We start from the raw sequence: 72089 nt of genomic DNA on the forward strand, positions 1-72089 counted from the left end.
TTAAACTATAGCAATTAAAAGGATAACATATTAGTGCAGGAATAGATGAACTTATCAATAAAACAGAAAATAGATCCAGAAACAGACAAATGTATAAGGGGATTTAGAATATTTTGAAGATAGCATTTCAAATTAGCAACACTAAATGGTATCAGAGTAATTGGATATATCTGGATAAAATGAAGTTACTGCCTTTAACCAGCTCCAAAATATTCAAAACCTAAAGGACAGAACTGAAGATAATACATGAGACTATTTTATACATGTATATTTAGAGGGGAAGGCTTTTCTAAATGAACAGAAAAGATGAACGTTTCTTATAAAAATTAATAACATTTATTTTTCTAAATCAAAAGTTAAATTTTTCTTATAATTGAGTCAGAATTTATTAAAAACAACCTCAAATTATTGGGGCTATAAATAAAAAGTGATTTTAGAAGTAAATTTTCCCTGACTATAATATGTCAAACCTTTCTTTCCTGGAGGCTCTGGCCCAGTTCCACCTAGCACCCTCCACCTCGCTATTGGCTTTTTTTTTGGTCTTTTTCTCCATTCAGGTAGTTCATTCTCAGATCAGTAAGTTTGCTGATTAGGAGCCAACCAGTTGAGGAATTAAATGCAAGTTTCTGTATCTTGGAGCCCTGGTGGCACAGTGGTTAACAGCTATGGCTGCTAACCAAATGTTGGCAGTTCAAATCCATCAGCCACTCCTCGGAAACCCCATGGGGCAGTCCTACTCTGTCCTATAGTGTCTCTATGAGTCACAACTGATCGAAGGCAATGGATTTTATTTTTTTTTCTCCCTATCTTGTGTTAATTCCTAATCTCTCAAATAAATTTTAAGGCGCTTCCTTTCTTGGTTTTGGGGAATATAAGTACTCCCTCCTCTCTCTAAAGGGCCAATATCCTTCTGCCCCCTTGTTCTTCTTCATACATTGACTGGAGTGGTGCTTGGTGGTAGCAGCCCTTGTTACTGATACCTCCCCTGAAGCTCTGAGGGTTGGTAGCTCAATTTTAACTGCAGGGACATCTTTTAGAATGTAAGGATTAGCACCCTATCCTAAGTTTTGGACCTTAGCAGCAATTCTGGAATAACAGTATACTTTCCACTGGAGAATCTGCTGCAGGGGAATTCCCATGGGCATCCTCAGCCTAGTAGTCCCCAACCTCATGTCATTTCATGATTCTTCTTTCCTTGAAAACTTAGCAAGAGTGCACTGGGAATGAACTTGGGTTCTTGAGATACTCATAGCCCTTTCTGAGCAAAATGGCCTCACTTGAAACCCTGCAGAGAGAAATCGACCACCAGTGCCTAAAGCAAGCCCTAGGCCACATTCATGGTGACTAATGGATGGAACAAGTCTAGATGTCAGCCACAAATTCCAACACAGTACCAGGGATAGACTAGACAAAAAATGAATTGCTCTTTATTTAGGGACATCAAGGGGGAGTTTCATTAGCTGTGGGAATTTAGAAACAGGAGTTGGAGGGACAGCTAGCCCTGGGTATTGAGAAACAAATGAATTGGGCTAAAGTATAAATCAGAAGTGACTGAGAAATTATTTCATTGGTTTGAGAAAAACTCAGAATTGGGTTGTAATCAGGTAGGCTGAAGGCTCAAAGTCAAAAATAAACGAGAGAGAAAGAATCGCAGAGGAAGAGAATCACACTAAACGGCTGTTTTTCTTAAAAATACACTGTAGGTTATTTCATCTGAATGCTTTCCTAAGTCATATAATTCATTTCTTAATTAAATTAAGAGCTTCAGGCACTTATTAGTAATTTCCATCCATTGATTTTTTATTGTCTCCAGTAATAATAGGAAGGATTTCTGATTATATGCAATAAACATTATTTTATTCTTAAAAAAAGGACAACAGAGACAGTGGAAATATCGACATCTTTAGAGAGAAGAGCACACTGGCAGTGAGCCTCAGGAAGAGTCAGGAAACAAATGTGCCTTGAACATATGAGGGGGAGAAAGAGTAGTAGAGACCCAAATATGGATAGAAGCATTGAGCTGTTTTGCTAACAGTCAATTAGATGATTTGATATTATTGTTTATGAATCTAATGACTCCAGAGCCTAGGACATCCAGCTACTGGAAGAAGCAAAAGAAGGGATCATAGTCCTATTATGATGTGATTGGAATTGGAGACACTGCAGTTGGAGAGCTCCTAGTCTGACGGGACACACACACACACACACACACAGATATCCCTGAAAAAAACTTCTAACAGCTTCAAATAGAACAGAATAGCTATATATGATATGTGTATGTAGATTTCTATATAGGTGTGTACGAACATTATCTGGTAATTAAGGTGGCCGAGCATGGGTGAGTCTATAATGGGAAGATTTCGGAAATATAGGACATTTCAAATAAATATGGAAGGAATAAAAGGAATGCGATATTCTCAAATAGGTAAGAATTATGGCATGAGTCTATGGTGGTAGGTTGGATATTAAGACAGGTAGAACTATTCAATCAGGGGATGACAAGAGACCACCAGGTGGGAGGTGGAAAACTACAGGGTGCAGCAACAATTGATTAAAGAGCGTTTTTCAAAAAAAAAAAAAAAAAGACTTGCACCAGCTGCAGTTTTACACACATGCACACACACGCACACACACACACACACACACACATACCCCTTGTAATCATGGTCCAGGGATTTTGTTAGATTCTGTAGAAGAAAGCTTATCCGTTTGAGACTTAATCCTGCTTATCAATTTCTCTAAGCCCCGTTTCATGTCTTTGTTCCTTAGACTGTAGATAAATGGGTTTAACATCGATGTCAATACTGTGTAGATGATTGTTGCTATCCGGTCGTTAACAGTATAGCTGGACAAGGGCTGGAAATAGACATAGATAATTGTTCCATAAAATAGAGTGACCACAGTGAGATGAGAGCTGCAGGTGGAGAAGGCTTTGTGTTTTCCAGCAGCTGAGGGCATCTTGAGAACTGCAATGAGGATTTGCAGATAAGAGATGATGATACAGACAAAAGGAGCCATCACAGAGGCCAACCCTTCCGTCATGGCCGCAAGTTCACTGATGGAGGTAGAAGAGCAGGACAGTTTCAGAACTGGGCTAACATCACAAAAAAAGTGATGGATAACATTTGAAGCACAAAAGGTGAGGCGATTCACCAGGAGGACATGTAGGAGGGAGTGGAGACAGGAGAAAGCAATGGAAAATGACAGTAGCAACACACAGCGTCTGTGGCTCATAACAGTGACATAGTGGAAAGGATTACAAATAGCTACATAGCGGTCAATGGCCATCACTGCCAGGAGATAACTGTCCATGTTTCCAAAGACTAGGAAGAAATACATCTGTGTCAGACATTCAGCATAGGCAATAGTCTTAGTCTCTGATAAGAAGTTCATCAACATCTTGGGGACTATGACTGTCGTGTAGCAAATGTCAGCAAAAGACAAGATACTTAGAAAGAAATACATGGGATTTTGGAGCTTAGGATCAGAGCGGATGGCCAAAATAATGAGCAAGTTTCCCATTAAGGTGACGAGGTAGATTATGAAAAAGAGGGCAAAGAGTGGTTTCTGGTCTTCAGGCTGAGAAGAAAGTCCCAAAAGGATGAATTCAGAGAGTCTTGTTAAGTTAAACATTCCCATGGACGTGTGTGCACCTGCAGGTCAATAACACTGTCAATTAATGGCTCTTATGTCATCTGGAACATGCATCTTCCCATCTTATTCTCACACTGAGCAGTTATTAATAGAGAATTTACTCAGAAGTTTGCTTTTCTTCCAGAATATGGAAAATTCAGAGCCAAAAATATGTTTTCACTTCTTTTTAAATCTTTGAGATAGAAATATATGGAAAACAGACACAAGAGTGGGGCGGGGGAGGGGGGAAGACAGAGATTCCGTTTTCCTTCCTCTGTGACTGATAATTACAGGAACAATAGATGCAGACCTTGAATAGAGTTTAAGTCAGTGTTTGATTAAAGATTATCATTGGCTAACCCACATCTGGGTAATCACGAGATAGCCAACTTGGCTAGTTGGTGGATAATGAATAACCATCCCCTTAAATTGGAATATTTCTGTCCACATCATTTACAATAGGAGCAAGAATATCACCCAAAGAATATTGAATTGAGTTAGGATGTCTTCAAACATTTATTCTAATACCTGTACTTTAAAAAAAAATAATTTTTATTGTGCTTTAAGTTTACAAATCGAGTCAGTCTCTCACACAAAAACCCATATACACCTTGCTACACACTCCCACACACTCCCAATTACTCTCCCCCTAAAAAAAAATTTTTTTTTTTTTAATGAGACAGCCGGCTCTCTCCCTCCACTCTCTCTTTTCATGTCCATTTCACCAGCTTCTAACCCCCTCCACCCTCTCCTCTCCTCTCCAGGCAGGAGATACCAACATAGTCTCAAGTGTCCACCTGATCCAAGAAGTTCACTCTTCACCAGCATCCCTCTCCAACCCATTGTCCAGTCCAATCCCTGTCTGAAGAGTTGGCTTCGGGAATGGTTCCTGTACTGGGCCAACAGAAGGTCTGGGGGCCATGATCCCCAGACTCTTTCTAGTCTCAGTCATACCATTAAGTCTGGTCTTATGAGATTTTGAGGTCTGCAACCCACTGCTGTTCTGCTCCCTCAGGAGTTCTCTGTTGTGTCCCCTGTCAGGGCAGTCATCGATTGTAGCCAGGCACCATATAGTTCTTCTGGTCTCAGGATGATGTAGTCACGGGTTCATGTGGCCCTTTCTGTCTCTTAGGCTTGTCATCGCCATGTGTCCTTGGTGTTCTTCATTCTCCTTTCATCCAGGTGGGTTGAGACAAATTGATGCATTTTAGATTGCTGCTTGCTAACATTTAAGACCCCAGACGCCACTCTTCAAAGTGGGATGCAGAAAGTTTTGTTAATAGATTTTATTATGCCAATTGACTTAGATGTCTCCTGAAACCATGGTCCCCAGACCCCTGCCCCTGCTATGCTGGCCTTTGAAGCGTTCAGTTTATTCAGGAAACTTCTTTGCTTTTGGTTTAGTCCAATTGTGCTGACCTCCCCTGTATTGTGTGCTGTCTTTCCCTTCACCTAAAGTAGTTCTTATCTACTAATTAGTGAATGCCCTTCTCCCACCCTCCCTGCTTCCCCCCTCTTGTAACCGTGAAAGAATGTTTTCTTCTCAGTTTAAACTATTTCTCAAGTTCCTATAATGGTGGTCTTATATAATATTTGTCCTTTTGCAACTGACTAATTTCACTCAGCATAGTGCCTTCCAGGTTCCTCCATGTTACGAAACGTTTCACAGATTCCTCACTGTTCTTTATTGATAAGTAGTATTCCATTGTGTGAATATGCCATAATTTATTTATCCATTCATCCATCGATGGGCACCTTGGTTGCTTCCATCTTTTTGCTATTGTAAACAATGCCGCAATAAACATGGGTGTGCATATATCTGTTCGTGTAAAGGCTCTTATTTCTCTAGGATATATTCCAGGGAGTGGGATTGCTGGATCGTATGGTAGTTCTATTTCCAGCTTTGTAAGGAAGCGCTAAATCAATTTCCAAAGTGGTTGTACCATTTTATATTCCCACCAGCAGTGTAGAAGTGTTCCAATCTCTCCACAGCTTCTCCAACATTTATTATTTTGTATTTTTTGGATTAATGCCAGCCTTGTTGGAGTGAGATGAAATCTCATTGTAGTTTTGATCTGCATTTCTCTAATGGCTAATGATCGTGAACATTTCCTCATGTATCTGTTAGCTACCTGAATGCCTTCTTTAGTGAAGTGTCTATTCATATCTTTTGCCCATTTTTTAATTGGGTTATTTGTCTTTTTGCAACTGAGTTTTTGCAGTATCATGTAGATTTTAGAGATCAGGTGCTGATCTGAAATGTCATAGCTAAAAACTTTTTCCCAGTCTGTGGGTAGTCTTTTTACTCTTTTGGTGAAGTCTTTGGATGAGCATAGGTGTTTGATTTTTAGGAGCTCCCAGTTATCTAGTTTTTCTTCTACATTCTTTATAATGTTTTGTATACTGTTTAAGCTATGTATTAGGGCTCCTAACGTTGTCCCTATTTTTTCTTCCATGATCTTTATTGTTTTAGATTTTATATTTATGTCTTTGATGCATTTTGAGTTAGTTTTTGTGCCTGGAGTGAGATATGGGTCTTGTTTCATTTTTTTGCAGATGGATATCCAGTTATGCCAGCACCATTTGTTAAAAAGACTGTCTTTTCCCCCATTTAACTGTTTTGGGCCTTTGTCAAATATCATCTATTCATATGTGGTTGGATTTATGTCTGGATTCTCAACTCTGTTCTATTGGTCTATGTGCCTGTTGTTGTACCAGTACCAGGCTGTTTTGACTACTGTGGCAGTATAATAATAACAAAAAAAAATAGGTTCTAAAATTAGGTAAAGTAAGGCCTCCCACTTCGTTCTTCTTTTTCAGTAATGCCTTATTTATCCGAGGCCTCTTTCCTTTCCGTATGAAGTTGGTGGCTTGTTTCTCCATCTCATTAAAGAATGTCCTTGGGATTTCGATTGGAATTGCATTAAATGTATAAATTGCTTTTGGTAGAAACGACATTTTTATAATGTTAAGTCTTCCTATCCACGAGCAAGGTAAGTTCTTCCACTTATGTAAGTCTCTTTTGGTTTCTTGCAGAAGTGTACTGTGGTTTTCTTTGTATAGGTCTTTTACATCTCTACTAAAATTTATTCCTAAGTATTTTATCTTCTTGGGGGCTACTGTAAATGGCATTGATTTTGTGATTTCCTCTTCGATGTTCTTTTTGTTGGTGTAGAGAAATCCAACTGATTTTTTCATGTTTATCTTGTATCCCGATACTCTGCTGAACTCTTCTATTAGTTTCAGTAGTTTTCTGGAGGATTCCTTAGGGTTTTCCGTGTATAAGATCATGTCATCTGCAAATAGAGATGCTTTTACCTTTTCCTTGCCAGTCTGGATACCCTTTATTTCTTTATTTAGCCTAATTGCTCTGGCTAGGACTTCCAGCACAATGTTGAATAAGAGTGGTGATAAAGGGCATCCTTGTCTGTCTAATACCGGTACTTCTATAGGTGAAAACTTCCTGCTCCATAGAAACCTCCACCCCCCCTCCTCCCACCACACACAGGCATAAGTATTGTTAGAGAATAGTACGGGGTATTTTCTTAATACTAATCCCCCAAGGCACCATGCAGAAGAGGCACCTGGTCCTGGACTTCTTTGAGCTCTTCGTGAATCTCAAGACATGTTGTTTGTCTATTTCATTTGGAGCATTCACATACTACAGGATCTAAGACACTCACACGCCCATGCCTTTCTATCACAAGCTCTTCATAACGTACATGGAAACAAACAACTAGCCATTTAAAGTGTGAAGCATTTTCCTCAAGGCAGGTGCATATCATGTATGTCCATCCCAGTCTCTGCTCATCTTGATTCAGGTTAACATTTGCATGTTTCTGCCTATGTTTACTAAGTTGGACTGTTATTAACCCTGTCCCCAGTTTTCCAAAACTCTCCACGAGATTTCCTGGGAGATGTTCTAGGTATCATTGAAGGTCAGAGAAAACCTGGGTCAAATTATCTCCTAGCCTCAGTATAGCTTCCTCTGTTTTTGCCTCCATTTTCCCAAGGGACATGCTGCTTGTGGGCATCCTGTTACCACTGGTCATACCCTCTCCATTACCCTACTTTATAGTAAAACTTGAGTTTTCTATACTCTCTGCCTCCTTGTCCTCATCTCACATTCTCTACTTAACCAAATCCATTCAGGCTTTTGTCCTCACCAATTCACTAAAGGACTTTTTGTCACCATTGACTTACCCTTGAGTAAGCATTGAACATTGCTTCTTTTTGAAACAACTTTTAAAAGTTAGCTTTCCAGAGACCACTTTTCATGGTTTCCCTTTTTCTTTACTTTTAAAAGTTAGCTTTCCAGAGACCGCTTTTCATGGTTTTCCTTTTTCTTTACTGGGTTCTCCTTTTCAATCTTTAAGTTGGATTCTTCTCCTTTTTTCCTCTTTTAAATGTAGGAGTGGAGTGCCCCAGGGCTCAGTCATCTATCCTATTCTTTTCTCTACCTCCATTTGTGACCTTAATCAGTCCCTTTACTTTAATTTATACTCTAAAAAATACAAAATTTCTATCTCCAATTCTGAATTCTCTCCTGAACTCTAAACTCATATATCCAACTGCAGCTCAACATCTACACTTGTATGTCTAATGACATCTAATTCAAAGAAAGAAAGACCCTCATGATTCCCCCAATTCCTAAATCTGTTCTTTTCTTAGTACATCCTATCTTAATAAGTGGCACCGCTACAGCCAAGAGTTCATGCAAAAACTTAAGATTCATTCTTGATCATTTTCTTTCTCTCCTATCCTCACAAAATCTCTCAGCAAGTCCTTTTGGCCCTCTGTTCAAAATAAATCCCAATTGTAAATGCTTCTCCTCTTTATACCACTACCCCTCTAGTTCAAGACACCATCATCTCTCAGCTACAACATTGCAGTAAATTCCTAAATGGTTTTCCTGCATCTGCTTCAGTTTTCCTATAATCAATTCCCTACGGAGGAGGCAGAATGATCTTTTAAAAACGTAGTTCAGATCACATTAGTCTCCTGTTGAAAAACCCCCAAGGTCTTTCCATCTCAGCATAAAATCTGAACTTTTTGGTATGTCCTATGAGGCCTTACAGGATTTGACCTTCCATTCTTCTCTGATTTCATCTCCTTTTACTCTTTACCTGTCTCATTGTGTTCTAGCTGCATCTGTTTATTTGGTTTCTACAAAATTTCAAGCATATTCTTGCTTTGGGTCATTTTCGCTTGCAGCTGCTACTGCCTGAAATACTCTTCCCTCATATCTTCCTAAGACTTGCCTCATTACCTTATTCGAGTCTTTGTTTAAATATCTTTAAGAGAGGTATTTCCAAAAATTCTGTCTATAATTGCTTCATCTCTGCCACCTTGCCCTTTTTTAAGTTATTTTTTGTAGCACATATCACTACTTGAAATTATTACATGTTTTCTTATCAAATTTCTTCTGAACTGGAGTCTAAACAGTTATGGGGGAAAATGGGTGAAAAGAACTCACAAGCAAGGGAGTGAACTTATATGAAAAAATTCTCCCCCAGTGTCCCTGCTCTTTGAAAGATAATTCATATCTTAAGATCAGAAGAATGTAACTCAGAAGCAGAGTAGGCTAGCAGAAAGTTCAACTAGTATAGATATTCAGAGGAAAATTTACATTTGAGGTACATGTAAGTTAGCTCTCTTATTTAGTTGATAACTAATTGTCTCTCTGAGATCAGAATTGTTCACCTTCTCACCAGGCACCCTCAGAGCTGATTTCTCACCTGGAAAGGACATTGAAGTCTTGTCTTATCATGCATTCATTCAATTCCTTTCGTTTATGTCCCACTGAATGATTAGTCAAAAACAAGACAAAACTGTGCTAAGAAACAGTATACAGAAAAGACACCTGATTGTAGAAACTTTCTTAATGCTTCTTGAATCTGAGTGCTCCCTTCTCTGGCTTATTACCATCCTTTATAAAATGTGGACACCCTCAGTCCCTGCTTTCCTCATGGGAGCATCCTTGGCAACTGTTTCACTAAGTCCTTGATGTTCAGGTAGGGTAGAAGGTTAAAAAAAAAAGCAAATACCCATTAACTTTGTGCAGAATTGTCTCCCAGGATCCAGAGAAATTGCAAGTGTTTTCCCCAGGCGACACGACATCCCTGTGCTTCAATCTGCAGGTGTAGTGCAACATGTGCTTAAGCTGGTGTTTGTGTCTAAGATGGACGATAATTCTGTTTCCCTGGTTTGCCCAAGCTCCCTGAGAGTTTACCTGGGAACTGTATCAGGTAACATTGAAAACAGAGTACCAGGCTGCAACATGGACATCTGGGTCCAGTTTCTCCCTTGAGCCTAAAGAGTTTTGATTTGGTCTCCCTTTTAGTGTCTGCATTTCTCTGAGAGACAACTACAACAGGGCATCTGAACATCATTTGTCCTTTCTGTGCCTATCCCTCCTAAGTTTAGTTGTAGCTACTAGTTTAGTACCTGTGGCCTTATAAATTTATCCTCTAACAAACAATGCCATTGCCTTTGTCTTCGTTCAGTTTGTGACTCTGTACTGTCATCCTTTTCCTGCAAACCTTCTTCATAGCCTTTTCTTCCTCTGAAGTTAAAAAAAATTGGCTACTATGAAGTGCCTAGAACAGTGCCTGATGTTTAATTAGGTGTCTAAAAATGGAAAGCTTCCTCTTCTTTTATCTTTAACAGTGCTCCGATACACTGGGTGTCTTAGCTACTGCTATGAGTTGAATTGTGTCCCCCAAAAAGATATGTTGAATTTCTGACCCTGGTACCTGTGAATATGACCTTCCTTGGAAATAGGGTCTTTGCAGATTTAATAGAGTTAAGCTGAGGCCCTTAGGGTGAGCCCTAATTTAGTATTGCTGGTATCCTTATAAGAAGGGGAGAAGATACTCAGACACAGGCAGACAGGGTATGCCATGTGATGATAGAGGCAGAGGTTGAAGTCATGTATCTACAAGCCAAGGAATGCCAAGGATTGCAGGCAACATCAGAAGTTAGTAAAAAGACGTGGAACAGATTCTTCCCTAGAGCCTTCAGAGAGTGCCTGCTGACATCCAGATTTCAAACTTCTAGCCTCCATAACTGTGAGACAATAAATTTATGATGTTTTAAACATGTAGTTTATGACAATTTGTTCCAGCTGCCCTAAGAAACTAATAAAGCTACTGTTTGTAATTTGTACAAACCCTCTTTCCTTAGGCAATATGAGTTCTTTTAGTAATTACTTTTGGCAAAATTAATACGTTGGAGAAAATTGTCCTCACATTCATTTACAACCTTAGGATCATGTTTTGGTTCTGGGGAGATGAGAGTTGGTGTCCTGGTTCTAACACCAACTCTGGGTAAATTCTTTAACCCCTTTGAACTTTGGTTACCTCCTGTTTAAAGATAGAATGACTGTAGTATTATATCAAATTATTATATCTTAGTATTTTGGTGGGAAGGGGAATTAAAACATGTTTTGTACTGCCTGACACATAACAATCACTCATCAGATTGTAGCTCTAATTATGTAGCTGCCACTGAGGGATTCCTTGTTTCTTGAAGTCTAACTATGGCTCAGTGTCCCTATTTCACATATAATCTGCAGTAGTTTAAGCTATCACAGAGATTTCTGCAAAATTTTGGGGGGCATTCGTCCTCCTGGGCATCTCTGCCTCTGTGTTTCTGTTTCCAACAATGTCAAATAGGGACTGTAACTCATTGATCTAGAATTGATTCTTTCAGAAATTCCTGAAGGAAGAACTAACAAATTGTAGAAAATTGTATTTGCAGCCACCGTTAGAGAGGTAGGGCGGCGTTAAGAACACAAACCATAATTGTCACACAGAACAGGTTTCAATTTCCAGATCTGATGTTAAGTATTGTTTGACCTTCATCAAGTTGTTTGTACTCTCATTTGTCACATCACAGGTATGGAAACAATGAATTGGTTTTTCCTTAGAAAAGTTAATGGAGGATTAGTATGACACATGTAGAATGCCTAGCTTGGTGCCTTTTACATTTAAGTGCTCAGTGTGTGGTGGCTGTTACTATATAGTCAATGTATCAGCAGGGTTCTCTGCAGAAAATCTACGTAATGTTAGATGAAACACCTCATTTCCATGGTCAAGGGAAATCTGAATTCATTGCCAGAAATTCTACAAATCCCAGAGGCTTGTGATCTTCTTGTCACCTCTCTCTGAAACCTTCTGCTTCTGGGCATGAAGTCTCTGCTATTGTCCTCATTGGCCTAGATGTGCAACTAAACCCCTTCTCAATTACTCATATAAGGTGGTCCTGAGTGGATTATGGTTTGTGAAAGATGTTTGGAGTATATTTGTGTGTGTAATGGAAGGGAGTTTCATTAAGGGAACAATTTCCAACTCATCATTCATCAATCTGTTCTTATGAATATCCTTTGACAAGTCATGGAGTTTCCACGTCTGTTTTATCCCCACGTAGCTCATACCAGCTGATTGACTCCTCTCCTATACATTTTCACAGGAGAGTAATTGAGAGAAGGCTCTTATCTTTTGGGTGCTTTCCATGACCACTGCCCCCTCCTGTGAACTGACTGATGGAGGAGCAGCAAGATGACATGTTCATGAATCTTGCATTTTCTCCTGAATAACCTTCTTGTTCCTGAGCCATGGTGTAGCTGCGAGAGGCCTGACCATGCTTTGATTCTTATTCCTCTGTGAGACCTGGCTGTGCAGCTGAGATTTATGTCTTCTCTTTTTTCCCTTTGACAGTGTTGAATTTTATCTGAGCCTTGTGCTCCTGCAAGACGGTGACGCTTAAAGAAGTCCACCCACCTTTATGTGTCCTGGGAAATGGCTGAACTTTGACCCAATCTCACCCTGTGTCAGTTTACAGTCCCTCTGAGCATCCACTTATTTCAGGGAAAAAATTCTATGATTGACCGTCTGATCCCACCACTATCATCAACCCATTCCACTTCTCCACGCTCCACCTTGCTTCCCCACACTCAGTTCACTTCTCCCTATAAAAGAAAAGCTGCTTTCTGCTTGGCTTTCGAGATACTTGCAGGTCCTATGGTTGTGGTGTTCTCCCTATTGCGATAGTCCCTTTCCCTCCTCTTGCAATAAACCTTTTGAATAAAGTCTCTCTTAACTTAAGCCAGATTTGTTTTATATTTGACACCTGTTACTTAAAGATATGTGTGTTTCTCTGTATCTTGTGACCTAAAACAACCCAAATAATAGTTTCCTGCAGATCTTTGGCAACCACATTATTGACTTGCCATTAAGCACGTCATGTTCATTTTTAAGTTTAGGAGGCTGAATCAGGGTGGACAAGAAATAGAAATTTGTTTAATACATAAATGCATCCACAACCATTTGAGTTTCCAAAGAAGTTTATGAATCAATGGTGACTTAAATATTTTGCAGAACTCACCAATCAACAAAAGCATTTTTCCTGACCCAGTTTGATCTTTCTGGCTAGTGGGGTGTCTCAGGTCCGTTAAGGAAGAAGAACCCCCGGTAGTTGGAAGCATTTGCTACCTGGGTTACTGGGGCCTAACTGTCACTCCCTGGGGAAGTGGTGCAGTTGAACTCAGGTGAAATGGTTTTAGTAAGGAGAGACTTAATGTTCTGTGTTGCTGTCAGCTGTGCAAGGTGCAAAGCAGGGAGAATAACAGTGAGATACTGTGGTTCGTGAAGAATTGGACTGGGACTGAATCACCACCAACAGTCATATAGTAGACAGATTTAATTTGTTGAGAATCTAGTAACTACAGAAGTCAGGGCCTTAATCTTTGAGGAGATGCAGAGAAAGGAGTTGTGTTTCTTACTTGTATAATTGGAGAAAGAGAGAGATCTTGCTATTGAGGAGCCCTCTTGGGCTAATGTAATGAAGTTACAAACACACACACACGCACACGATGAGCACACACACCATGCACACACACACATACACCAGCTCAAAGACATTCAAATAGCTTTATGTGAGTCTACCCATTGCTGTCCAGTCAATTCTGACTCACAGTGATCCTATAGGACAGAGTAGAACTGTCCTATAGGGTTTCCAAAGCTGTAATCAATGTAGGAATATACTGCCACATCCTTCTCCCATGGACCAGCTGATGAGTTCAAACCGCAAACCTTTCAATTAGCAACCAAATGCTTAACCGCTGCACCACCTGGGCTCCTTAATAACTCTACATAAGAATAAACCCAGATGCATGAACTAGGATATTTTGGATATTATAGTGAACAAACTCAGGAAACAGGAGGTATTCCAGAGTTAGGATTAAGTGATAGGGATGTGATTTCCTGTAAAGTAGACATATGGTCAATTGAGGTTTAGATTGGGACACAGACATCAAGATTCAGGTAGAACTTTTCCCAGCCAGGAAACATTAGTTTCATGACCTTCAATAAACATTTCTACATTAGGGATGAATCACCATTATTGAAGTACTATCCTTCAGAATCTGATCACAAGGACAATAAAAATTTACTGTCAGGGATTACAATTTGTAGGACTCTCTTAAGATCTCAAATCGACTTTACCCTGTCCATCAGCTTTGCCAAACCCTGCTTCATGTCTTTGTTTCTCAGACTGTAGATAAACGGGTTCAACATCGGTGTCAATATTGTGTAGATGAGTGTTGCTATTTGGTCCTGAACAGTATAGTTGAACAGGGGCTGGAAATAGACATAGCTAATGCTTCCATAAAACAGAGTAACCACTGTGAGATGAGAGCCACAGGTGGAGAAGGCTTTGTGCTTCCCAGCAGCTGAAGGGATCTTCAGAACAGTGATGAGGATTCTCAGATAAGAGAAGATGATGCATGAAAAGGGGGTCAGTGTGACAGATAGTCCTTCTGTCTTTATCACTATTTCATTGACAAATGTAGATGAGCAAGACAACTTCAGCACTGGGTTGACATCACAGAGGAAGTGATGGATAACATTGGAATCACAGAAGAGGAGCTGACTAATCAGGCAGACATGCAGGAGTGAGTGGAGTAATGGGATGCAGAAGGAGATGACCAGGAGCAGGATACAGCGTTTATGGCTCATGATAGTGATGTAATGAAAAGGGTTGCTTATGGCCACATAGCGGTCAATGGCCATGGCCCCTAGGAGGTAACTATCTACATTACCAAAAGATAGGAAGAAGTACATCTGGGTCAGGCACTCACCATAGGGAATGGTCTTTGTTTCTGATAAGAAGCTTATCAGCATCTTTGGAATAGTGACTGTTGTGTAGCAAAGGTCAACAAAGGAAAGGATGCTCAAAAGGAAATACATGGGGGTCTGTAGGCGAGTATCTGAATGGATGGCCAAGATAACGATCAGGTTTCCCATCACGGTGATGAGGTAGACAGTTAGAAAGAAGACAAAGAGAGGCTTCTGATCCTCAGGCCTAGAGGATATCCCCAGGAGGATGAATTCAGAGGGTCTTGTTAAGTTGTTCCATCCCATGGTTTTGATTTTGCCTAAAGAGAACAAAGGCTGTAATTTTGTAGACTTTGCTATCATTTGACATATGCATTCTCCAAACATCTTCTAATCTTATTCTCCCACTGAGCTATTATAAATATAGTATTTGTCTTTATTACTGCTGTCTTTGGTAATGTGAAGAGTTAAGGATGAAATGTACTTTTCCATCTCCTTTTTATCTCCGAGTTCCCTAGAAATCTTGGGAAAATAGATCATAGAATGGAGGTGGTAAAACGAGAGAGCTACCTATGGAGATAGAGTCTTCCCTTTTTTCCTTCTTGCTTTCTGTCATTATCATATTCTGACTGACAGTTCAGGGTAATATGGCTCAGGTATTTTTTTTTTATACAGTAGGGCATGGAGAAAAGTCTCCTTCTGTATAGATATTCTGGTGAATTACCTTGCCTAGATAATTATTTATCCTCTCCTTGAATTCAGTTGCTTCTTCACCCATCAGTTATCCTAAAATCTGAACATTGAATTCTGATGTTAACGTACACTCTCTTCTTTCTTGTGATAAGTGTATCCTTATAAGAGTTATTATTCTAGAAAGCTGGAAAAGATGCAGAGATACAGATCCAATGTGGCATGGATAGAATCCCTTTCTTATATTTAAACATGTTTTATCCAAGGCCCCCACCTTGTGGCTTCTAACATTGCTGTATGTGTATATGTGCAAGTATGTTTATTTATGTGTGGCTCTGTTTCTCTAATCATCTCAACCACATGCACAGCTGCCCAGGACTTACCTGATCTTTGACAAGCACTCAACTCATCTTAAGTCTGAGTGATCTCCTCCCAGCTACTGCAGGGCTGTCCTCATCTGAGGGAGCTGTAGTGAGATATAGCACACCCTCTTCAAGGGAGCGTCCTGTGCTGGCTTTGTCCCCAATTCTCTGGAGATCAGTTGGGAAATTCAGTAGAAAACAAACAACTGATCTCTACATTTATGAAAGGTATTCTCCCAAGTAAACAAGAGCGTATCTTATGCCCTCTTTTCCTCCAAATGGCCTGATTCCTCTCCATATTTCCTAAGATCCTGTGCAGTACCTAAACATTGTTGGTTCAGCCGACTAAGATGGACAATGAGTATACCTGGTAAAAGAACCTTTGAAGGGCAGTGTTCTGGGCAGGAATATAGTAGACGCATGTCAGGTTTATCTCAGATCCCCATAAGCACAGTGTAGCCTCTCCTTATTACTCAGTTATTTTTTTCCCTAAGGGGAAAAATAAGCTATGGCATCCTGATGCCACTGATTATCTGTATGAATGAGCTGAGACTTGAAGAAAGCATCTATAATGTGAAACGGTGTCATAGTCTTGACCTTGGACCTCCTCTCTGATATGCTTATCCCCAAGGCTAGTGCCCCATAGCTCAGTTTCAATCCTTGCCTTATTACCTAGAACACTACCAGTTGCATTTTTTTCCCTGTACCAACAATATTTATGAGGTTAGGGTTTGATCAGGGAAGCAGAATCATTATGAGTGTTATGGAATAAGAGATTTATTACAGGGATTAGATCTTATCTTGGGAGCTAGTAAAGAAATGAATAGAAAACTGTTGACTTTGCATTTTATGGAGGGCCTGAATTCTCTGTAGGTCAGCAAAGCCAGCAGTTTGGAAGAAAAGATGGATGTAGAGGAGAGTAAGTAAAAAGTGTAACCTATAAGGACAAATTGGAACCAATGAGGATAAATAGAACTCATGAGGACAAACATGGAACTCACTATCTTCTGTCTCGGTGATGCAGGTGACTTGCAGGAGAAACTGGCAAACTTTGCCACAGCATTGCTCCTGCATCTGGTGCAGGACTTGGAGAAGCAGAAGGAGGACAATCCAGTAGGAGCTGGAGGGAATGAGGGCCTGTGGGACTGGCTGTTGCCCCATGCCAACTGGATGAGACAAGAGATTAATGACAATGTGAGCAAGCTGCCATGTCATGTGGCACTTTTCAGAGTATAATGACTGCTACTTAATTTCCACTTCCTAAATCCTGTGCAAATATATCTTAATACAAAATTATATAAGGAAGGAAATACTATAATTCTAGTTTACTTAAGTAGTAACAGCCATCACACCTGCTTCAGCTTTCTTCCCATTTCAAGCACACAACGTAGTAAGCAGGCAAGGCTTCTAATCCAACTGGATCCATTCACACCATCTTTCACAAACTACCCCTGGCTCTTATATCCTGAACACATCTTATATATTAAAACCACTGCATCTTTGCTTATAAACAAACAAACAGACAAAGAAAAAAACCAAACCCATTGCTATCAAGTCAATTCAGACTTATGGCAACCCCATGTGTTACAGAGTAGAGCTGCTCCATTAGTGTTTTCTTGGCTCTAATCTTTACAGAAGCAGATTGCCTGGCCTTTCTTCTGCAGTGCTGCTGAGTGGGTCAAACTGCCAACCTTCAGGCTAGTATTTGAAACCAAACCATTTGCACCATCTAGGGACTTCTCTCCTTTGCTTATAACTCCCCTTTAATAGTAGAACTCCTCTCTGCCTTCTGTATTTATTGATATTTTATTAATATTTTAAGACTCAAAATCTCCTTCATGTAGGAAGCTTTCTTTGATACCCCAAGTTGGAATCTGTTATGGTTTTATATGGTATTAACCTAGCTAAGTTAGGAGACACATTTCCCAGAATGGTCCACCCATATGATTCAGGGGAAGGGTGGGTCACAAGAGAAACCTGTGTGATTTGGGAGACAGAAATAAGACAGACAGAAGCTTTTACATTTTGATGGTTAGTGCAGGGCCCAAGGCACTTTTGCAGCTTATGTACCTTGTCACTGATCTGCTGGCTCATGTTCTGGGCATCGGTCAGCAGCCAGGCTCCCAATTCTTTCAGCTCCCACTGGATTTCCTCCTTTAGCTTTTCTGAGTCCTGGGCAGATGTGCTTGCAGCTCTGTGGTAAAGGGCATGACCTTCTTCTGTAGGTCACCCATGTCATTTACTGTTAGGTGTGGTGAGAATGTAGATTGTCCTCATAGTTCTATTATCTGCTCTCTCCACAAATTCATGACTAGTTTTTCACCCCAACTGTCTGCCAGGCCGATTTACAGCAACTTCATGCTCACCTCCAGATATAACAGGAGCAACTTTCCATTGAATTCCTCATCAACTCCCCTTCATGGTACCTGGTTACTAATTTTTCTCTGATTTTCAACCATCCCCTTCCAGATCTTTAATTCTCCATATCCTCTCACTGTTGTGTAAATTCTAATCCCTATATTAAATCCCTTAATTTATATCACTCATAGTAGCTCTGCTTGCCTTATAGTGGTTCAAACCCTAACTGATATATATGTTGGTACTGGAAGTGAGATGCTGCCATAAGAAATATCTAAGCATGTAACATTGGTTTTGGGACCAGGTAATGGATAGAAAATGGAAGTGTATAAAGAAGACTGTTAATTAAGGCTTGAAGGGCCCTTAAGAAAATGTAACCAGAGATAAGAAATAAGGTAAGCCTTGCTGTGTTGGTAGGAAATTTGGCAACATTTTTATCTATAATAATGTGTAAAAGAATAATAATATAGCTAATTAACTGGTTGATTTGGGTAAGAGAAACCAGGAAGAATATTGGAAGTGTAAATTGGCTTCTTTTAGTTACATATGATAAGGTAAAAATAGAGGTGATCTGAAAAAGGAATTGCCTATTTTTTTTAGCAGGGTTTAGAGGAAATATATGATGCCCAGTATGACATTTATATCCAGAAAAATGGTCTCGAAGTAATACATGGCCTCAAAGTAAAGATGAAGTCAAGGGTGAAGCTATAAGACCCTCAGAGTGATTTAAGATATTCCTTACAGACCCCCTCAGTTAATCAGTATGGTTTCTAAAATATTAAACATGTAAACTTAGACACGCTATGCTAGATGTGAGGGTTTTTCATGAGGGTTTTTAATGAACTTTCAGGATCTTGTCCCATAGCATACTGACTCAGCTCAAGATATAGGTTCATCCAAGAGACATTTGGATGTGACCTTTGTGTAATAGAATGAACCCCAGTAATCCTCATAAGAAATACAGTTTTAAAAGGGAATTGTACCAGTGGAAGAATCTCCAGTTTGAACTGTATAGGACAGACACATTTCAATATGAAAAGGAGCCTTCAGAACCCTCAATCTCCTATGGGCAGGAATCAGGCTGAGAAAGTTACTCAGCTGTAACACCAGACCATTTATTACTTAAAGAGAAGAAGGATTCAGAGTGCAGAGCTAAGAGCCAGGAGAGGAGAACCAAGAGTCATGGAAAATCACTTCCAGGGAGCAGAACCAGGTCTTAATAAAGGAACTGACAAAACGCACCTCGCTACAACAGGCATAGTCAGTTCCCAGGTGTTGCTGAACAATTTCTCTGTTTCTAATTTTTGAGCATTCACAAAGCCCTCTCTCTTCCTGACAGGCTCCATATAAGGTAAGGCAAGGGAGATTGGAAAACCTCAAAAAAATATAAAAACAGTAGCCAACTTTAACTGTATTTGAGGTACGATCAGGCTTATGTGTTTGTTAAATAATTCAACCAATGAAAAGTTATATACTGTGATGTGCACTGGGGATTCAAAAGAAATGTGATACAACCTTTGCCCTAAAGCTCACAGATTAGAAGTGCAGATGGAAATTTATGTGTTCTATAATAGTGTGATGAATGCTATGATAGAAGACAGTACTTGGTACTTCTATAAAGAGTAACTAGATCAGGTGTGACTGATCAGGGAAAGTTTCTGAAAATATGACTGGAAGTTCATCAGAAGAATAGCATTATAGGAAGAGAAGGGTGCATGAGAAGACTCAACTGGGAGAGAGATAGAGGTATATATAGGGAGATACACAGTTAAAGAGAACACCATGGTCAGAGAGCCACTGACCAAATTGTAACACGTCTTCAAGGTCAAGTGAAGGATTTGAACTTTGTCCTGAAGACGATGTGGATCCATGAAAGGACTTTAAAATGGAGGGAGTCAGGAAGGAGATGAAGAAATAATTTAAAAACATAATTCTGTTGAAGTATGGAGAAAAAATTAGAGATAATGGCACATAAAAGGTCAAAGATACATTAAACCTCTTATTTAATTTGAGCCAGTTTCAGGGTTAGATTTGGTGAAGAGGTTGTGTCTAGTCTTGTATCTCAAGAAGTGTTTATAATCATATAGAACCAGTTCTGGGTAGGAGGCAGATCAGGATAGAGGGAAGGTGTCCCAGGCACTATACAAGGCTCCTTCTTCAACTTCTTTCACTGTCAGTCAGACCTGGTATTCAGGTCTGTTGCTCCAGAATTGAAACTCCACATCCCCACATTCTGGCCTTAGTTTGTGCTCTAGACTGGGGTCTTAGGTGCTTGGATCAGAAGGATTAATGACAATATCTCTCCTGTTGTACATGTGTGAAAAATGATGATTGAACACCAAGTTCAGGTAATACAGTCATCAGAGAAAGGAGCAAAATCCCCAAATGTCAAATCAGTGGGCGCAGGAAGAAAGCAATAAATCAGGTCCAAAGTAAGGAGTATGCTATGAGAGACGAGCCAGATGAGCCACATTTTGGGGCAGCAGAAACAAATAATTTTGAACAAAGTCTCTCAAGTGATACAAGAGAGGGAGACTTTCTAGGAAACTTGCAGTCAAACTGCAGTTAGAGAGCTGTTCATGGTTCTGAACTACGATGGCTGTGCTGTTCCCACTTGATGAAACAATCCTTTTTTAGAGATTTCTATGTATTTAGAACTCATGTGCAACTCATGTTGTCACATACTCTGAGCAATGTGTATGTCATAGGATTGACTTCAATCCCTATATTAGTATCCATAGAGTCTTGGGACTTTGCCTCCATTCCACTGGCCTGTCTGAATTCAATTCCCGTGCCATCTAGCCAAGGTCAGACTTCTGTCGACAAGAGAAAGTGACACTCCTAATCTATATCAAGTCAGTGACTGTCTCCTTCCTTCCCCTTTGTATATAATTGGTTCTTATCCCATAGTGGCTGACTTGTGCCCTGTCCCAACTTCTTGAAATAACAAACAAACAATAAAGGCAATAGATTGGGTGGTTAATACATTCCAGGCATGTAATACCAATATGAATTCTTGAAGATATGTCTGATCGTTATGCCCATTTCACAGTGAGGTAAATAATAGGGCCTTAAATAATAACATTGGTTGTTGTCATGGCCAGGATTAAATGAATGTTCTTAGCTATTGTAGCAGGTACCACAACAAAGAAAATTTAGGTAAAGATCTGCCATTTACTCTGTAAAAGAACATGAAATTTCACAAAAAACAGGATTTTCAGGGAACTTGAAAAAGGAGGACTTAGACAGAAACAGTCCCCCTTCCTTTTTTTTTTTAAGTTTATTTTTCTTTTCTTTCTTATTATTTTGCTTTAGGTGAAAGTTCACAGCTCAAGTTAATTTCTCATTCAAATACTCATATCATTTTGTGACTTTGGTTGCAATCCCCTTAATGTGCCAGCATTCTCCCTTTTCCACTCTGGATTCCCTGTGTCCATTCATCCAGTTCCTGTCTCTTCCTTCCTTCTCATCCTGCTTTTGGACAGAAGCTGCCCATTCATTTGGTCTCGTATATTTGATTGAACTAAGAAACACGTTCCTCAGGTGTATTATTTTTTGTTTTATAGGCCTATCTAATCATTGTCTGAAAAGTAGGCTTTGGGAATGGAGAAAGAGTCCCTTTTTATAATCTCAATCACCTGCCTGTAAAGCAGGGCTTATAAAATTTCTATCATTTGGCACTGTAGTTCTCTTTTGTTGTTTACACTTTTTTGTTGTTACACTTAAGATTGTCTTATCTTTTATCCTAACCAGAGTAGAAGCTCCATTCCAGAGGCAATCTCTGTATCATTATATTCTTAATGATCAACAGAGTCCCTTACACACTGTTATTCAACATTGTACTGGAAGTTCTAGCTAGAGGAATTAGGGGGGGAAAAAAAGGCAATAAAATCTGAAAGGAAGACATAAGACTATCCGTATTCATAGAGATACGATCCTAAAGACAGGAAATCCACAAAGAGTCCACAAAAAAGCTACTAGAGCTAATCAACAGGTTTAGAAAAGTTGCATGGTACAAGTGTTAATACTAAAATATGTTGTTTCTATACACAAGCAATGAAAAAAATGAAATCAAGAAAACAATAGCATATAAAAAATAAAATACCTATCAATAAGTTTGCCCAAGGAGGTGAAAGTTGTATACTCTGAAACGTAATAACCATTGTTGACAGAAATTAAAAGAGTTATATATAAATGGAAAGGCATCTTGTGCTCATGGATTGGAAGACTCTCTCTATATAACTGTGCTTCAGGTGAAACTTTACAGCTCAAGTTAATTTCTCATACAAAAATTTATACGCATATTGTTATGTGATACTAGTTGCAATCCCTATAATGTGATAGCACACTCCCCTTTTCCACCCCAGGTTTCCTTTCAAAATGAAACATAGTGCCTGCAGACAGTAGGTGCTTACCACATGATTGTAGAATCAATGATTAAACTTCTAGAGGTAGCAAAACATGTGTATTTTGTTCTGTTCTCCTAGTTAGCTTTCCCAAGGTCTGCTTCCTGTCCCTGTTCCTAAGGCTATAGATGAAAGGGTACAGCATGAGGATCACCACAGTATAGATGACAAGTGGCCTCATGGTCCTTTGTCACTGAGTAGGTGGATGAGGGGTGAATGTACACTAAGATGGTAGTTGTATAGTGGAGTACCACAAGCATGAGGTGGGATCTACAGGTGGAGAAGACCTTGTACCTGCTTCCTCCTGAAGTAACCCTCAAAACAGCATGAGTAATTTAGATACATGACATAATAATGAAGATAAAGAGACTCATGATCACAAAGGAGCCCTCTGTGAAGGCCAAAAAGTTCATTGACAGAGGTGTCAGAGCAGGAGAGCATTAGCAATGGCTGGACGTTGCAGAAGAAATCGTGGATCGTATTGGATCCACAGAAGGAGAAGTGGGCAATAAGAATTGTGTGGGTTACTGAGTGGAGCTGTGATACCACTTGCAAAGCCATCACCAACAGGAGGCAGCATCTGGGGTTCATGGTCTTGGTGTAATGCAGTGGGTTATAGGTGGCCACATAGTGAGCAATGGCCATAGCAGCCTGGAGGAAGCTGTCAGGGACTGCTCAGGCCACAAAGAAATACATCTGGGTGATACACTGGGCAAAAGGCACCTTCTTGCTCTTGCTCAACGTGTTTGCCATCAACATTGGCAAAATGAAATTTGTAAAGTAGATGTCTATGAAAGACAGTGTCTTAGTCATCTAGTACTGCTGTAACCAATACCACAAGTGGATGGCTTTAACAAAGAGACAATCATTCTATCACAGTCTAACTCAAATACTAGTAGGTTACAAATCCAAATTCAGGATATCAGCTCCAGGGGAAGGCTTTCTGTTTCTTTCAGTTCTAGAAGAAGATTCCTTGTCATCAGCTTTCCCTCGGTCTGGGAGCTTCTCAGCACAGAAACCTCAGGTCCAAAGGACATGCTCTACTCCCGTCACTGCTTTCTTGGTGGTATGAGGTTCCCAACTCTCTGTTTACTTCCCTTTCTTTTTATCTCTTGAGAGACAAAAGGTGGTGAGGACCACATCCCAGGGAAAGACTCTTTTATTTGATCAGGGATGTGACCTGGTAAGGGTGTTACAATCCCACCCTAACCCTCTTTAATATAAAATTACAATCACAAAATGGAGGAAAACCACAGAATAGTGGGAATCATGGCCTAACCAAATTAATACACACATTTCTGAGAGGACACAATTCACTCCATGACAGACAGGTTGGAGAGGAAGAAGGTGGGCATCCACACGGATGGCTGTAATGATGACTGAGTTGCCAAACACTTTGATCAGGTACATGGCCAGGAAGCTGGCAAAGAGCCACGCCTGGTGCTTGGGGTCAGTGCTAAATCCCAGGGGGAGGAATTCAGTGATGTGGCTCTGGTTTCCCCTCAGCATTGCTGTCCTATAAGAAGAAAATATGAAAGAGTGTTAGGTTGTGTCCTGTTTTGGATTATTTGGTTGTTAAAACATACGTGAATGACTGATATAGTCGACAAGAGCATGGATTTCGTGTCATGCAGGTCTGACTTTCCATTCTGGCTCCATCACTGCTTTACACTTTGAGCACGAACAAGTTACTTTATCTCTTGAACTCTGATGTTCTTAATACATAATGAAATTACGAAATTCACCTTCTCAGACTATTCTGTTTTGGCCAGGATCTCTCTCTTTCTTGGTTATCTTAACTTCTCCCTCAAGAAAACACATATAACCCTAGATATGGCACCAAAAGTAACAGATGCATGTTCTGACAGTAGATTAGGGTCCAGTCAAGTGCCTGGATGGTCTTCTGAGTATAAGAACAATATAAAGATGCAGGTATGCTGGCAAATAATACTGAGATAACTGGATCTTGCTTTAGGAACTGGAGTTTTGTCCTAGAAATGGGTCCAGAGAAACAAGATCCAGAGAGAACAAAGCAGGGCCCCAGTCAGGATAGAATTGTGCAATATCTATCAGTCTAGCAAGGCAGGGACACAGTTATAATGGAGTAAGATTAGAAATGAATTACCTGCCCTGAGACGCAGGATCAGATCCTCACTATGAGTCAGAATGACCTGTTGCTGAGCCTACCATGTTCCTGGGCAAAGGTGACTGAGAAGAAATCCACATCCAAGGAAATCTGAACACCAATGACATTTTTTTGATATCTGAAGTACTGTAATGAAATTCTTTGCAAATCTGGGGAGAATTCATACTATCTGTATCTCTTTAGGCACTTTCCTAAGCTGCAACAGCATAGGTTCCTGAAGCTTCTCTTTACTCCCCATCCTGCCTGGAATTTTGGACCAAAGTGGTTTGTCATGCTAGAAGGACACATGAGACATGATTGCCATGGAAGAGATTCACGATATTAGTTTAACAAAGGCAGGGACCTGTCTGGTTAGCCAACACTGAATACTTAATTCACCATTTTATTCTTGTAGCAGGTGCCTAACAAAAATATCAAATAGGAGTATTTACCATGTACTAGGCATTGTATAATGATTTAACCCTCATAATAACTCTGTTGCTATACAAATGTGGAAACTGAGTTATGGAGTTGTTACAGAGATGGTTAACAAATCTAGTTATACAACTGGTAAAGGGCTATAATTCTAGTGCAGGCAGTTTGGTTTCATAGTCCTGCTCTTAACCATTTCACTATATTACATTTCTGCCTGTTAAATATTTGCTGAAAAATAAACCCAGAAATGACAGGTTTTACAACATCTTTAAGGGTTCGGGGTGTTGCATAGTGACAAGAACAAGAACAAGATTCTTAGGATCAGAATTAGTGGAAAGAGTTGGTTTTGGGTTTTAAGTCCTAGTTTAGTTTAGTTACTGTGATGGTTAAGATTGTGTGTCAACTTGGCTGGGCCATGATTCTCAGTGTTTACATGTGATCACTCCCATGATGCGGTCTGCTGTGAGTAGCCAGTCAGTTGAAAGGGAGTTTCCTTGGGCCTGTGGCCTGCATCCAAATATAAGCAGATGTTTTAGCTTTTTGTTTTCTCTGACTCCTGCAGCTGCCTCCTGTTCTTCTGCCCTCTGGTTCCTGGGACTTAGGCTATCAGCTTATCCACCATCATGGATTTCCACACAGCATTGTCTCTGATCAAGGCACTTTGAGGCAAATGAAGTGCAGTAGGCCAATTCTCATGGAATTCACTGGTCTTACCATGTTCCCCATCATCTTTAAGCAGCTGTCCTGATAGAATGATGGAATGGCCTTCTAAAGACACAATTACAGAGCCAGTTAAGTGGCAATACCTTGCAGGGTTGGGGCTGTGTTCTGCAGGAGGCTGTATATGCTCTAAACCCGTGTCCAATATATGGTGCTGTTTCTCCCATACCCAGGATTCATGGTCCGGTAATCAAGGGGTGGAAATTGGAATGGCACCAGTTACTATTACCCCTAGTGATCCACTCACAAGATTTTCCCTTCCTGTTCCAGTGACCTTATTCTCTGCAGGTCTAGAGGTCTTAGTTCCAAAGGGAGAAATGCTCCCACCTGGAGACACATCACTGATTCCATTGAACTGGAAGTGAAGAATACCACCAGGCCACTTTGTGGTCCTTATGCCTCTGGATCAACACGCAAAGAAGGGAGTTATCATACTGGCTGGTGTGACTGATTCTGATTACCAAAAGGAAGTCAGGTTGATATTACATAATAGAGGTAAAGAGGAGTGTGTCTGGAATGCAGGAGATCCCTTAGGGCATCTCTTAGTACTACTATGTCCTATGATTAAAGTCAATGAAAAACTATAGCAATCCAATTCTCACATGACTACTAAAGACCTAGACCCTTCAGGAATGAAGGTTTGGTTTCACCTCACCAGACAAAGAACCACAACCAGCTGAGGTGCTTGCTAAGGGCAAAGAGAATACAGAATGGGTGGTAGAAGAAGGTAGTTCTGAATGCCAGCTGTGGCCATGTGACCAGTTGCAGAAATGAGGACTGTAATTGTTATTTCTACTTTGTATGTGTCCATCAAATATTTTTGTTTTCTTCACTTGTAAAATATAAGATGTAAATAGGGCTAGTACATTTTCGGTTGTATGCGTGTTAGTGTATCATGTTAGGTGCAAGTATGACTTCATAACTGTCTTTATTCAGAGATTATATATGGTTTAAGGAGATGTGTACATGTGCCAAGTTGACAAGAGGTGGACTGTGATGGTTAAGATTTTGTGTCAACTTGGCTGGGCCATGATTCTCAGTGTTTACATGCGAACACTCCCATGATGGGATCTGCTGAGTAGCCAATCAGCTGAAGGCAAGTTTCCTTGGGGGCGTGGCCTGCATCCAAATATAAGCAGATATTCTGGCTTTTTGCTTGCACTGGATACTGTAGCTGACTTCTGTTTGTCTGACCTGTTCTTAGGGTTTGACCTATCAGCTTATCTGCCAGTCTCAGGATTCATAGACCTTCACAGCCTGGAGCGGAGCCCTGCTTCCCTATCTGCCAGTCTTGGGTTTGCCAGCTTATGTGGGTATGTGAATCAGGAGAAGCCTCTCTCCTAATCCATGGACTTGGGGCATTTCAGCCTCTACAGTTGCATGAGCCATTTCTTTGATACAAATCTCTTTCTATATATATTTATATGCTTTGCTGGTTTTGCTTCTCTAGAGAACCCAGCCTAAGACAGTTACTTACCAACTGTTCCTTTTGGAAAGTCTTTTTACCTGTTTTATTTTTCTGATGGAAAAAATGTCACGGACAACAAATGACTGAATATGTTTGAAAAGTGCTTTGTAATTGAACAGATATTGTCTAAATAGTATTTATATAAATAACACATAATATAAATAAAGTAATGATATGAAAACAGTGCTTATAATTGATATGTAGTACCTGGTTCACCTGGTTAAGGTGAAATTACAAATGAGCTCTTCAGAAAGTGAAGAAGAGTGTATGAAAGTGTGTGTGTGTGTGTGTGTGTGTGTGAAATAGTTGTGATGATCTCTGGATAGAGAATAAAGCCTAAACTAGAAAATGGAATAGCAAAAAGGTGCAGAACTGGGGGTATTATGTTTTCCTGGGTGGAGAGGGGATGGAACAGAAGCTTCTAGTGAGTTTCTTGCTGTGTATTCCAGGTCAGGAAATCTACAGTAGGTCTGATAGTTGTCACCCTGCTTAAATATTTTAGTGACAGAGGACTCCCTCAATGCCTTCTAATTTCTACCCATGAAACCACAACTAGAAATGTATACGTTTTTGGTATTAGAGTCAAAAGTCAAGAATTCTAAATCTAGCAGTTCGTAGCAAGTGACTGTAATTTTGCTTTTCTTTTATGTGTGGAATTATTGATTTTTTAAGCATTCAGTAAGTATCTCCTTCTAGGTATAGGGGAAACAGAGCAATCAGATACTAAGTCATCCTTCAGATGTTTGAAAGCAGCGACTCTGTGCCCCTGAACTTTTTTTGTATGTGAAATACCTCCCACCTCCTCAGGCCTTCCCCAGGCCTGGCTTCAAGTCCTCTCCCACCTCCAGTCACACTCTTCCTCAGTTTCTGGCATGGCTAACACTCCCTGTGTAGCAGAAACGTATGTCCATTGAGAATGTAAAATCTTGGGGAACAGCCGAAATCCACAGAATTCTAGATTGTTAGAAATTGAAGGGATCTTAGAAACCACCTAGTTCAGAGGTTTCCAAACTGTGATTCAAGGAATCCCAGGATTTCCTGGAAAAGTCTCAGAAGGGCCGACTGTAGGTGAGGTTTAATGTAGATGGGGCTATTTAGGAGTCCTAGGACCTTTTCTCTTTTTATAGAGAAATTCTGTTTTTGTGTGTCTTATAGATAACAAAAACAGACGATAATTTTAAAGACAGCATTCCAGTGCTAAAGAAAAAGTTTCAAATTATAGATTCTAATCTACATAATCAATTTACAGAGGGCCAGCTGAGGCCTAAAGAAGGAAGTTGGTCATTTAATATCACACTGAGTTGACAACAGAGCTGGTATGACAACCCAGGTCTTAGGAATTTTCTCCTCCTTCTGACTTCTCATGTTCAGCCTCTCCCACAGCCCATGCTGCTCTGAAGTTGGGATGAGGCCGTTTAGGTGGCCTCTCTTTAGCAGGACTGTTTTGGGGACACCCTAAAGTCAGGCTGGGCTGATGGAAGCTGAACTTTTACCCATCAACATCAGAGCAGCAAAACTGTTCCTCCAAAAAGGTCATTCCTTTTGCTTAGAGTCTCACCTCTTACTAGCAAATCCTATTGTGAATGGAGAAGGAAAACAGAGGAGTGTGGAGGAGTTAGAGGCACTCAAACAATGATATGAAAGAGTTCGGGTGCTAAGGTCAGATGATGTGGCTTGTAATCTCAACTATGACACTAACTTGCTGTATATTATTAGGAAACTCATTTTCCTCCTCATAAACTGATTAGAGAGGATGATTACCAAATTTCTGACACTTCAAGTTAGAAACACTTTAGGTTGGGTATGTTTAAGGATACCAGCTACTAACTAGGTAAAATATGGTGACCCCCAGGGTGGTCTTTGTAGGATCCAAGTACCTTCTCCTTAGTCTTGTTGGCCCTGATGTCTAGAGGAGGAATGGAAGTCTTGGGGCACAGAAAGAATGTTCATATTAGGCCATGAAAAGGAAAGGGCCTCAAGTTCTGGTGGGAGGTGTCAGGACCTGCAATGCTGGGTACGTGGTACTTGTGTGATTGTTGCTTTGGCCTAGACATGGGGTTGTCAGTTCTTGAGGTGACCACTTTTCTTCCTCCTCTAGAGAGGTGACCCCTCCATGTAGCTCCTAACACTGGAGTCATGAGTCTTTCTTCCATGCTCAACTGTCCACAACCTGACCCGTCCAGGTTCCATTAGTTAATAAGAAATAAGGTGGGAACTTGGTAGCACCTAACTGTTCCGACCACTCCTCAAGGAGGTATGTGGCCTCCCTAGGAACAAACTCCAAGGAGTTTATTAAACACTGTAGCTGGGAGGGGAGTAGACACCTCTCAGTAGATGCCATGGTAACACAGGGTACCAGAGCATCATTTTCCACATGCAGAAAAGTGAAACAGCATCCATGTCTCACACCATACACAAAAACAAATTCAAAATGGATTAAGGAGCTAAATGTGCAAACTAAAACTATAAAATTCTTAGAAGAAAAAGCAGCGGCAACACTGTCAGGCATAGCTTTCAACAACGGATTATCTAATATGATGACAAAAGCACAAACAGTGAAAGACAAAATAAATAAATGGAAACTCATAAAAATAAAAAGCTTCTATTCATCAAGACTTTACCAAGAAAAAATGAAAAGACAAGCTACAGACTAGAAGCATATCTTTGGAAACCATATATCTGACAACAACCTAATAAATAAAATATTTATAAAACTTCAACAATTTAGCAACCAAAAAACAAATGACCAATCATAAAATGGAAAAAGGACTTGAGTAGACATTTTACCAAAGAAGATATTCAAATGGCCACAAAACACATGAAAAGATGCTCAGTGTCATTAGCTATCAGAGAGATGCAAATCAAAACCACAATTAGATGTGCTTTTACTTCCACTAGGATAGCTAAGATTAAAAACAAAAGCAAACAAACAAAAAAGCAGAAAATAACCGTGTTTGGTGGGAATGTGGGGAAATTGGAACCCTTATCTATTTCTGGTGGGAATGCAAAATGGTATTTCCACAGCCTTTGTGGAAAACAGTGTGGTGGTGTCTCAAAAAACTAAAAATAGAACTACCATATGTCCCAGCAATTCCACGCCTAGGTATATAGAAAAAAGACTTGAAAGCGGAGACTCAAAAAGAGATTGTACACCAATGTTTGTTGCAGCACTATTTGCAATAGGCAAAAAGTGGAAACAACTTGAATACCCATCAACAAATGAATGGATAAACAAAATGTAGTACATGCATACAGTGGAATACTACTCAGCCAGTAGGAGAAATGAAGTCTTGATACATGCTACAGTATGGATGGACCTTGAAGAGGAGGATATTGAATGAGTGCCTAATTGCCTTCATGTATAACTGGGATCTATTTACAGCAGTTTATTTATTTCTCTTGGTGTGGGACTTTGTACTAAAGAGGTTATTGGATACTTAGACCTTTCCACTGATTAGATTCACCTTCAGAAAAGATTTACGTTTTTCTTAGCAATGCTTAATATCAACTTCCCAGTTTACCTTCTGGGATTTCTTTTCTGTATATCAAAACTCTTATTGAAGTCCCCAGATAGTTCTTTCCCATTGCAGCTCACTCATTCTGATGGATGACCAAATATCTTGTGGAAACTGATCTCATATTCTGATAGACACATGGCATTCTAGCTCAGACTGAGAAGTATAAGATTGACCTGAGGCCAGAATGGAAACCCATTCACTCCAGTATGCTACATCGTGGTCACTTGTTATCTAGAATTCCATTTAGTTTGAGCTTTTGGGAATATCCACAAGATCTTGATTTCTTAGGCCCTGGAGAATGACATCATGCTTGGGTCAGCGAAAAAGAGGAGGACCCTAAACAAGATGGATTGACACAGTTGGTGTAACAATGGGGTCAAATATAGCTACAATTGTGAGGATGGCAGGACCAGGCAGCATTTTGTTCTGTTGTACATAGGGTCACTATGAGTCAGGACCAACTTGATGGAACCTAACAACAAAAACAACAGTGCTTTATCGAGAAAAAGAACTCTGGGCTGACAGCAGAAGTGAGCTACATGAAACCCTCTACCAGCCTACTGTCGTCGAGTCGATTCTGACTCAGAGCGACCCTATAGGGCACAGTAGAACTGCCCCATAGATTTTCCAAGGAGTGCCTCGCGGATTCGAACTGCTGACCTTTTGGTTAGCAGCCGTAGTGCTTAACCACTACGCCACCAGGGTTTCAACTAAAGAGAACTTTGGTCCCAGGTTTCTTGGGACCAAAGGGCTTAATTAGTTCTATAAGTTACTAGAAGCTGTAATTAACAAACTTATTTATTTACCAGATGCCTGGCCTGGACATTCCTTGCATTGCTCATTGCATTTGATAAAGCATGAGAAAGCTATAATACATAAACAGAAAAAGTGGAAAGGGTACAAATATTCTAAGCCAGTACCCCCCAAAACAAAATTATTGGTTGGAGATAATGTTGAAAGCCATGTGTGCCTTTACCAACATGAATGCTACTGCAAAGTAGGTTTCTTTCTTGGCTTGCTGGTTGCTTGTTAATAATTGGAGGAGATAGTGACAACAAAGGCAGGGACCCTGATGTTGTATCTTAGGTGTCCTTGTAGTCTGTTAGACCACCATACACGTTTTGATATATATCTAAGACCAAAAGACAGATTCAACTTCAGGTCCTTCTATTGACAAAATTGCAACCCAGAAATGTTGGTGGTTATGAGAACCTGATGAAATAATTGAGACAAATTCAAAAAGAGTATAAACCTTACAATGCTATTGATATCGACAACATAATCCTTCAAGGAATGGTGAAGCAACTAATTTACACTGATGTATTTGTGTCTCATTTGAGTTGTATAATAGTCATTAGTGCTGTTCACTAAATATTTCTGGCTCTCCATCTTATATGCACATTTGAATTGTGATTCCTGGCTCCCTTGTGGTTGGTGCGGTCATGAGATTTGTTGTAAACAGTCAGTTATGGGCACAAGTGGTATGGGGCACTCTGAACCAGAATATTTATTGTCAGTGTAAAATCTTCAAGAGTCTTCCTCAGCTTCTGACAGAGTCATGAGAAATGTTTAGAATGGTGGCAGCTCCATCAGTTTGGGTCCCTGAATGTCTAAAAATGAGCAGCACCCTTACACTTTTCCAAGATGGACATGCGTGGAGAAGTAAACCTTTGGTTTTAAGATGCTAAGGTTTTGAAGTTGTTTGTTTCCACAGCATAACCTAGCTCATCCTGACCTATACATTGCTCTTTCCAGGATATAAAGGGCAGGGAGAAAGGAAGAATTAAGGGACAGGGGAAAAGGAGACAGGTACTGAGAATGCACACTGTCATTACATGGTGGTGGGGAAGTAGCAGGAAGGGCAAGTCTGCTTTGTAGATGCTTTACTCTTGCCAGCCTTGTTCTCCTGTTATCAAATTGTTCAGAAGACTCTAGCCTCACAGGGCTTTTCAAAGTTACTTGAATATATTTGTGCATTTATTGCCTCTCCCTGTGTAGATGCTTTCCACTGTTTGAAATGTTATGCCCATTGCTTCATTCCTCGTACCTTCATCTCTCAAAATTTAGTCTATCTTTAAGGATGATCTTAGCTATCTTGCTCCAAGATTTTCCCAGTTCTCTACCAAACCCAAGCTATTTATTCTTCTTTTGGGCTAATAGGACATTATAATTTCTTTAGTACTGGCCATAGTCAGTTTTATAGAAGAGTTATTTGCGGGATAGCCTTATTTTATTATATGGTGTCAATCAATTGTTTTCCTGAAATCAGAATTCCTAGCAATATGGAGCCTGGACCTGAACATGTATTTGGTCATGGACATAGACAGACAAGTGTTCTGACTCCAGCCCAGTGTTCTTACTGCTATCCAACACCACTTCTCATGACATCTCTGGATGCCATGCTGAAAATAGGCAAGAGGGAAGGATAACCTGTTAACTCATCTCCCAATTTTGACATTCCATCATTTTGTTCTTCTATGAGTGAATCCTGTCCCTTAACTTCCCCAAACCTCTCTTCATATCCTTGTTCCTCAAGCTGTAAATGAAAGTGTTCAACATGGGAGTCACCACCATGTACATGACTGTGGCTATTTGGTTCTTCCCTGCTGAGTACATGGACAGGGGCCTAAAATAAACATAGATGACACTCCCATAGAACAGGGCTACTACGGTGAGGTGGGAGTCACAGGTCAAGAAGGCCTTCCACTTCCCGGCTGCGGAAGGGATTTGGAGCACTGTGATTATTATCTGAATGTAGGAGAAGAGGATGCACAGGAAAGGTGTCACAATGACATCCAGGGTCTCAGTCATGACCAGAATCTGGCTGGAGAAAGTGTCAGAGCAGACAGCTTTAGCACAGGCTGAGTGTCACAAAAAAAGTGCTTAATGATATGGGAGGCACAGAAAGACAGGTGAGATATGAGCAGCACACAGAGCAAGGCATGCAGGTGAGATATGGTGCAAGAATCCAGTAACATGAGAAGGCAATGCCATGGGTTCATGACCACATCATAATGGAAGGGTTTGCAGATGGTCACTAGCTGATCTATGGCCATGGATGTCAGCAGGTAGCTGTCAGTATTCACAAAGGCTGTGAAGAAGTAAATCTGGACTAGGCTGCCCATGTAGGAGATAATCTTTGTCTGTGATAGTAAGCTCACCAGCATCTTGGGCACAATGACCGTTATGAAGCAGATATCCATGAAGGATAAGTTGCTGAGGAAAAAGTACATAGGGGTATGGAGTCTGGAGTCAGAGTGGATGGCTAGAATGATGAGCACCTTCCGCACCATGGTGACCAGTTACCTGGTGAGGAAGACGGCAAAGAGAGGCTTCTGCAGCTGAGGGTTGGAGGAGAGGCCCAGAAGGATGAAGCCTGAAGTGCTGCTACCGTGGTTCTTTTTCACCATGTCTCTGGACTACCTGGCTTGCATTTAGAAGAGCAGTGGGAGGGATGCAAAAGATAAGCTGATCAATACAGCTTCTTTCCTAACTTCCAAAGTATAAAAAAAAGCCCACTTTTATTAAAAAGCTTACTTCAAACAACTACAGAAAAACAAATTGGGAATCTAATTCGACAAAGGGAGAGTTAAAAAAAATTATAAATTCCTTCCTAAATTAGACACTAACTGTATTCGTAGGAACTTCTATGTGCCCTAATTTGTCTGAGTTCTTTGTGATTCTGTTTTTTAAAGATTGTTTTTAGGCTGTGTTTTGACCAACTCCTTATCCTCTTTTTTTGCCCCTTGGGAAGAGGCTGCTGGGTTCTGCTTTGGATTAAGAGATTTTATTCCCTATGTCCCCATGAGTCCTCTTCTGCTCATAGCTTCAGGAGTGTAGGGTGGAGACGGGATAAAAATGAGCATCAGAACTAATGAATATTCTTTGGTACCAGGGAAAGATTACCCAATAATCAAAGTAAGCATGCGCTTAGGACATCAACAAAGCAGGGGTCTTAGTTGTCCAAAGCAGAGACCCACAGATACCAAGCAGGACACAAGGAAAAGTGAGCACCACAATACAAGGGAACTGGCATGGTACTGAACGAAACTGATATCATCTTACAAATGTTGTGAAATTTTTGTATACTATAACAATTATATATTCCTTTCATTTTGGACTGGTCAGATATAACCTCACATTCAGTTCTTTCTAGTCGACCACATAAGAACGTGCCAGCGGCACTATAATCATGTGACTCATGACATATCTTGTGCCCCAGAAAGTGTCTTCGGATTGAGCAAATGCTTGTATTTTTATCATACTCTTTGCCATTGCTCTTGTCCCTGTTGGGTATCAGCAGTAGTCCAATGAACTGTGAGGATGCAGCATTAAAGAACAGAAAGCTGATTGTGCAAGTTTTTAAGTATTATTTCAGGTCAAAAAAACATTGGTGGAGATCTTCAAAGCACCCACCAACAAACACTGTACCACAAATGTATGAAATTATTTCTGACTGCCTTTTAAGTACTATTTCTTTTGACTATCTCAAACTTGAAGAACAAAATTACATGTTCCAAATCAATTTTTTTTAAAGCTTACTAATTAACAGATGGATTAATGCAGTGCCTGCAAGAATGGGCCCAAACATAATAGCAATCATGAGGATGGCACAGACTGGGCAGTGTTTCATTTGGTTGTACATAGTGGTCTCTATGAGTCAGAACTGACTCGACAGCACCTAACGAAAATTAACAGAAATACAGACCCTGTTTTGTGGACGTTATAGTTTGAATTCAAATGTAAATTTTACTTTATAAATTTTTCTTTTTTATAAATTTTATTTATTTTCTGTTACTCATATTTATTTGCAATGGTTGAACCAAATTTAAAAGTGGCATAAATTTATACCCAAGTATAAATGATACTGCCACAACTAAATGGAACACACACACACACAAAGCTCCAGGAAGATAAAAAGAAAAGGCTGTGGGAATCCTTAAAGACAATTCCAAAATTAACTTCCTTTTTAAAACAAAATGAATCAGAAGAGTCTTCTTCCTCTGAACGCTTGAATTTAATGGGTGCAAATCATTGTACTAGTACCACTAGTTCCGAAATTACTAATAAACCAAAAAAAAGAAAAAAAAAAATAGACCTGTTGCCATCATGTTGATTCTGACTCATAGCAACCCTACAGGACAGAGTAGAACTGCCCCATAGAGTTTCCAAGGAGTGCCTGGTGGATTTGAACTGCCCAGTTGTTAGCAACTGTAGCACTTAACCACTGTGCCACCAGGGTTTCCGAAATTACTAATAGCAATATGAACACAAGCGAATTTGTTCCAAATTCTGCATCCTTCCTTGCTGTAGTAAAAAAATAAATAAATAAAAAAAAATGGTGTAGCAAGTGAAGCTATTTTATAGTCTGAAATTGTCACATCTGCATACCCCATAAATAACAGAAATATAGATCTTGCTTTGTAGAGTAATTTTTCTTCTAATGATGTAAATTATTGGATGAAAAGAGGTCCAAGTATTTGTGAACATTACAGTGGACCATTTGAAAATTCATGTCAAAAATTTCCAGATAGTAAACAAACAAGGTTCTGTAGCCAGAATATATTTCTAGGGTGGAAAGGTAATGGTGAAAATTATAAGAGAGTGGCTACAGTATTCTCCATCAGTTGGCTCTGTATATTGCTTTGTTTGCAAGCTATTCAGTCTAAAATCGTTTAATTCTCAATTGCTACGGATGGGTTTAGCAATTGGTGCAACTTGAATGCAATTGATAAACATGAAAACAGTTCAATTCACAGAGATTGTAAGTTGTCATATTTAAACCAAAGACATGGCTTTGGCATCGCTCATAAATTGGAAACAAAAATTAATGAAGAATGTCAGTACTGGAAAGCCTTTTTGCAACACGTTTTTGCTGTCATTATTACAATCACTGAACATGGACTATCCTTTTGAGGAAGAAATTAAGTGTTTGGGTCCCCAAGAAATAGAAATTTTTTTGGTCTATTTTAACTTCTTGCTCAGTTTTATCCATTTTTAGCAGGTCATGTCTCAAAATGTGGTAACACAGAAAGGGCAGGCCATCATATATGTCTAAAACAATATGTGAAGAATTAATAAATTTAGTAAGTGATAATAAGTTCAATGAGGTATTTTCAGTGAAATAAGTATAGCTCCGTATTTGTCTCTCGATTTCTGTCCCGATCTTTCTCATACAGACCAGCTAAGTATTGTTTTAAGATACATATTTCCAGAGGTGGGGCCAAGATGGCAGAGTAGCCAGATGCTTTTGGTGAACCCTTTTACAACAAAGACCTGAAAAAACAAGTGAAATGATCATATCTATGACAAGCTAGGAGCCCTGAACATCAAAGGCAAAGTTAGAAAATGGACTGAGTGACAGGGGGAGGGACGGACAGTTCAGAAGTGGAAAGGAGTTGCCGGACCTGAATCTCTGGGATCCCCCAGGCACCATTCCCCAGAGTGACTGTGGCAGGCTGTTAGTAGCATTCAGCCACAGTTTCCTCAGGGAAAAACAGCCAGCTGCACAGCCTACTCACACCTCCAGAACGAGAGAAGAATGGCGCTCTTGGAAAAAGCTAAGCACTTGCATATATTTTACTACTCCCCCACACCCCAAACTGGCTTCAATAGCTGTCAATATCCCTGGGCCTGAGATAGGGCCTGCTGAGTGCTCTGAGCCATTCTCCCGGCCTTGGAGAAGGAATAAATTCACAACTGAGGGAAAAGATAATTTGCCAGCTCCGCTAACCCAGGGAGCTCAGGACAGAAGCAGCTCCTGTCCAGGCATAACAGTTTGTGGACTTTGAATACCTTTCCCCCCTACATGGACTTGTGTGGTCCTATTTCAGGAGAATAGGTCCATGTTGGCAGACTGCAACTGTTTCAGCTGTGCGGTGGACAGGTGGGTGTTTGATGTTTGATGCCACCTTGCCTATTAAACAGGGTCCTCACCTACCCACATCAGGGGTCTAAGGACTGGTGGCTCCACTCAGGCCACCCAGCCACCTGCAACATGGCCCTGTACAGGGATAACTGGTACCTCACAGTCCTTACAACCAAAATCATTGGGTGCCCATGGTCCATCTGTAGAACTCACCCACTTGTGCGCTCTAGGGAACAGAGAAGCGCTTTCCTCACAGACACTTGGGAGATGGTTGTCAGCCCCCTGCCTTGTTCAGAGCATGACCCCTGCTGCGACCAGATACTGGTACCTACACCAATCACCCCTGGCCCTCTAAGAGTGTAGGACAGAGCCTGTACCACACACTTGATGACCAACTACGTGAACACCTGAGCTGAATCCACACAAGAAAAGTGAATGGACTCCTAGGCTGATATACCTGATAACAGCTCTAGCCACCTGGTGACAGGACATTAGAGCTTCAAAGGCGAAAATAATCAAGCTAGCTACTCAAGCAACCTATGTGGGCATATCAAAACAAAGCAAAGCAAGAAGCTAGGATACAGTAAGCAAACATAAAATAAACTAATACAATAACTTATAGACAACTTGGTGACAACAATCAACATGATATCACATAAAGAAGCAGAACATGATCACTTCAACAAGCTCTCAAAACAAAGAATCAGGGGATCTTCTGGATGAAGGTGCCTTCCTGGAATTGCTGGATATGAAATACAAAAGATTAATATACAGAACTCTTTGAAACAGCAGGAATGAGATTAGGAAGGAGATCAGGCAATAAGCAGAACAAGCTAAGGAACACACAGATAAAGCAGTTGAAGAAATTAAAAAGGTTATACAAGAACATAGTGAAAAATTTAATAAGCTGTGAGAATCCACAGGGAGACAGCAATCAGAAATTGAGAAGATTATCAATAAAATTACAGAATTAGACAACTCAATAGAAAGCCAAAGGAGCAGAATTGAGCAAGTGTAAGGCAGAACTGGTGAGACTGAAGATAAAGCACTTGACACCAATATATTTGAAGAAAAATCAGATAAAAGAATTAAAAAGAAATGAAGAAACCCTAAGAATCATGTGGGACTCTATCAGGAGAAATAACCTACAAGTGATTGGAGTACCAGAACAGGGAGGGATAACAGAAAATACAGAGAGAACTGTCGAAGACTTTTGGGCAGAAAAATTCCCTGATATCGTGAAAGATGAGAAGATACCTATTCAAGATTCTCATTGAACTCCACATAAAGTAGATCTTAAAAGAAAGTCACCAAGACGTATTATAATCAAACTTGCCAAAACCAGAGATAAAGTGAGACTTTAAAGAGCAGCTAGGGATCAAGGAAAAGTCACCTGCAAGGGAGAGTCAATAAGAATAAGCTCGGACTACTCAGCAGAAACCAATGAAGGCAAGAAGGCAATGGGATGACTTATATAAAGCACTAAGGAAAAAAATTGAGAGTAAAACTGTCTCTCAAGTATGAAGGTGAAATTAGGACATTTCCAGATAAACAGAAGTTTAGAGAATTTGTAAAAACTAAACCAAAGCTACAAGAAATACTAAACGGAGTTCTTTGGTTAGAAAATCAATAATATCAGATATCAACCCAAGGCTACAACACTGGACAGAACAATCAGATGTCAACCCAGATAGTGAAATGACAAAAATAAACAAAGATTAAAAAAAAAAGCTCAAAAGAGGGAAACAGTGATGTCACTATATAAAAGAATACAACATTAAAACAACAAAGAGGGACTAAGAAATGTAGTCATAGATCTTTCATATGAAGAGGGAGACAAGGCGATATAAAGAAATAAAAGGTATGTTTAAATTTAGAAAAATAGGTGTAAATATTAAGGTAACCACAAAGGATACTAATAATCTTACTCATCAAAATAAAATACAAGAAAAAAATACTCAGCAGAAACAAAATCAACAACAACAAAGAAGAGGAAAAGACAATATATAACTATTCAGCACTTAAAATTAAGTGGGAAAAAGAAACTGCCAACAACACACAGAAAAGACATCAAAATGACAGCACTAAACTCATAAAAAACTCATACCTATCCATAATTATGCTGAATGTAAATGGACTAAATGCACCTAAAAAGGGACAGAAAAAAAAAAAAAAGGGACAGAGAGTGGCAGAATGGATAAAAAAACACAATCTGTCTATATGCTGCTTACAAGAGACACACCCTAGACTTAGAGAAACAAACAAACTAAAACTCAAAGGGAGGAAAAAATATATCAGGAAAGAACAATCAAAAAAGAGCAGGAGTGGCAATATTTATTTCTGACAAAATAGACTTTAAATCCACCACAAAGATTAAGGAAGGACACTATATAATGGTAAAAAGGAAAATATACCAGGAGGATATAACCGTGTTAATTATTTATGGACCCAATAACAGGGCTGCAAGATACATAAAACAAACTCTAATAGCATTGAAAAGTGAGGTAGACAGCTCCACAATTATAGTAGGAGACTTCAACACACCACTTTCGGTGAAGGACAGGACTTCCAGTAAGAAGGTCAATAAAGACAAAGAAGATCTAAACGCCACAATCAACCAACTTGACCTCATAGTCATATACAGAACACTCCACCCAACAGCAGTCAAGTATACTTTCTTTTCTAGTGCACATAGAACATTCTCCAGAATAGACCACATATTAGGTTTTAAAGTAAGCCTTATAAGAATCCAAAACACTGAAATATTACAAAGCATCTTCTCTGACCACAAGGCCATAAAAGTAGAAATCAATAAGAGAAAAAGCAGGGAAAAGAAATCAAACACTTGGAAACCAGACGATACCCTGCTCAAAACTAATGGGTTATAGAAAACATCAAGGATGGAATGAATAAATTTATAGAATCCAATGAGAATGAAAACACTTCCTATCAGAACCTTTGGGACACAGCGAAAGCAGCGCTCAGAGGTCAATTTATATCAAAAAACGCACACATCCAAAAAGAAGAAAGGGCCAAAATCAAAGAATTATCCCTACAACTTGAACAAATAGAAAGAGAGCAACAAAAGAAACCCTCAGGCACCAGAAGAAAGCAAATAATAAAAATCCGAGCAAAATTAAATGAAATAGAAAACAGAAAAACAATTGATAGAGTTAATAAGACCAAAAGCTGGTTCTTTGAAAAAATCAACAAAATTGATAAACCTTTGGCCAAACCAACAAAAGAAAATCAGGAGAGGAGCAAATAATCCAAATAAGAAAAAAGATGGGCAGTAGTACAACAGACCCAACTGCAATTAAAGGAATCATATCAGATTACTACAAAAAATTGTACTCTAACAAATTTGAAAACCTAGAAGAAATGGATGAATTTCTAGAAAAACACTACTTACCTAAACTAACACAGATGTAGAACAACTAAATAAACCCATAACAAAAGAAGAAATTGAAAAGGTAATAAAGAAATTCCCAACAAAAAAAAAGCCCTGGCCTGGACAACTTCACTGGAGAGTTCTACCAAACTTTCAGAGAAGAGTTAACACCACTACAGCTAAAGGTATTTCAGAGGATAGAAAAGGATGGAATACTCCCAAACTCATTCTATGAAGCCACCATATCCCTGATACCAAAACCAGGTAAAGATGTCACAAGAAAAGAAAATTAAAGACCTGTATCCCTCACGAATTTAGATGCAAAAATCCTCAACAAAATTCTAGCCAATAGAATTCAACAACATATCAAAAAAATAATTCACCATGACCAAGTGGGATTCATACCAGGTATGCAGGGATGGTACAACATTAGAAAAATAATTAATGTAATCCATCATATAAATAAAACAAAAGGCTAGAGTCATATGGTTTTATCAATCAATGCAGAAAAAGCATTTGACAAAGTTCAACACCCATTCATGATAAAAACTCTCAGCAAAACAGGAGTAGAAGCAAAATTCCTCAACATAATCAAGGGCATTTATACAAAGACAATACCCAACATCATTCTAAATGGAGAGAGTCTGAAAGCACTCCCTTTAAGATCCGGAACCAGATAAGGATGCCCTTTATCACCACTCTTATTCAACATTGTGCTGGAGGCCCTAGTCAGAGCAAATAGGCTAGATAAAGAAATAAAGGGCATCCTGATTGGCAAGGAGGAAGTAAAATTATCTCTATTTGCAGATGACATGATCTTATACACAGAAAACCCTAAGGAATCCTCCAGAAAACTACTGAAACTAATAGAAGAGTTTGGCAGAGTCTCAGGTTATAAGATAAACATACAAAAATCACTTGAATTCCTCTACATCAACAAAAAGAACATCGAAGAGGAAATCACCAAATCAATACCATTCACAGTAGCCCCCAAGAAGGTAAAATACTTAGGAATAAATCTTACCAAAGATGTAAAAGACCTATACAAAGAAAACTACAAAGCACTACTACAAGAAACTAAAAAGGACCTACTTAAGTGGAAAAACATACATTGCTCATGGTTAGGAAGATTTAACATAGTAAAAATGTCTATTCTACCAAAAGCCATCTACACATACAATGAACTTCCGATCCAAATTCCAATGACATCTTTTAATGTGATGGAGAAACAAATCACCAACTTCATATGGAAGGGAAAGAAGCCTCGGATAAGTAAAGCATTACTGAAAAAGAAGAAGAAGGTGGGAGGCCTCACTCTACCTGATTTTAGAACTTATTATACAGCCACAGTAGTCAAAACAGCCTGGTACTGGTACAACAACAGGCACATAGACCAATGGAGCAGAATTGAGAACCCAGATATAAATCCATCCACATATAAGCAGCTGATATTTGACAAAGGCCCAGTGTCAGTTAATTGGGGAAAAGATAGTCTTTTTAACAAATGGTGCTGGCATAACTGGATATCCATTTGCAAAAAAATGAAACAGGCCCCATACCTCACACCATGCACAAAAACTAACTCCAAGTGGATCAAAGACCTAAACATAAAGACTAAAACAATAAAGATCATGGAAGAAAAAATAGGGACAACGTTAGGATCCCTAATACAAGGCATAAACAGAATACAAAACATTACCAAAAATGATGAAGAGAAACCAGACAACTGGGAGCTGCTAAAAATCAAACACCTATGCTCATCTAAAGACTTCACCAAAAGAGTAAAAAGACCACCTACAGATTGGGAAAGAATTTTCAACTATGACATCTCTGACCAGCGCCTGATCTCTAAAATCTATATGATTCTGTCAAAACTCAACCACAAAAAGACAAACAACCCAATCAAGAAGTGGGCAAAGGATATGAACACACACTTCACTAAAGAAGAGATTCAGGCAGCTAACAGACACATGAGAAAATGCTCTCGATCATTAGCCATTAGAGAAATGCAAATTAAAACTACCATGAGATTCCATCTCACTCCAACTAGGCTGGCATTAATCCAAAAAACACAAAATAATAAATGTTGGAGAGGCTACGGAGAGATTGGAACTCTTATACACTGCTGGTGGGAATGTAAAATGGTACAACCACTTTGGAAATCTATCTGGCGTTATCTTAAACAGTTAGAAATAGAACTACCATACACCCAGCAATCCCACTCCTCGGAATATACCCTAGAGAAATAAGAGCCTTCACATGAACAGATATATGCACACCCATGTTTATTGCAGCTCTGTTTACAATAGCAAAAAGCTGGAAGCAATCAAGGTGTCCATCAACGGATGAATGGTTAAATAAATTGTGGTATATTCGCACAATGGAATACTACGAATCGATAAAGAACAGTGACGATTCTGTGAAACAGTTCATAACATGGAGGAACCTGGAAGGCATTATGCTGAGCGAAATTAGTGAGAGGCAAAAGGACAAATATTGTATAAGACCACTATTATAAGATCTTGAGAAATAGTATAAACTGAGAAGAACACATACTTTTGTGGTTACAAGGTGGGGAGGGAGGGAGGGTGGGAGAGGGTTATTTACTGATGAATTAGTAGATAAGAACTGCTTTAGGTGAAGGGAAGGACAATACTCAATACAGGGAAGGTCAGCTCAACTGGACTGGACCAAAAGCAAAGAGGTTTCCAGGATAAAATGAATGCTTCAAAGGTCAGCGGAGCAAGGGTGGGGGTTTGGGGACCATGGTTTAAGGGGACTTCTAAGTCAATTGGCAAAATAATTCTATTATGAAAACATTCTGCATCCCACTTTGAAATGTGTCCTCTGGGGTCTTAAAAGCTAACAAGCGGCCATCTAAGATGCATCAGTTGGTCCCAACCTACCTGGATCAAAGGAGAATGAAGAACACCAAGGTCACACGCTAACTAAGAGCCCAAGAGACAGGAAGGGCTACATGAACCAGAGACTTACATCATCCTGAGACCAGAAGAACTAGTTGGTGCCCGGCCACAATTGATGACTGCCCTGACAGGGAGCCCAACAGAGAACCCCTGAGGGAGCAGGAGATCAGTGGGATGCAGACCCCAAATTCTCACAAAAAGACCAGACTTAATGGTCTGACTGAGACTAGAGGAATCCCGGTGGTCATGGTCCCCAAACCTTCTGTTGACCCAGGACAGGAACCATTCCGAAGACAACTCATCAGACATGGAAGGGACTGGACAATGGGTAGGAGAGAGATGATGATGAAGAGTGAGCTACTTGTATCAGGTGGACACCTGAGACTGTGTTGGCATCTCCTGTCTAGATGCGAGATAGGAGTGTAGAGAGGGTTAGAAACTGGCAAAATTGTCACGAAAGGAGACACTGGAAGGGCTGACTCATCAGGGGGAGAGTAAGTGGGAGTATGGAGTAAGGTGTATATAAGCTTATATGTGAACGACTGACTTGATTTGTAAACGTTCACTTAAAGCTCAATAAAAATTATTATTAAAAAAAAAAAAAAAGAAAGAAAGAAAGGGAATCCAGACTGGTAAGGAAGAAGTAAAAGTATCTCTATTTGCAGATAACATGATCTTATACACAGAAAACCCTAAAGAATCCTCAAAAAAACTACTGAAACTAATAGGAGAGTTCAGCAGAGTATCAGGATACAGGATAAACATCCAAAACTCACTTGGATTCCTCTACACCAATAAAAAGAACATCAAAGAGGAAACCACCAAATCAAAACCATTTACAGTAGCCCCCAAGAAGATAAAATACTTAGGAATAAATCTTACCAGAGTTATAAAAGACCTATAGAAAGAAAACTAAAACATACTACTGCAAGAAACCAAAAGAGACTTACAAAAGTGGAAAAACATACCTTGCTCATGGATAGGAAGACTGAACATTGTAAAAATCTCTATTCTACCAAAAGCGATCTATAGATACAGTGCAATTCTGATGCAAATTCCAATGACTTTTTTTTTTAATTTTATTAACTTTTATTGAGCTTCAAGTGAATGTTTACAAATCAAGTCAGACTGTCACATATAAGTTTATATACACCTTACTCCGTACTCCCACTTGCTCTCCCCCTAATGAGTCAGCCCTTCCAGTCTCTCCTTTCGTGACAATTTTGCCAGCTTCCAACTCTCTCTATCTTCCCATCCCCCCTCCAGACAGGAGATGACAACACAGTCTCAAGTGTCCACCTGATACAAATAGCTCATTCTTCATCAGCATCTCTCTCCTACCCACTGTCCAGTTCCTTTCATGTCTGATGAGTTGTCTTCGGGAATGGTTCCTGTTCTGGGCCAACAGAAGGTTTGGGGACCATGACCGCCGGGATTCCTCTAGTCTCACTCAGACCATTAAGTATGGTCTTTCTGAGAGAATTTGAGGTCTGCATCCCACTGATCTCCTGCTTCCTCAGGGGTTCTCTGTCATGCTCCCTGTCAGGGCAGTCGTCAATTGTGGCCGGGCACCAACTAGTTCTTCTGGTCTCAGGATGATGTAAGTCTCTGGTTCATGTGGCCCTTTCTGTCTCTGGGGCTCTTAGTTATCGTGTGACCTTGGTGTTCTTCATTCTCCTTTGATCCAGGTGGGTTGAGAGCAATTGATGCATCTTAGATGGCCGCTTGTTAGCTTTTAAGACCCCAGAGGACACATTTCAAAGTGGGATGCAGAATGTTTTCATAATAGAATTATTTTGCCAATTGACTTAGAAGTCCCCTTAAACCATGGTCCCCAAACCCCTGCCCTTGCTCCGATGACCTTTGAAGGATTCATTTTATCCCGGAAACTTCTTTGCTTTTGGTCCAGTCCAGTTGAGCTGACCTTCCCTGTATTGAGTATTGTCCTTCCCTTCACCTAAAGCAGTTCTTATCTACTAATTCATCAGTAAATAACCCTCTCCCACCCTCCCTCCCTCCCCACCTTGTAACCACAAAAGTATGTGTTCTTCTCAGTTTATACTATTTCTCAAGATCTTATAATAGTGGTCTTATACAATATTTGTCCTTTTGCCTCTCACTAATTTCGCTCAGCATAATGCCTTCCAGGTTCCTCCATGTTATGAACTGTTTCACAGAATCGTCACTGTTCTTTATCGATGCATAGTATTCCATTGTGTGAATATACCACAATTTATTTAACCATTCATCCGTTGATGGACACCTTGATTGCTTCCAGCTTTTTGCTATTGTAAACAGAGCTGCAATAAACATGGGTGTGCATATATCTGTTCATGTGAAGGCTCTTATTTCTCTAGGGTATATTCCGAGGAGTGGGATTGCTGGGTTGTATGGTAGTTCTATTTCTAACTGTTTAAGATAACGCCAGATAGATTTCCAAAGTGGTTGTACCATTTTACATTCCCACCAGCAGTGTATAAGAGTTCCAATCTCTCCGTAGCCTCTCCAACATTTATTATTTTGTGTTTTTTGGATTAATGCCAGCCTAGTTGGAGTGAGATGGAATCTCATGGTAGTTTTAATTTGCATTTCTCTAATGGCTAATGATCGAGAGCATTTTCTCATGTATCTGTTGGCTGCCTGAATATCTTCTTTAGTGAAGTGTGTGTTCATATCCTTTGCCCACGTCTTGATTGGGTTGTTTGTCTTTTTGTGGTTGAGTTTTGACAGAATCATATAGATTTTAGAGATCAGGCGCTGGTCGGAGATGTCATAACTGAAATTCTTTCCCAGTCTGTAGGTGGTCTTTTTACTCTTTTGGTGAAGTCTTTAGATGAGCATAGGTGTTTGATTTTTAGGAGCTCCCAGTTATCTGGTTTCTCTTCCTCATTTTTGGTAATGTTTTGTATTCTGTTTATGCCTTGTATTAGGGATCCTAACGTTGTCCCTATTTTTTCTTCCATGATCTTTATTGTTTTAGTCTTTATGTTTAGGTCTTTGATCCACTTGGAGTTAGTTTTTGTGCATGGTGTGAGGTATGGGGCCTGTTTCATTTTTTTGCAAATGGATATCCAGTTATGCCAGCACCATTTGTTAAAAAGACTATCTTTTCCCCAATTAACTGACACCGGGCCTTTGTCAAATATCAGCTGCTCATATGTGGATGGATTTATATCTGGGTTCTCAATTCTGTTCCATTGGTCTATGTGCCTGTTGTTGTTCCAGTACCAGGCTGTTTTGACTACTGTGGCTGTATAATAGGTTCTAAAATCAGGTAGAGTGAGGCCTCCCACTTTCTTCTTCTTTTTCAGTAATGCTTTACTTATCCGAGGCTTCTTTCCCTTCCATATGAAGTTGGTGATTTGTTTCTCTATCACATTAAAAAATGACATTGGAATTTAGATCGGAAGTGCATTGTATGTGTAGATGGCTTTTGGTAGAATAGATATTTTTACTATGTTAAGTCTTCCTATCCATGAGCAAGGTATGTTTTTCCACTTAAGTACGCCCTTTTTAATTTCTTGTAGTAGTGCTTTGTAGTTTTCTTTGTATAGGACTTATACATCTTTGGTAAGTTTTATTCCTAAGTATTTTATCTTCTTGGGGGCTACTGTGAATGGTATTGATTTGGTGATTTCCTCTTCGATGTTCTTTTTGTTGATGTAGAGGAATCCAAGTGATTTTTGTATGTTTATCTTGTAACCTGAGACTCTGCCAAACTCTTCCATTAGTTTCAGTAGTTTTCTGGAAGATTCCTTAGGGTTTTCTGTGTGTAAGATCATGTCATCTGCAAATAGAGATAATTTTACTTCCTCCTTGCCAATCTGGATGCTCTTTATTTCTTTGTCTAGCCTAATTGCTCTGGCTAGGACTTCTAGCACAATGTTGAATAAGAGCAGTGATAAAGGGCATCCTTGTATGTTTCCCGTTCTCAAGGGAAATGCTTTCAGGCTCTCTCCATTTAGAGTGATGTTGGCTGTTGGCTTTGTATAGATGCCCTTTATTATGTTGAGGAATTTTCCTTCAATTCCTATTTTGCTGAGAGTTTTTATCATAAATGGGTGTTGGACTTTGTCAAATGCCTTTTCTGCATCAATTGATAAGATCATGTGGTTTTTGTCTTTTGTTTTATTTATATGGTGGATTACATTAATGGTTTTTCTAATATTAAACCAGCCTTGCATACCTGGTATAAATCCCACTTGGTCGTGGTGGATTATTTTTTTTGATATGTTGTTGAATTCCGTTGGCTAGAATTTTGTTGAGGATTTTTGCATCTATGTTCATGAAGGATATAGGTCTGTAATTTTCTGTTTTTGTGATGTCTTTACCTGGTTTTGGTATCAGGGAGATGGTGGCTTCATAGAATGAGTTAGGTAGTATTCTGTCATTTTCTATGCTTTGAAATCCCTTTAGTAGTAGTGTTGTTAACTCTTCTCTGAAAGTTTGGTGGAACTCTACAGTATAGCCATCCGGGCCAGGGCTTTTTTTTGTTGGGAGTTTTTTGATTACCGTTTCAATCTTTTTTTTTTTTGTTATGGGTCTATTTAGTTGTTCTACTTCTGATTGTGTTAGTTTAGGTAGGTAGTGTTTTTCCAGGAATTCATCCATTTCTTCTAGATTTGCAAATTTGTTGGAATACAATTTTTCATAATAATCTGATATGATTCTTTTAATTTCAGTTGGGTCTGTTGTGATGTGGCCCTTCTCGTTTCTTATTCGGGTTATTTGTTTCCTTTCCTGTATTTCTTTAGAAATGACATTTTTTAATGGGTTGGAGAAACAAATCACCAACTTTACGTGGAAGAGAAAGAGGCCCCAGATAAGTAAAGCATTGCTGAAAAAGAATAACAAAGTAGGAGGCCTCACTCTACCTGGTTTTGGAACCTCTTATTCCACTACAGTAGTCAAAACAGCTTGGTACTATTACAACAGATACATAGAGCAATGGAACGGAATTGAGAACCCAGACATAAATCCATCCACATATGAAGAGATGATATTTGACAAAGGCCCAAAGTCAGTTAAATGGGGAAAAGACAGTCTTTTTAACAAATGGTACTGGCATAACTGGATATCCATCTGTAAAGAAATGAAACAAGACCCATACATTACACCATGCATAAAAAGTAACTCCAAATGGATCAAAGACCTAAATATAAAATCTGAAACAATAGAGATCATGGAAGAAAAAATAGGGACAATGCTAGGAGCCCTAATACATGGCATAAACATTTTACAAAACATTACTGACAATGCAGAAGAGAAACTAGACAACTGGGAGCTCCTAAAAATCAAACATCTATTTTCATCTGAACACTTCACCAGAAGAGTAAAAAGATTACCTACAGACTGGGAAAATATTTTTAGCTATGACATTTCCAATCAGCACCTGATCTCTAAAATCTAAATGATACCGCAAAAACTCAACTACAAAATGACAAATAACCCAATTAAAAAATGGGCAAAAGATATGAACAGGCACTTTACCAAAGAAGACATTCAGGTGTCTAACAGATACATGAGGAAATGCTCATGATCTTTAGCTGTTAGAGAAATGTAAATCAAAACTATAATGAGATTCCATCTCACTTCAACAAAAAAAAAAAAAAAATTTTTTTTTTTTTTTTTAAGGCTAGCATTAATCCAAAAAAACACAAAATAATAAATGTTGGTGAGTTTGTGGAGAGACTGGACCACTTATACACTGTTGGTGGGAATGTAAAATGGCACAACCACTTTGGAAATCAATTTGGCACTTCCTTAAAAAACTAGAAATATAACTACCATAGGATTCAGCAATCTCACTCCTTGGAGTATATCCTAGAGAAGTAAAAATCTTTATAAGAACAGATATATGCACACCCATGTTTACTGCAGCACTGTTTACAATAGCAAAAGGACAGAAGCAACCAAGGTGCCCACGAACGGATGAACGGATAAATACATCATGGTGTATTCATACAATGGAATACTATGCATCAGTAAAGAACAATGATGAATCTGTGAAACGTTTCATAAAATTGAGGAGTCTGGAAGGAATGAAGTTGAGTGAAATTAGTTAGTTGGAAAAAGACAAATATTTTATGAGTCTGCTATTATAAAAAAAAATTTTTTTTTTTTAAGAGCTCAAAAAATAGTTTAAACAGAGAAGAAAATATTCTTTGACGGTCATGTGATTGGGGAGGGAGGAAGGAAGGGAGTGGGGTTTTCACTAGAACTACATAAGAACTATTTTAGTTGAAGGGAAAGACAACACGCAGTACAAAAGATGTCAACACAACTGGACTAATCCAAAAGCAAAGAAGTTTCCTGAATAAACTGTAAGCTTTGAAGGCCAGAGTAGCAAGGGCAGGGGTTTGGGGACCATGGTTTCAGGGGACATGTAAGTCAATCGGCATAATAAAATCTATTAAGAAAACATTCTGCATCCCAATTTGGGGAGTGGTATCTGGGGTCTTGAATGCTAGGAAGCAGCCATCTAAGATGCATCAACTGGCCTCAATCCATCTGGAGCAAAGGAGAATGAAGAGCATCAAAGACACAAGGTAATTATGAGCCCAAGAGACGGAAACGGCCACATAAACCAGAGACTACATCAGCTTGAGACCAGAAGAATTAGATGGTGTCTGGCTACAACCAATGACTGCCCTGACAGGGAACACAACAGAGAACCCCTGAAGGAGCAGGAGAGCAGTGGGATGCAGACCCCAAATTCACATAAAAAGACCAGACTTAATGGTCTGACTGAGATTAGAGGGACCCCAGAGGTCATGGTCTTCAGAGCTTCTGTTAGCCCAAGACAGGAACCATTCCCAAAATTTCAGACAGGAATTTGACTGGTATATGGGATGGAAAATGGTACTGGTGAACAGTGAGCTTCTTGGATCAAGTAGACAGACAAGACTATGTGGGCAGCTCCTGCCTGGAGGAAAGATGAGAGGGCAGAGGGTGTCAGAAGCTGGCCGAATGGACACGAAAAGAGAAAGTGAAGGGAAGGAGTGTGCTGTCTCATTGGGGGGAGAGCAACTAGGAGTATATAGCAAGGTGTACATAAATTTGTGTGTGAGAGACTAACTTGATATGTAAGCTTTCACTTAAAGCACACACACAAAAAAAGATATGTATTTCCAACAAATGGAAAACCTGTCAAGTGATTCATCACATTTACTAGCTTAAAAAGTCATTTAGGCAAAGAAATCGCAGATCAAGTATGCCGCTATTTAAGTGAAGTTTGCAAAATCGATTTTTCTAAGTGCCGAGGCTAGTCCTATGACAATGCTGCCAATATGACAGGGCTTTATAAAGACATGCCACAGAAAATTTTGGAATGTAATGAATATGCCATTTTCATAGCATGTGCTGCACAGTCACTTAATTTTGTGGGACGTAGCACAGTAGATTGTTGTCTGCTCTGTCCTGTAGGGTCGCTATGAGTCAGAATCAACTTTTCTTTTTTTTTGCTCACCAATGGGCAGTTTTTAAAACAATTTAGGCAATGATGGAATATTAAAATGTCTTTCTAATAGATGTTGGGAAATGCATGCTGTAGCAAGGAGTGCAATCCTAGAATTGTACACTCAGATTCTAGATGCCTTAGAAAATATGGCTGAAGACCAGACACAAAAAGAAGATACCAAAAGAGAAGCTGAAAAGATTGCTAACAAAATGCAAACACTAGAGTATGTATATATGTTGGTTAAGTGGGATAATATATTCAGCATTTTAATCAGATGAGTCAAGTTCTCCAAGATTCAGAAGTAAATTTAAAGACATGCACAGATCTCTACCAGTCATTAACAGGGTATTTACATAATTTAAGAGAATATTTTGAAAAAACTGAAAATAAATACTGAAAATACTGATTATCAAGAAGTTCACTACTGCAGAATCACTAGAAAGAAACAAGTGAATGATGGAAGTGCTCTAGAAGTATTTAGTGCCAGAGATCAATTTCATGTAAACACATACTACACTATCATTTTCACACTTGAATCCTACTTGAAAAGAAGGATGAAAGTGTATGAAGTTTTTTCAGATATTTTCTTTTTTAAACCATGTGGATATACCTGAACAAGAATGCATGAAGTCATCCAAGAAATTTTTGCAGGCTTATCCTGATGACTTAAATACAAACCTTTATGAAGAAGTGTGATGATTTCATTCTAACATGAGAACTAAGTTTAAAGATTCAGGAAAGACAAATTTCACTCATGTAGGCATATGTGATTGCATAATAGAAGATAAAATACAATGACTATTTCCCAATGTTGAGATTGCTTTATGCATGTTCCTAACTTTAATGATCGCAAACTGCACAACAGAATGCTCATTTTCATCCCTAAAGAGATTAAAAAACCCTCAGCATACAAAAACGATTCAAAAAAGACATGATTCATTATCCTTATTATGTATGGAAGCAGATATTTATTGCAATGAAATCATTAAACAATATGTAAGAATAAAGAATAGAAAGAAAAGTTTTTAATTATACATGTTAGAGATGAAAGATCTAAAAATAAAATATAGTAATTTGTTGTAATATTTGTTTTCTGCTCATTAAGTTTTCTTTTATGACATCTTTTTGCTTGTTTGTTTATAATTATAGCATTTACTACAAACAAGCATCAAAGTTGAAGTATGAGCCATTTAAAGGAAAATTGGTGAAAGTCAATTTTTTTGTTGTGGTAGAGCAATAGGACTTTACATTAATTGTTGAAACAACTAAGTTCATGGACTCATCTTCTTTGTGTAGAATATGTGGAATATTCTTTTTGTAGAAAATGTGGTATATAGTAAAACTCTTAGTACCCGGTATCCACTAAAAATTTTATAATCCAATTCATTAATTCCGCTAAAATGGCATATGCCACTTTTGCATTCAATTGCTAATATTATAGTCACATTTAAAAAGAAGTTATGTCATGGACAGCTAAGATACCTACCCAGCCACCCACCCACCCACCCATACACACATGCACACACACATATTTAGATACATACAAAAAACAAAATACATGTATATATATATAACTGACATATCTTGTTCGAATGCGTGAGTAAGCAGAGGAAGGGACTCTACAGATTATCAGTGTTAAGGCAGCTCACATGCCTTAATCTGCCCGTATTTGGCACTCATAAAATTGAGCCAAGACTTTCAGAATCTTTGGAGGAAAGATTCCTCAATGTTTATTTAAGCATTTTTGTTTTGCAAACGGTGGTGACTTGAGGCTAACGTGATCTGGCTATTTTAATTATGAGGTCCTGACCAGGGAAGACACACAATAGGTATACTACCAGAGGTAACCTATATTGCTGAGCTCTATTCTTCAAATATATTATATTTTTTCTAATCAAAGAAAAAGTTTCTCATTCTAAATATTCAAATATTATAAAAATATATAACTTAAATCTAAGAGCTCCATGTCCCCAGTATTATGAAAAAGACAAGAATGACTTGTTACCACTATTACACTACATTGTTCAGATGGAGATCATAGCCAGTGAAATAAAGCAAACTAAAAATATAGGAGGCTTAAACATTAAAAGAGACAAAATTATCATCATTTTAGGTGACATGTTTTTTGCTTAGAAAATCTAATAGAATCATCTGAAAAACCATGAAAACTTCTGCAGATTTTACCAAAGTTGCTAAATATAATATAAATATATAAATATAAATACCTTTTCTGTATTAGAAAAATGTAATGGGGAAAAAAGCTTCAGCTGACGATGGCAAGGAAATCTAAAAAGTATATAGGAATAAATATATCCGAAGAATCTATAACAGAATACAAAAGAAGATATGAATAAATGAAGATCCTGTACTCCTAAAAAGGAAGACTCAAAGTTTAAAAATGTCAATCCTTCTCAAACTAGTAAGAAAATTCACTGCAACTCAAATAAAAACCTCAAAGGAATTTTTAATGAAACTTGAGAAGGTCATTCTAAAATGTATCTAGAGAAGTTAATATATAAGGATAGACAAGATAATGTCCAAAAATTAGATAACAAAAGAGAACTTTTTCAACCTCCACTCAAAGCATATAATAAAGAAAAACAACATGATACTGACATACAGAGACAAAAACAAATCATTGAACCAATATAGAGAATTCTATACTTCTGTACTGATACATGTATACAGATCTTGGTTTATCTATATAGGAACTTAATACATAATAGATGTTCATTTCATAGCAGAGGAGAAAGGATGGATTATTAAATGATGTTTATGGCAACTGGCTGAACGTTTGGTGAAAATAAAGCTAGATTTCTAGCTAACCTGGTATAAAAATTTTTTTTTATTTTTTTGGTATGTAAATAAAATCCATATGGATGAATAATCAAAAATTTAAAAAAGATCTATTATATAATTACTAGCCAAAAACAAAGTGGTGTATTTTTTTGTTTTTTGGGTAGGAGTGCCATTCCAACAAGAAATGAGATGTAGAAGAAAGAATGACAAAATATTGTTCTCAAAAATTTGAAAATCACACCAAAAGGAACCATAAGCAAAGCTAAAACACAAATTACAGACTCAAATGAACTATCCCAACACATTTACCAAAGAAAACATACGGCAAGATGTTCAGGCTTATCAGTAATAAAAAAAAAAAATGCTAAATACAATTTTCATGCATCAGACTGGTAGTAAATTTTTTTGACAATGTACGAAGAGAAATAGACCTTCACATACACTGGTAGTGAGAGGGTAAATCAGTATAGGCTTTTTGGTAATCTCTGTCAGAATTGAAAATCTGCATATCTTTATTCAATGCTTCTACTTCTAGAAATATATTCTGTAGAAATAGCCATATATGTGTAACACAAAGATGTACAGATATTTTACTGTAGCATTGCTTATAAACCAAATTAAACCAACCAATCAAACAAAAGCAACCCATGTGGATACAATCTAAATATACAAAAAGAGATGAATTATTAAACAATTTACAGTGCATTTTTATAACTACATATTATGAGGTCTTTAAAAAAATAAGATGGCTAATGTTAGCCAGCATTTAGTGACCACTCAGTGTATGCCACACACTGAGCTAAGAGCTTGGCATGTCTTTTATCGAATTATTCTCTCCAGATCCTGAGAGAGAGGCATTATTTCCATTTTGCAAATGGAAAAAAACACAAAAAAAGCCATTAGAGCTTAGCTAAGTAACTTATCAGATCCCTCTGTATAAATTTTAGCAGTATGACAGCCAATCGGGAGCTATTCATTGCTAAGCTATGCTATCACGTTACTCTATTGTCTGATAGTGTGTTAAGTGACAGAGCAAATTGCAGAGAAATGTATACAGCATCATCTGATTTTTGTAAAGAAAAATATATATACTTTACACATTATATTCATGGGGGTGTGTGCATTTACGTGTGGTTGCCTTTAGAAGGGACAGTGAGGAGTAACTTCCATATTTAACTTTAAAATGTTTGCATTTAAAAAATAATGGACGTGTGTTCCTTTGTATTAAATCTATAATTAAAATGGTGAAAGGTCCCTGTAATTCCACTTTCCAGGGAACTAGAGTTATGTTCATGTTTTAAAGTTTTTTTTTATATAGAGATCTAAATACGCAGTGAAACCTGTGAGAGCTGGAACTTGATAGGACTGCCTTGTTTTTCCAGGTCTCGAAAGTTTTTTGCTTTTGACAGGGTGCAGTCTTACCATTTTTTCTATCACTCCTTTTAGTGGAGTTCTCCTTCTCTGACAGGTTGTTGCCTTACGCATAGGTTCCAGCTTTCACAGGTTTTACAGTACTGTATACAGGAATGGACTCATACTATTCATAATGCTTTTTTCCCCACTGACAGTGTTGTTGTTAGTTGCTATTGAGTCAGTTCCAACTCATGGTGACCCAATGTGTGCAGAGTAAAACTGCTCCATAGGGTTTTCAAGGCTGTCATCTTTTGGAAGCAGATCACCAGACCTATCTTCCGAGGAGCTTCTGGTTGAGTTCGAACTGTCAACCATATGACTAGTAGTCAAGCGCTTAACCCGTTGCACCACCCAGGGACTCCACACACAGTGTTACAATGGAAATGTTTGTATATAAATTTTGCACTTACAAGAGAATTTCTATGGTACAGAATAGATTTCCAAAATACGGAATGCTTAGTTGGAGTTTATAAGAATTTAAAATTTTAATTGATACTGCCAAACTGAGACAACTACTCTTCATCCCACTTCCGGGAAGTGTTTTCATTTGACTCTCTGGACTCTGTTCCCATTTCCTTCATTGTGTTTTTTAGCCTCACTGCTGGGCCATTGTTTTCCGTGTTGGTAAAGCGCTATGTGATCCTTTTTGGGTTGAGCCTTGGATTCCTCAGATCCATGTGAGGTTTCTCCAGGTCGGTAGTTTAGCCCCTTCCCATTTAGCTGGACCTGATAACCTTGTGTATTTCCTCATGCCTTGGGTAAGTCATTCACCTCAGTGTACTGACCTATAAGATAAAAAAAAAAAAAGATGGAGGTGTTATTTTCTGCCCTGCCTGCCCATTCAGTTGTTTGGAGACTTAAATGAAACTTGAGTGTTTGGTGAAGCCCTCTACAGGTAGTTAGTGTTATTGCCCACACAATAAGCTAGAGAAATGACATTTTAATGATGAGGCTTGTCATCCATTTGTGTTTGGGAAGGACCAGGAGGAACTGCGAGCCTTTCCAAACCTTTTAAATCATATTATTAAACCCTAAGGTATTTACAAGAGGTATTTATTCCCTTCCTGAATAGACTGGAAATATGGACTATTACTATACTCTTCAATTTTCTCCATTGGTATTTTCCACTTTGTGGACATTTGTCATCTCATGTTGGTTTTCTTTTCTTTTCCTCACGACTTGTGCAGGGCATGTCTCCCACCACCAGTTCCTAGGAAATCAGGGAGCACAAACACTTGGAGCACAGAATGCACTTCTTAAATTGGATAAAAATATATGGCAGGTAATATACTGATGGGAAGCTATCCATCATCCATGTACCTGCTCTTCTGCATGAGCAAGGGCTGTCAGTGAAGTGACTAAATTGGGAAAAATTCTGCTAACATTTATTGCACAGAGTCTCTGCTAAGCATTTGTCTCATTTAATCCTCACAACACTATTTAATCCTCATTACACTATGATGTAAATAGCATTATTATTCCCCTTTTATAGATAAAGTCCAAAGAGCAACACAGCTGGTAGATGGTAGATCTAAGACTCAAGCGCAGGTACATCTGGTTCCAAATTGCATGTTTTAAATTGCTGTATCATATCTCTTTCAAAATTATGTACATGTGGTAGAGAGCTAAGCTGGTATGTCCTCTGCAAGCAAAACTCCTCATAATGCCAAGTGCCTGGAGCCTCCTTGCTAACCCACTCCTATTGCCTTCTTTGCTTCCATACATTGAGATCCTTTTGATTTCCTTTCTTCCTACTCCTGTTTCTGTTCTTACGTCTACAAGGCCATATGCTCTGCTGTCTTCCTTGCCTTCAGAGAATAAATGTTGTAGGGTCTTTGGGCCTTAGCTCTGTCAGGTCCTGAACAAACAACACCTGTCAGCTTTCATAGCAGCAGTACCTAATCTTAGGATCTTTTCTGGTACCACTTAGGGAAACCATCTTCCCACTGCCACCCCCAAAACAAACATGTCACCAGTGTTGGGCACTTAGTTCCTGTCTTATTTATCTAGTGCTGCTATAACAGAAATACCACAAGTGAATGCCTTTAACAAACAGAAATTTATTTTCTCACGGTCTTGGAGGCTAGAAGTCCAAATGCATGGCACTAGCTACTGGGCAAGTCTTCTTTCTCTGTTAGTTATGGGGAAATGTCCTTGTCATCAATCTTGCCCTGGTCTAAGAGCTTCTCAACACAGGTACCCCAGGTTCAAAGGATGCACTCTGTTCCTGGTGCTTCTTTCTTGGTGGTATAAGGTCCCTCTCTCTGCTCACTATTCTCTCCTTTTTTCTCTTGTAAGATAAAGGATGATGCAGGCCTCACCCCAGGGAAACTCCACTTACATTGGATCAGGGCTGTGACCTGAGTAAGGGTGTTGCATTCTGCTCTAATCCTCTTCAACATAACCTAATCTTGCCTCATTAACCACAGACAGAAATTGGAATTTACAACACATAGGGAAATTACATCAGATCACAAAATGTAGGAAAATCATACAATAGTGTGGATTGTGGCCTAGCCAAGGTGTCACACATTTTTGGTGGAACAATTTAATCCATAACACTATATACTATGTACTAAGACAACCATTTGACTGACATTAGATGTGAACTATACCTAACTTATACGACTTATGTCCAAATTCAATCTAAAGACAGATTTAGGAACTGAACTCGTTCATAATCCAGGGACTGCCTGTAAATCCTTTTGACTTTTCTTTTTCTTATTATAAATGAGTAATGCCTGATAATTTAGGCTACCTCCTAGTTCATTGCATAGTGCCTGAGATCTTAAAAGCTTGCAGTGTGTAATCCAAGACACAGCAATTGGTTTGTATTCACCTGGAGCAACAGAGGAAGAAAGAGAATCAGGAATAGGAGAAGGAGAGGGAGTGTGTGGCTGATTGCCCCCATTAACAATTGTCTCCTTTGCCATGAGATCGGAACTGGATGGTGCCTGGCCACCATTACTGAACATTTTGATCAAAGATTCTATAGAAGAATACTGATCAAAAGGAGGAAGATGGAGAACAGAATTTCAAAATCTTGTTGACTCCAGACTGTTTAGAGCCATGGAGGCTGGATGAACCCCTGAAATTATTGCACTGAGAAAATCTTTAAACCTTAAAGCAAAAATATCCCCTGAAGTCTACTTACAACTAAAAAAGAGTCTAAGTTAACTAGTAAAAAATGTCTGCCTTGAGCATAAGGCTCTTTTAAGAATTATGTATATGAGATCAAAGTGAAAAAAAGCAACTTGAAAGATTAGACAGGAGTCTTAGGGGTCAATGAGTTTATGTTAACATGGGGAGGAACAACTCAGAAAAGGAGGGTGAGAACGGTTGTGCAGCCCAAAGAATGTAAGCAATGTCACTGAATTGTACTTGTAGGAATGGTTGAATTGGTGTATGTTTTGCTCTGTATATTCACAACAACAAAACAAACCAAAGGAATAGTAAAAAAAAAAAAATTGATGAATTAGATTTTTAAGTGCCAGTTCATTCTGGTGTCTCACTTACCTGCGACCAACGAGCATTCATAAGTGCAGCTTTTAACAGAGAAAGTATAGACTATGCATCCTGGATCATAAGAAGGGGTGCTTTCTTGTTCACTTGTTCCCATGAAGACCCAGTTTACTGGAGGAGATAATTCTCCGGGCCTCAGGTTGCAGGATGTAGACTGTGCCCTTTAAGGGCAGGGCCCACTGCCCAGAGCAGTGCCTTGTGCAGGAGTAGGTGCTTCAAAAATATTTCATAGATGAGCAAAGGAAGAGAGAGAGAAAAATAGAAGGAGAGAGATGTTTCCTGAATTTTGAGATGGAGAAGAGGAAAAGATAGAATCAGGAAAACGGAAGAAAGCCACATGAAGATGTCACCCCCACCCCCCTGTCCTCATTCCCAAAGACTTCTCAATCTGCCTATGTGTGGCCTTGACAAAAGACATTCAGGGCCCTGAATGGGCTTGGGGGTCTGCCAGAGAGTTAAAATAAGACTTTCAACTTTTGAGGAAGGAGACCAGCTGGAGGTACAGACAGAGTCTTAGAAATGTACTGGTTCCTATCTACCTCCAGTGGGAATTGGTGATTAGAAAGGGAGACCCAGGGGCCTTGTACTCCCTAGATGACAGAGCCCTGGGGAAATTGGCCTCGTGGTCTTCCCAGGAGAGGACAGCATTATTGATACCCTCACTGAGTTCTATATCCAGGAGCCTGTGGGAACATAACGTCCAAAGGCATAACCTTTTACACCCAGGAAGGGAATTAGAGCCATATGACAGGAGTGGAGGTGTGTTCATAAACATCTGTGTGCTCTATATGCATGTATGTGCTCTATGTGCATGTCTGTATGCAGGCTTATGTGGGCCTGCCTGGTAGGAAAGGGACGGCCTCTGACATCCCTGCAGGTCTATGTCTGTAAGTATGACTGTGTCTATTGCAGATGTGATATCATGGTGAATGGGTTAAGATGCAGGTTCTGAAGCCAGACCAACTAGATTCAGATGCTGAATCTACATCTTATAAGCTGTATGAACCTGTGCAGTATTCTAACTTTCTAAGCCTCGCTTTTTACTTCTGCAAATAGAGATTAAAAGTAGTAGTATACTCTAGGTGAAGTAAGTGGTAAGTCAGTATCTGAATCCTGGCAGCCAGGGTATGGTGTACAGATTAAGAGGCAAGGTTTGGAGACATGTTATTGGGGTTTTGTGTACAAGCTCAACTACTCACTGTGTGATCTTGATCAAGTTACTTAACCTCGTAAGGAATGGTCTCGAGGTTGGTGGGAGAATTGTCAGTCTTGGAAATTTGAGTTGGTTAGAGGGTCACGGAATAGTGGTGAAGTTGAGGAAATAGATGTTGGATTAAGAGCATAGACTTTGGAGTCAGTACCAGAGTTCAGATCCCTGCCTTATCACTTGCCAGTTGTGTTACTTTGGGAAAATTACTAGTCATTCCTGTGTCTCGGTTTCCTCATGTATAAAAGAGATATTAGTAATCCTGACTTCATTATTTTATTAAATACAATTTTAGTTTTGCACTTGTTAGATTGCCTGGCACCAGTGTGTGACCTGTGCTCTGAATTGTCTTGTGTGTGGTTTAATGTTCTGCTGCCACGGCCTTGCAGTTCTTAATAATTTTGAGCAAAGGGCCTTACATTTGCATTTTTTTATTGTGGCAAATTTATGCTTAACAAAACATTTATTATTTCAACATTCTTCACATGTACAACTCAGTGATGTTAACTGTGTTCATCATGTGGTCAACCATCACCATAAATTATGTAATCATTCCTGCCTGGAACATGTTATCACTCAGTAAATACTAGTGATAATGATGATGATGTAAATGTCCAATGCTCATTCAATACCCAACCTATTGCCCATTCCTAATCCCTACTCCATCCTTTGAACTCTACAGAATTAGTTGATTGAGCTCTGATACATCTTGAGAGCTAGGTGTGTTCCTATGGAGATAGGCACTGCATGGAATCAGAACAGGAGCTGTTTCCTGAGTTCTAGGCTAGTGCATTCATCTCTAAACTCAAACCCATTGCTGTTGAGCCGATGCCAACTCATGGCAACCCCATGTGTTACAGAGTAGAACTGTTTCATAGGGTTTTCTTGGTTGTAATCTGTATGGAAGCAGAAAGCCAGACCTTTCTTCCATGGTACCACTGGGTGGGTTCAAACTGCCAGCCTTCAGGTTGGTTATCAGTACAATGATTGCACCACCCAGGAACCTAGTCCCTCAGAATGTCCCATGGATATCTCAAACTGACACACTTCAAATAGAATGTACTTCACAACATTGCTTCCTTCTATTTTGAAAATTTCCACTCATCTTTTAAGGCCTAGCTCAGATGTCACTTCTTTTATGAGGCTTTTCTGGACTCCTTAGATAAAATTAAGGAACACTGGTGACACAATGGTTAAAAGCTTGGCTGGTAACAGAAAGGTTGGCAATTCGAACTCACCCAGCCACTCCACAGGAGAAAGATCTGGTGATCTGCTTCCCTGAAGATTACAGACTAGAAAATAAAATGGGAGAATTCTACTCTGTAACATGGGTACTATGAATTGACTCAACCACACTCAACACACACACATAGATAAAATTAAATAAATACTGCCTCTGGTATTTCCACAATACTTTGTTTACCCTCTGTCATAGCCCTTCACACTGTATTGCAACTCTTTGTTCTACCTAGTCATTGGAGGCTCCCCAACAGGCTGTGGGCTGTTTTGAGGGCAGGAATTGTGTCCTGTTAATATATGTATCTGTGGTTTCTAATGTCATGTGTGATACGTAGCAAGTACTCAGTAACCAAACCAAACCCATCGTCGGCGAGCTGATTCCAACTCATAGTGACCCTGTAGGACAGAGTAGAACTTCCCCATAGGGTTTCCAAGGAGCGCCTGGTGGATTAGAACTGCCGACCTTTTGGTTAGCAGCCGTAGCATCACCAGGGTTTCCGTACTCAGTAAATGTTTGTTAAATAGAGCAGCAGGGCTGTGGAGGGAAGAGCTGGGTATATGGCTTAGATTGAGGTGGGCTGGGTTATTTGGAGACTGAGAAGAGTTGTTAGGGAGTGAAATATTCACGGGTTTAGTGAGAACTATCAAAGATTTCCCCAGAAGCTTCCTTTTCTGGCACAAATTCTCTAACGGGTAGGGTGAAGAGCTTAGAGAGAGAAAGTTGGCAGTGGCAAACAGCCCTACAGATGGACTATGTGCACTTCTGACAGATGACAGATAACCAAACCTGTTTTTACTCTTTTTATTCCCTACAATATATTCTCAAACTATTCTCTCTGAAAGCCAGCTCTATATTTACATTCACCACTGGATATATCCTTCAGCACTTACATAATTATTTCTCTTCCCGTAATTGTTATGGCCATCTGCCTGATCATCAGATCCAGGAATGTGGGTATTGCTTTAAACTCTTATTGCTACCCTCCCCGTCACCACATTTAATTAATCACTTAATACAGTTAAAACTTCCTCCTTACAATTTCCCAAATCTGCCTCTTTTCTCTGTCTCCATTGCCATTGCTATAGCTCAGGATTTATCTTCCCTCATGTAGTATGTTATGTCAAACTCCTGAAGAGTTTTTTTTTGACTCTAGTATTTTTCACCTTATGTGGGTCCCAGCGAAAAAGAGATGGAACAGTCCAAATGAGAAGATATTGATAAAGATAATATTTTCAAAGTTGGGGGTAGGGCTTAAGGAAATTGTCAAGGGGTAATGCAGTACACTTGGGATAGCAATAGCAGGGAGCCATTGTACTCCTAGGCCTGAAGGAGCAAGGGCAAGGAGTGGCTCTCAGATCCTGAATAATGTTTCTATATGGAGTGGGTCGCTGACAGGAGCCATGGCTTTCAGTAGATGGACACAGGTAACTTGCAGTAACCAGCAGGAAGGAAGTTGGTAGAATAAATACCTCACCCTCCTCCCTCCCTCTCAATCTCCTACCAGTACCTTGCATTGACTGGAGTGCAAGGGAGCCTTTTGATACATGTCTTCAGCCTTAGTGAGTACAGAAAAGGGCACACAAATGTGGAGAGAAGGGCAAGTAGACAAATGAAAGCTATCCCCACAACCACATTTCATTTTCTGTATGGGGACTGGAGTGATCATTATAAATCACAAATAATTTTGTAATTAGTTGGGGTAGGGTAAAGACTTTAACTTTACACCAAGAATTTGGTCTTTGTCTTTGTCTTCTGAGAAATAACCTCTAAAACCTTGAAATTTCCCCAATGAGGTAAGTCTTGGGTTTGGGCTGGCCAGGCCAGAAAAACCTACCATGTAATATCAGACCTCAGGGGAGGGGAGGCATGATTCAGTCAATCATGCTTATGTAATGAGTCCCTAGTAAAGGCTTTGGATACTCCATAGGCTTCCTGGTTGGTCAAAGACATTGACATATGTAGAAGGGTATCGTGTTCCTCTTTGGGACATGGAAGCTTCATGTTGGGAACTCTCCCACTCCTCACCTTACGTACCTCTTCATTTGTATTATTTTTGCTCTAATAAGACTGTAATTGTAAGTATAGTGCTTTCCAGGAATTCTGTGAGTCATTCTAGAAAATTATTGAACCTGATAGATTAGTGAGCCAGCAGGTCAGAAATGAGGGTGCTGTAGGGACCTCCAAATTTGTGGCTAGTGTTTGAAGTCTTGGGCAGACTTGACAGTCTGGAGGACTCTGACCTTTAACTTGTGAAACCTGATCTAGATTGAGGTGGTTAGGGTCAGGGGAAGTGCTGCCTGTGCAGCTGAATTGAAATGTAATTGAACAGATAGCACTGATTTGATACTTACAGTCTTGTGTCTGAGGATTTGATTTCCCAGCATTTGGTCACTTCTCTACTCTGCATCCTTCAAAGGCTCCCCCTTGTTGACCTCCTATGTTGTCAAAGTGGTTTGTCATGGAATTAACATGGAGGAATGTCAGTTTTATTAATTTTTTAAGAAGAGAGAGAAAAATGTCATTTTATATTTATGATGTGGAGTGAAAGACTTGCATGAATTTTAATGACTGAACACATGTAACCCACATGTTTACACATTTATTTTAAAATCAAAAAGTACTCTTGAAAGAAACGTTGGTTAAAGAGAAAATTATAAACTACTTAGAAATGAATGACAGTGGGAGTGCTACATATTAAACACATATTGAGAATAAAATCGGACTCAGAAGAAATATACTTATTAAAAATTTTTAGAAATAGTAATTAAAGTAATAATTTAACTAAAGCAGCAAGAAATTGGCAATAAAGTAAACCCAAATAAATTGGAAGAAAGAAATGAGTAATTCTTAAATGCAAAATTAATAAAATAAAAACAAAAGTTTTTGTTACATTTAATAAAACCAAAACCTGTTCTTTGTAAAGATCTTTAGGTAAAACTTTGGTAAATATAAATACACAAGAAAGAGAATAATGGAATAAATAAGAAGAATAAGAAGGAGGGATAAATTACGGATACTAAGACAATTAAAAATATTGGACTGAAAACTATGTACAACTTCTCCTGGTAAATATGAAGATTTAGATGAAGTTGATGAACTTCTAGTAAAATATAATGATTAGAATTGATAAAACAAAAAAGGGAAAACCTGAATAGCCCAATTAGCTATTTAGGAATTTTAAATAATTACTGTAAAATTACTGTAGATAAACACACGATGCTTACATATTTTTACCAGTGATTTCTAGCACACAAGAAATTGTTAATTCTAATGTTATATAAATTATTCTAATGCATAGGAAAAAAAGAAAAGCTTCATAACCCATTCTGTATTATGCCAAATGAGACCAGTAAAAACACTAAGAAAGTATAGGACAGCTTCACTTAAGCATGCACATTCTCTCTATAATGTTGTTGCTGTTGTTAGGTGCCGTTGAGGTGGTTCCAACTCAGAGTGACCCTATGCACAACAGGAGAAATACCTCCTGGTTCTGTGGCATCCTCACAATCTTTGCTATGTTTGAGTGCATTGTTGCAGCTGCTGTGTAAATCCATCTTTTTGAGGGTCTTCCTTTTTTTCACTGACCCTGTCCCTTATCAAAAATGATGTCCTTCTCCAGAGACTGGTCTCTCTTGATAACATGTCCAAATTAAGTGAGATGAACTCTCGCCATCCTTGCTTCCAAGAGTCACTCTGGGTGTACTTTCAAGATAGATTAGTTCGTTCTTCTGGCAGTCTGTGATATAGTCAATATTCTTCCCCAACACAAAAATTCAAAGTCATCAATTCTTCTTCAGTCTTCCATATACATTTCTAGCTTTTGTATACATATGACGTGATTAAAAACATCGTGGCTTGAATCAGACACATCTTAGTCCTCAAAGTGACATCTTTGCTTTTGAACACTTTAAACAGGTCTTTTGCAGCAGATTTGTCAATGCAATACGTCATTTGATATCTTGACTGCTGCTTCCATGGGTGTTGATTGTGGATCTAAGTAAAATGAAATCCTTGACAACTTCAGTATTTTTTCCATGTATCATGATGTTGCTTATTGGTTCAGTTGTGAGGATTTTTGTTTTCTTTATGTTCGGGTGTAATCCATACTGAAAGCCATAGTCTTTGATCTTCATCATGAAGTGCTTCAAATCCTCTCACTTGGAGTAAGCAAAGTTGTCATCTGCATAGCAAAGGCTGTTAATGAGTCTTCCTCCAACCCTGATGCCCTGTTTTTCATATAGTCCAGCTTCTCAGATTATTTGCTTAGCATACAGATTGAAACAAAAATCCTCACAACTATAAGCAACATCATGATAAATGGAGAAAATATTGAAGTTGTCAAGGATTTCTTTTAACTTGGATCTGCAATCAACACCCATGGGAGCAGCAGTCTAGAAATCAAATGATAAATTGTATTGGGCAAACCTGCTGCAAAAGATCCTTTAAAGTGTTAAAAAACAAAGATGTCACCTTGAAGACTAAGATATGTCTTATCCAAGCCATGGTGTTTTCAATCACCTCATATGCACAGCAAAGCTGGACAATGAATAAGGAAGACTCAAGAAGAATTGACACCTTTGAATTATGGTGGTGGTGAAGAGTATTGAGTGCATAATGGACTGCCAAAGAATGAACAATCAGTCTTGGAAGAAGTACAGCCAGAATGCTCCTTAGAAACACAGATGGCGAGACTATGTCTCACGTACTTTGGACATGTTACCAAGAAGACCCTAGAGAAGGACAGCATGCTTGATAAAGTAGAGGGTCAGCAAAAAAGAAGATCCTTGATGAAATGAATTGATACAGTAGCTGCAACAATGGTCTAAAACATAACAATGATTACGGGACTGTTGAAGGTTTGGGCAGTGTTTCATGCTGTTGTACATATGGTCATTATGAGTTGGAACCGACTGGCACCTAACAACAACAACATACAGACTGAATAAATATGATGAAAGGATACAACCCCGCCACACCCCTTTCCTGACTTTCTACCACGCAGTACCCCTTGTTCTGCTCAGTGGCTGCCTTTTGATCTACATACAGATTCTTCATGAGCACAATTAAGTTTTCTGCAATTCCCATGCTTCAAAAAGTTATCCATACTTTGTTATGATCCGTACAGTCGAATGCCTTTGCATAGTCAATAAAACACAGGTAAACATCTTTCTGGTATTCTCTCCTTTCAGCCAGGATCCGTCTGACATCAGCAATCATATCCCTCCTTCCACGTCCTCTCCTGAATCCAGGTTGAATTTCTGGCAGTTCCTGGTCAGTGTACTGCTGCAAATGCTTCTGAATGATCAGCACAATTTTACTTGCCTATGATATTAATGATACTGTTTGATAATTTCTGCATTCGGTTTGATCACCTTTCTTTGGAATAGGCATAAATATGAATCTCTTCCAGTCGACTGGCCAGGTAGCTGTCTTCCAAATTTCTTGGCATAGAGGAGTGAACACTTCCAGCACTGCATCTGTTTCTTGAAACATCTCAACTGGTATTCTGTCAATTCCTGGAGCCTTTTTTTTCGCCAATGTCTTCATTGCAGCTTGGACTTCTTCCTTTAGTACCATCTGTGTTTGATCATATGCGAACTCCTGAAATGATTGAACATCGACCAATTCTTTTTGGTACAGTGACTCTGTGTATTCTTTCCATCTTTTTTTTTTTAACTGTACTTTAGATGATGGTTTTCAGAACAAACTAGCTTCTCATTAAATAGTTAGTACACATAATGTTTTATGGCATTGGTTAACAACCTCATGATATGTCAACACTCTCCCTTCTTGACCTTGGGCTCCCTATTATCAGCTTTCCTGTTCCCTCCTGCCTTCTAGTCCTTGCCACTGGGCTGTTTTACACCTTTAGTCTTGTTTTGTTTTATGGGCCTGTCTAATGTTAGGCTGCAGGGTGAACCTCGTGAGTGACTTCATTACTGAGCTAAAATGGTGTCTGGGGGCCATACTCTTGGGGTTTCTCCAGTCTTGTTCAGACCAGTAAGTCTTGTCCTTTTTTTTGTGATTTAGAATTTAGTTCTACATTTTTCTCCAGTTCTGTCTGGGACCCTCTATTGTGATCTCCGTCAGAGCAGTCAGTGGTGGTAGCCAGACGCCATATGGCTATACTGGACTCAGCATAGTAGAGGCATGGCAGATGTGGTCCTTTAGTCCTTTGGACCAATCTTTCCCTTGTATCTCTAGTTTTCTTCATTCTTCTTTGCTCCTGAAGGGGTGAGACCAGTGGAGTATCTTAGATGGCTGCTCACAGGCTTTTAAGATCCCAGGCACTACTCACCTAAGTAGAATGTAGAACCTTTTCTTTATAAACTATGTTATGCCAGTTGAACTAGATGTTCCCTGAGACCATGGTCCCCAAAGCCCTCAGCCCAGAAATTCGGTTCCTCAAGGAGTTTGGATGTGTCTATGGAGCTTCCATGTCCCTGCCTTGTACAAGTTATGCTGGCTTCCCCAGTATTGTATACTGTCTTACCCTTCACCAAAGTTACCATTTATCTATTTAGTGTTTTTCCATCCCCACCCTTCTCCTCCATCTTAACCATCAAAAATTGTTTCTTTTTGTGTGTAAACCTTTTCATGAATTTTTATAGTACTGGTCTCATACAATATTTGTCCTTTTGTGATTGACTTATTTCACTCAGCATGATGCCCTTCAGATTCATCCATGTTGTGAGATGCTTCACAGATTAATCATTGTTTTTTACTCTTTTGTAGTACTCCATTGTATGTATGTATCATAGTTTGTTTATCTATTCATCTGTTGATGGGGCTCTAGGTTGCTTCCATCTTTTTGCTATTGTGAACTACGCTGGAATGAACATAGATGTGCACAAGTCTATTCGTGTGACGACTCTTATTTCTCTGGGGTATATTCCTAGGAGTGGGATTGCTGGATCACATGGTATTTCTATTTCTAGCTTTCTAAGGAAGTGCCATATTGTTTTCCAAAATGGTTGTATCATTTTGCACTCCCATGAGCAGTGTATAAGAGTTTCAATCTCCTCATAGCCTCTCCAACATTTGCTATTTCCTATTTTTTTGATTCGTGCCACTAATGCCAGCATGAGTTGGTATCTCAATGTGATTTTGATTTGCATTTTTCCAATCACTAGAAATCGTGAGCATTTCCTCATGTGTCAGTTGGCTGCTTGACTGTCTTCTTTGGTGAAGTGTCTGTTCATTTCCTTTGCCCATTTTTTAATTGGATTATTTGTGTTTTTATTGTAGAGATATTGGATTTTGCTGCAGATTTTAAAGATTAGACCTTTTTCTGATTTGTAATAGCTGAAATTTTTTTCCCAGTCTGTAGGTTCTCTTTTTACTCTTTTGGTGAAGTCTTTTTATGACCATAAGTTTAATTTTTAGAAGATCCCATTTAGCTAGCTTATCTTCTGGTGTTTGTGTGTTGTTGATTATGGTTTGTATCCTGTTAATGCCATGTATTGGGCCTCTAGCATTGATCCTATTTGAATTAGAGTATTTGTCTTTTTTTTTTTTTTTTTTTTAGAGGTGTTGGATTTTCCTGTAGATTTTAGAGATTAGAACTTTGTTGAAATTATTATAGTTAAATTTTTTTTCCCAGTCTGTAGGTTCCCTTTTTACTCTTTTGGTGAAGTCATTTCATGAGCATAATTGTTTAGGTTTTAGGAGATCCCAGTTATCTAGCTTATCTTCTGGTGTTTGTGTAATGGTAGTTGTGGTTTATGTCCTGTTAATTCTGTATATTAAGGCCTCAATGTTGACCTTATTTTTTCTTCTATGATCCTTATAGTTTTTGGTTTTATATTTAGGTCTTTGATCCATTTTGAATTAGTTTTTGTGTAGGGTTTGACTTATGGGTCTAGTGTCATTTTTTCGCAGGTGGTCATCCAGTTTTGCCAGCATCATTTATTAAAAAGACTGTCTTTCCCTCATTTGATGAACTTTGGGCCCTTGTTGAAGATCAGGTGACTGTAGGTGGATGGGTTTACATCTGGATTTTCAATTCTGTACATTGGTCAATGTATCTCTCATTGTACCAGTACCAGGCTGTTTAGACTACCCTAGCTGTATAGCAGGTTCTGAGAACAGGTAGTGCTAGTCCTCCTGCTTTGTTTTTCTTCTTCAGTAGTGCTTTACTTATCTGGGGCCTCTTCCCTTTCCATATAAAGTTAATGATTAGTTTTTCTTTCTCTTTAAAGAATGTTGTTGGTATTTGGATCGGGATTGCATTGTATTTGTGGATTGCTTTGGGTAGAATTGACATTTTCCATGAGCATTATATGTTTTCCCATTTATGTAGGTCTCTTTTGGTTTTTTGCAGTTGTGTTTTGCAGTTTTCTTTGTACAGGTATTTTACACCCCTGGTTAGATTTATCCTAAGTATTTTATATTTTTAGAGGTTATTATAAGTGGTATTGTTTTCTGGATTTCCTTTTCATCATTTTCTTTATGGTATATAGGAATCCAACTGATTTTTATGTTTATCTTGTATTCTGCTACTCAGCAGAATCTTTCTATTAGTTCTAGTTGTTTCCTTGTGAGATCTTTGGGTTTTCTATGCATAGCACCCTATCATCCTTTAGCATTTCTTGCTGTGCCCATCTAGTGGATATGAACTCTCTCAGCTTTTGATTATCCAAGAATGTCTTAATTTCACCCTCAATCTTGAAGAACAGTTTCACCAAGTACGGTATTTTTGATTGACATTTTTTTTCTTTCACACTTTAAATATGCCATTCTATTGTCTTTTGACTGTCAAAGTTTCTGCAGAGAAATCAGCACTTGATCTTACAGAGAATTATTTGTATGGAATGAGTTGCATCTCTCTAGCTGCTGTCAGGATTTTATCTTTGATTTTTTAAGAGTTTGATTTTAATGTGTTTAAGTGTGATTATCATTGGACTTACTCGGAGTTCATTGAACTTACGGGATTTGTAAATACACGTCCATCATCAAATTTGGAATTTTTTATGCCATTTTTTCTTTAAATATTCTTTCTGTCCCTTTCTCTTCTTCTCTAGGGACTGCATAGTGTGAATGTTTGTTTGATGGTGTCCCACAAGTCTTTTACTCCCTGTTCACGTTTCTTCATTCCTTTTTCAATTTGTTCTTCACAATTGGCAAGTTCAATAGTCTTATCTTCTAGTTTAATGATTCTTTCTTCTGCCAGCTCAGATTTGCTGTTGTGACCCTCCAGTGAATTTTCCTTTACTACTGTATTTTCAGCACTTGTAATTCTGTTTAGTGCCTTTTTATAGTGTCTCTTTAGTAATATCTTTGTTTTGTTCATGTATCTTTTTAAATTTTCTGTTAGTTTTTCTCTCCATGTTTTCTTAGCATATTTAACACTGTTGTTTTAATGTCTTCTAGTCTGTCCATTATCTGAGCTTCCAAAGGGATAATGTATGGCACTTTATGAATGGGTCATCCTTTCCTGTTTCTATGTATGCTTTGTGTTTTTTTTTAAACCAGGAGATTTGATTATTATAATGTGTTAGCTCTGGAACTCAGATTTTCTCTCTTTTCCAGAGTGTGAATTTTTTAATTTTAATTGTTGGAGGCTATGGTAGTCCATTTTTCTCATCAACCTCCCCTAGCTATTTTTGCAACAGTTGCCCTCTGGATGGTCACCAAGTACTCTGTTCCTTATTCCTTGTCTAGCTAGTGTTTCCAAAAATATTTCCCTGCATTCCAATGGTTAAAAAAAAAAAAAAGAAAGAAAAGTAAAGTAAAAAAGAAAAAACAAAAAAACCCCACTTCTCTCTGTCTTTTCAACATGACTCTGTGCGGGGGGCTTCCTGCAACACTTAGGCTTATTTGCTACATGCTTAAAGATCTGCCCAAGGTGAAAGTATAAGGTCTTCTCAGGTATTTTCTACACATGTATTTTCCCATGAGCATATGTGTGGCTTTCTCTATTCTCCCATATACACAGTGCATTTGGAAGCAATAATTTCTTCTTCATCTTTTTGGCATTCCAATACATGCTCCAATCACATTGTTTACTCCCAGGTAGTTACAGGTAGTCACAGTCTTCAGGTATTGCCCACTGATTCCCCTATCCCACACTAAATGAGCTCTGGGGTAGATCAAATCAAAGGGAATGCCACGATTCCTTCGGGAATCACCTGGCTAGATAGGGAAGGCAACTCTGAATGGAAATAACCAACATGGAAAACTTACACAGATATCAAGACTTATTATAGCAGTATAGTAATTAAGGAGTCCCGGTGGCACAGTGTGGTTAAGAGATCAGCTGCTACCCAAAAAGTCAGCAGTTTCAATCCATTTACCATTCCTTGGAACCCTATGGGGCAGTTTTGCTCTGTCTTATAGGGTCGCTATGAGTCAGAATCAGCTTGATGGCAACAGGTTTTGAGATTTATAATAATTTAAAACAGTGTATATTGCGGCAAGGACAGATGAACTGAC

At 39.0% G+C, this 72089-nt stretch overlaps 2 protein-coding genes and 2 pseudogenes across 2 annotated transcripts; all 4 read right to left on the reverse strand.

Moving 5' to 3' along the window:
• Positions 1-2647: 2647 nt before the first annotated feature.
• On the reverse strand, positions 2648-3644 carry LOC100670507 (olfactory receptor 1L3-like). Its single transcript, XM_003407756.3, has one exon. The coding sequence runs from the start codon at positions 3637-3639 to the stop codon at positions 2662-2664; it is 978 nt and encodes a 325-aa protein (XP_003407804.2). The 5' UTR covers positions 3640-3644; the 3' UTR covers positions 2648-2661.
• Positions 3645-14123: 10479 nt separating this feature from the next.
• On the reverse strand, positions 14124-15231 carry LOC100663219 (olfactory receptor 1L1-like). The gene has a single exon (XM_003407460.4). The coding sequence runs from the start codon at positions 15135-15137 to the stop codon at positions 14124-14126; it is 1014 nt and encodes a 337-aa protein (XP_003407508.4). The 5' UTR covers positions 15138-15231.
• Positions 15232-22597: 7366 nt separating this feature from the next.
• On the reverse strand, positions 22598-24366 carry LOC111749864 (olfactory receptor 1F1-like; annotated as a pseudogene).
• An 8642-nt stretch (positions 24367-33008) lies between these two features.
• On the reverse strand, positions 33009-34320 carry LOC100670791 (olfactory receptor 1L4-like; annotated as a pseudogene).
• Positions 34321-72089: the final 37769 nt, after the last annotated feature.

Source organism: Loxodonta africana, chromosome 9, assembly GCF_030014295.1.
Source record: "Loxodonta africana isolate mLoxAfr1 chromosome 9, mLoxAfr1.hap2, whole genome shotgun sequence".
In the NCBI taxonomy this organism is placed as follows: domain Eukaryota; kingdom Metazoa; phylum Chordata; class Mammalia; order Proboscidea; family Elephantidae; genus Loxodonta; species Loxodonta africana.

Bases quoted from the DNA above. Each gene is read 5' to 3' on its own strand.
- LOC100670507 (XM_003407756.3), bottom strand. From the start codon at position 3,639: ATGGGAATGTTTAACTTAACAAGACTCTCTGAATTCATCCTTTTGGGA.
- LOC100663219 (XM_003407460.4), bottom strand. From the start codon at position 15,137: ATGTTTGGAGAATGCATATGTCAAATGATAGCAAAGTCTACAAAATTA.